At 49.8% G+C, this 72,089-nt stretch overlaps 1 protein-coding gene across 1 annotated transcript; it reads right to left on the bottom strand.

Annotated features, from left to right (window-relative positions):
* Positions 1-16,325: 16,325 nt before the first annotated feature.
* On the bottom strand, positions 16,326-31,078 carry LOC149335111 (kelch domain-containing protein 3-like). Its single transcript, XM_089553878.1, has 2 exons — positions 30,528-31,078; positions 16,326-16,371 (listed from the first exon to the last, which is right to left on the bottom strand). Exons 1-2 carry the CDS (start codon positions 31,076-31,078, stop codon positions 16,326-16,328), a joined length of 597 nt encoding a protein of 198 aa, XP_089410004.1.
* Between the last annotated feature and the right edge of the window lie 41,011 nt (positions 31,079-72,089).

Genomic DNA, 72,089 nt, shown 5'->3' with positions numbered 1-72,089 from the left:
GTCGTACGGCTAATTTTTGAAGCAGCGATATGGTGATCTGTATTCGCTGCGTCAGCGGACATAGTGCGTCGACGGGTGACTATTTCCGTTAGATTTTAGAATACTTTTGTAATTTTATGACACTCACACGAATGAATGTTCGAAAAAAACATGTACTGTTGCTGTCACCAAGATTAAAAGCGCAAAAAGCCGTTATAAAGTGCGCGTAAGTGGTCAAGAGGCTGGTCTGCCATTACGGGTTTATTTCAGAGCGAATAACCTTCTTGACGCCGCGAGACACGTGGTTAACGCTTTCCAATCGAGAATTTCGTTTAGGTGATCGGTCATGTCTGTCGCATTGATAGGGACTGAATTTCTGGTGGCCCTAAAAGAAACGTGAAATATATATTGCTTAAATCCTGCGGAATTCTTTTCCTTTGTTTCGCACGTTTTTTTTTGCCGCCTTATCGTCTAGCAGGTGTATAGTATCGGTGTCATGCATTCCCTTCGTGAGCAACAACCCTTCTGTTGAACCCGCGTCTTTCGGATCAGCAGCCCGGAAGGCGCGGGTTCGATCCCGGCCCACGGTGGCCGTATTTCGATGGAGGTGAAATTCTAGAGGCCGGTGTACTGTGAGATGTCAGCGCATGATAAAGACCCCAGGTGGTCGAGATTTCTGGAGCCCTTCACTACGGCGTCCCTCATAGTCTGAGTTGCTTAGGACGTTAAACCCCAATAAACCAACAAACCACCAACCTGGCCGCGATGATGAAAATGTGGCGTGAATGGTCGGGATTTCACCTTTGCATTTAATCTTCTAGCAGGAATTGCCTAAAGTGGGTCAATTCCTACAGCTGTTGCTGATGAACTGGAAACATGTTGTTTTAGTCGCTGTGCCTTTCATATATACCACTAAATAAGTTGCTTTGGACGAAGGGAAATTTTGCACTATTGTCTCACTTCTAGGTGGACACCCCAACTGCGCCGTGAGGGAAGGGAGGAAGGTGGGAGTGAAAGATTTGGATTGTGGGGGTTAAACGCTCCAAAGCGCCTCAGGCTATGAGGGACGCCGCAGAGAAGGGCTGTGGAATTTCGACCACCTGGGGTTCTTTAACGTGCGCTGACATCGCACAGTACACGGACCACTATATTACCATCGTATAACTGCTTAGGCTTCTGTGTGTTTTCTAACGTTTCTTCGGATCTCCACATTATCTCTGTGACCAGTAATGCTAACCGTTCTCTAGTTTACTTGGAACAAAATTTCTTGTCTTCATATCCCGTTCCCTACAACGTTACAAATCACTTGTAAGTTCTAAACCTGAGAATGCGGCCTCTGCACGGCACCCTGGTCTTGATTTTCTAGTAAGCTACGAACATAATAACAATCGGTCTGCTCGTTACATTCTCAAGTGCTGTCATCGTACCACCAGCACCCCTAATATGAAAACTGATTTGTAAATTCCTCTATTGTAGTTACGTAATCAAATTCTGCGGCTACGTTTGCTCCTTAAAATATACTGCCAGAAAAAACTTTACGATATTTTGATTCAGCCGCACAACTCTCCAGAACCAACGAGCCCTGGTGACAAGAGCCCGGAACGCCGCGGATGCCGCAGGGGTCCCGGACTAGGGATCCCTCCTAGTGATTTTGAGGGCCCGGCCCTTCAGGCACGGTCCAAGCAATACCTCTCTCGTATATAGTATAAATAAATGTTTTACACCACCACCACCGATTAACACATCGCGCCACTTGCACCGCTGTGAAAAAGTTGCACTTTTTTAATGATACACGAATGCTTTTTATCCCTTAATCCTGCCTCGTTCAATTCAGGACTGGAACCACTGTCATGACGCGCTAGTTTCAATAGCATATATTAATTCGTTTACAAGTGTTCTAATAGGTGATTATAGTGTTACCAATATTCAATATTTCCACACTATATATTATTTCTGATTGAAACCATTGTATTTACGTCCGCGTTTTCTCTTTTTCCTCTGATTTACTGCCATGAGATAAAGCCTCACGTCCGCGAAGCATGCGCGTAAAATGCTATCAGGACTTCGCACATGACTAGTATCAGCGGTGGATAAGACGCTCTCTAGATTTCTGACATCAGCCCTTTCTCTACGGCTGTGGCTAGGGGCGGCTCAGTGGCGAACTTGCCGTACCCGAGAGCAGGGCGATTACTGCGGCACGTGTGCAAGGCACGTGTGCCATTATTACCTCACCGTCCCTACCCAGAGTGAAGCAAGCTCATTTCATTCCGGGTAGGGAGGGTGAGGTAATGGCACACGTGCCTTGAATGGATGATTGCTGTTTCTTTGTTTTCTCTAGTTTTACGGTTGTGAATGGCAACAGCTTATCTCGGTTTGACAAGAGGCCTTTGCGCATGTTTGTGTAAATGTATAAATTGGCTGCCTACGTGTGAATAAAATTAAGTTGTAAGTTCAGCGCCGTCAGTCTGTTTCACCTTGTCCTCGGTCCGTGTTCTTAGGCGCTGTTTTTTTACGATGGATCACCACCAACTCGCCCAATCCTCAGTTCTTCTGCAAACAGGAGAAGGGACAACGGGCAAGCTTGCTTCAGAGAGCAGCGTATGCGCACTGTTTGTGCAAGAGGCCGATTCTCATTAAAACTCGAGGAACAGTTTTTGTGGCAAAGCCGCATCCCAGTCGGAAGACTTTAACCAAGGTTGACGCGGTTTACCAGAGAATAAAGGAACGGATATCACACGCGATCAAATGCCTTTGCCAGGTCGATTTGCGCCTGAGTAATTGTTCGTGAGCCCCACTGCAATATTTCAGCACGGTACGCACTGCATGTAAATCAAGCCACATGTTTGGAGAGGTTCATTCACAGTAGGCATTGAAAGCTGTAGCCAAATTGAGAGAGCTCAAGCAAAAATCTTATAAACAAGGTGAGAAAATTAAGAGGCACTTTGGCTCCCCAAAGTACTTCAAAAAGATAGCTTTCCCTGGCGCACTGTTTGGCGTTGACCGCAAGACTCTTTGCGGTACTAGTGCTTTATTTGACTACAAACTTTGACTACACATTACAACTACAGACTTTGCCTGCTTCTCTAGCACGACTCTCTCTCTGCTTCGATGAGTTCGGTTGTATCCATGGATCTGTTCGCAGTAATGAGGTATGTAATGTGGTCAGCCACGGACGCCTTACGCCCACTGTCGGAGCGGACGACAACTATTTTATTAGTTGTCGCGCGCTTCAAAAGGTGGCGTCAGGCATCCGTTGGTGACCTCATTACTTCGAATCCGCGCACTCTGAAGTCATAACCATTTCGACCAACCGAAAAGCATGACACCTCTGCTGGCACCTTCTGTTGCCAACACGGTGTAAGCATTAAAGGCTTGCTCTTTGAAACGTGAGAGCTTCGTAGCCATCTGCCTATCGCAGTTCTTCCTTTTCGCCAGTGTCCGGTGTTAAGAAAATATGTCTTCTATCAAGTGAATGTAGCAAAAATCGAACATCAATGCTCGTCTAAAGAAATTCACATTTTATTCACAAATATCACATTTTACACTCTCACCTTCGCGTTTACTGTTGACTGTGATGAATTTTTACGGCGCGAGGTTATCTGCGGCTGTAGAGCGCTATGGCAAAAAATTGCTTTGTCTATTCAAGTTTGTGTCACGGACACTTTTCCCGAACATTTCATCCCAGCCGTCGTTGGATCGCTCGTCGAGAGTGTATGTGACGTGCTCGGTGCGCCGGAGCGCTCTCGCATCCGCATAAATAAGCTGTCGAAAAACTTCAAATATTGGCCAGCATGTAGTCGATTGCCTTCAATACGATCTCCACCTGATACGATCAGTTACCGAAGTTTTGACGAATTCTATCGGCTCATGTTCAAGACATAGATACCGGTCGGGTGCTTCCAGATTGAAATTAAAATGTATATCAGGAAAAGTAAACCATAACTAGCAGGCTTAAAAATCAGTGAACATTTAAAGCAGCGTCAAAGTGAAGGCAGACATGCGCAAATAAATGATAACTGTCCGGCTTTCTAAAGTAATCACAAAAGACGCAAGTTGTTTCCGGAGAAGATTCAAAATCGACGCCTACCACCACATTCAGCATCTCAATCTGCCTACTGCTTTGAAAAGGATGACCACCAGGGGCTACGCGGCAACGTAGACTTCATCGCGAGCTTCAGGCCGAAATATCTTTGATGCGATTCCCTCGAAGAAGCCACCAGGGTGGAACGGAATGAATTTCAGCGAATAGTTCTTTCAGAAAATTTGTTCTTGGTAATCTTTGAAAAAAAGTTCCGCCTGAGAGTGGCATGAAATAAACAAAACACTAGCGACTTTCTTGCTTGCGCGAAAATCGGGCACTGACGGAAGACATTAATTGCGTATAAAAGAAGAGTTTATTGCTGTATGAATTAGCGGCGCCGAAGTTGCATTATCGCCGCACTCCCAAGCTGGTTACGGCGAAGGCACTCAGTTTGGTTGACATGCAGCATCAATCTCGACTACGATGGGGGAGAAGTGATAGCGTAGACCATTTCTCTAATTAAGGGTGGTAAGGGGCTTACATCCAGCCGTGCATCAATTACTGCAAGTAAGCACAGGTTCTGCAGTGTCGGTGCCAAGTGCAACACGTGGAGATCCGTCAGCGCCCTTCGCTGCTCTGCAACCTGCCTCTCATCCTGGTTGGGTGCCGGCCCAAAGCCGCCGTAGATAAACACTCTTTCACCCATCAATGAGCAGCCATGCCAGTACCTGGGAGATGGTCGTGAGCCACATGCCTTCACTTCGGTCCAACACGACGTCACGGTGTCGTACTTGTGCACATCTGCTAAGTAGGTCTTCAGCACATCGTCGTACCCTCCGAAAATGTACAGCTCTTCGTTGAACACGAAGGCTGAATGTCCTCGCCGATACACAGTGGGAACGCTTTGTACCTGTGGGCGCCCCCAGGAAGTGGTGGTCGTTTCAAAATAGTATAGGATGAGGGAACGGTATGCTGGGCTGCTGCTGAACACATACATGCGGGTCCCGATGGCAGACGCAGGTTGAACCGGAGCCTCTCTGCTGGTGGGGACACGGTGCCACTCCAGGGTATCCAAGTCAAGGACCCTCATCTATGGCGAAGGATCCCAGTCACTTAAGACATATTTGCGGTGACCCACAACACAAGCTGTGCTGCCGTGAATATATGACGGCACCTCACCGGACATCGCCAGACGGCTGCATGCCATGGTGCTTGTGTCGAAGCGGTGAAGGAGACTCGGGGCTGGCCATCTGGGCGGGCCGCCCCACATATACGCGCAGTGGCCGTACGCTACAACTGTTTGGAAGGAAGTGGTAATCGGCCCGGCGTCGGGAAGTAGCGTCTGCACCACATCCCACCGGTGCGATGCGGGGTCGAAGATGAACACGTGGACCAAGTTCAATGTCATGTGCCGACTGTCGAATGAGTAGACCTTGCCGTTGATGTGTCAGCCGTGCGGGTGACATGCTCTGGAACACCGTTTAGCCGGACCGTCCACATCCTGCAGAGGCACCTGCTTCTGTAAGAAACAAGTCCCGGTCATTCCAGCGATGGTGGCGGTGTCGTGCGGCTTTTTTCTGAAGCAGCGATATGGCGACCGGTATTCGCGGCGTGAGCGGACGTAGTGCGTCGACGGGTGACTATTTCTGTTATATTTTGGAACGTTTTTGTCATTTTATGACACTCACACGAATGAATGTTCGAAAAAGAATATGTACTGTTGTCCTCACCAAGATTAAAAGCGCTTTTCTTGCATAGCGTGCAATTTCATGCATAGCGGAATAGCGGTTCCATAGTGCGCATGCGCAGAACGCTAACGGGGAAGTAGCGTGAGCGTACGCACGCAATTTTCAGAAGCTAGCGTTGCGGCAGTTGCGGCTTTTGCGCCCTTAGCGCAAAAACATGGCGGCGTCCTTCCAAGCGAGAGCCGCCCGCTTTAGCCGGTTAGCAGTTCTTGCGATTCCGGTCGGCATGTTTGCCTTCAACTACTGGCGTTTTTGCTTTTCGCTATGACTTATGTTAGTTTGACGATAAAGTTTAAGCTGCCATTCAGCCTAGTTTTTTAGATACGCTCACGATTCTGGAGTACAGTAGCCATATGGGACCTTAAGCTACACTGCTACCGTCTGCAACTGCCCGAAACGTAACACAGACGTCCCGAACGAAACAAAAATAGATTCTGAGCTTTGTCGCGGTGTTTTATGTACATAAATTACGTAGCACAACAATTTATATCAAATTTACAAACGTGTTTTGAACATTAGACGCCATGTGATGAAAAATATTCTTGCTCGAACGGTTTGTAGTTAACATTGCCTTCACTGGATGGCGCTACTTTTGTGTGTTTTTTATTTCACTTTATTACAATTTGACGGTTATTTTCCTGGCGAAAATAAGCGCTGCTGTAATAATTGTCTTAAAAGACTGACATATTATAATTTGGCACGTTAGCGGTAGTGGCTACCATTTAGAAGGTCCTGTCGCCTCCATGTAAAGGAGATCGCGTTTAACGTTTTCAGGACTCTATACTAAAACTGTATTTGGGGATAAGTTGCTTGCGGTGCGCTAACGTAATTTCCCTTAGGTCCGAGTGAAAATCTCTCGTATGCCGATGTGGCTGGTTCGTTCTTGTTGCGGAGACTGGTGCAATTGCCCAGAAGGTGGGTCCCGTGTCATAGACGGTTTTGAGAGGATTTAGACAGCGAAACTTGATCCAAAGAGAAGAGGTTAACTCAAGTTTATATACATAGCATATTTACAACAAGGTTGCATGAAATAAACATGGAACTGGCTAGCTCGCCATACCTAGCCGAGATTTAGTATCAGCTCAAGCCCTAGCCAAGAACGACCTTTCGGGCTACAGTGCCCGGGTTTTAAACACTGCGAGGCCTGGCCCGCAATCAGCACTGACCAATCCCGGCAAAACAGCGCTAACCAATCGCGGCTAATTCTTTATACGATTGGCTCCCGTACTTGTATTGTAGCTCGCTCTCTAGCTTTGCGAATGTCCGTAATCCTCTCTCTAAAACACATACTGAAAAAGGAGCATCAAGGGTTACTAAAATCAAACCAGATTCCCGGAAGAGAGCACAACTCGATTGGTAGACGGGATTTCATGCCCCGCCCTCAGCTTCTGCAGTGTTGACCAAACTATCTCCCCTCCTGAAATTAAGCGAAAAACAAATGCCAGTGCGCCGAGCCGTTCCCACGGCATCGCCTGTTTCTGCAAGCAGGTTCGGTCATCGTTTCCAAGTATTGGCAACCCGCGGGTTATCAGCTGCCGCTAAGCTGCTGGCGTTCCGTCCCGCGGTTGTCCGTGACATCCTGAAATTTACGACTTGTTTACGTCTTCGAGACCCCTCGGCCGCGCGAAGTCTCGCGGTGTCCCTTCTCCCGTTGCGGGAGCATCCACCAGGACCCCATTAAGCCCTTTTGTTCCCGGCCCCCGCGACCATGCCGCACGACGGTTCACAGACATCACTCCGACAGGCGGGCGCCTCGTCCGGCCGTTCATCAGTGGTTCCTACCAGGCGGCACGGCGGCCCCTTTGGGACAGCTTCCATATGGCGCGTCCCTGAAGCCGAATCGCGGGACAGCCCCCTTCCCGTCTCCCTTCGTGGAAGCCACCCGCTGCCTTAGCCGCGCCCTTGACCGCCAGATGTCTCAGTCGTTCGGCGCCGCATTCCTTCCTTTGCTCCCTTTCCGTTGAACTCCGCTGGTAATCGCGGCGAGGTGTTGACACACTAATGCGCTGTCTCCTACAACCCTCCTGTGCCTACAACCCTCCAGTGCGTAGCCTCGAGCTTTACAGTCCGCATCACGCTAATGCTATAAGAAAACTCTCTATTGTTTAACTTCTAGACGGACACTCCAACCGCACAGCGAGGGGAGGCAGGAAGGTGGGAGGGAAAGAAGAAAGAAGGAGGTGGCGTAGTGAAAGGCTCCGGAATATTTTCGACCACCTGTGGATGTATAACGTGAACTGACATCGCACAGCACAAGGGCGCCTTTTGTGTTTCGCCTCCACCAAAACGTGGTCGCCGCGATCTGGTTCGAGCTCGGGTACTCCGGCTGAGTAGGCGAGCATGCTAACCACTCAGCCACTGCGGCGGGTATCTACCGCTAGTGGGAAACGTGTTACGGGCGCTACGCCGCAGGTGGAAGTTCATGAAGCGACAATTTGCAACGCACAGCGGGACAGTGTGTTGCAGCTTGACACGAGGCGTGATCGGTTGCGGCGATGCCATCGCGCCCTCGTGCAGTGGCCAGTGAAGCTGACCTGCTTGCTCCGCCGTGGGTTCGAAACACAGTCGCGGCATGATTAATCCAATGATCTCCTGCACAATAACGATATCTACTAGTTTGATAAACAGCCCCTACTGTGTGAATGGATAAATGGAGTAGACACCTCGTTTGCAAACACCGCTCGCATCTCTCTCTCTCTTTGAACCACCAGACACAATTTCTTTAGATATTGAGAAGCAGAAAGGAGAACGTTAACACTGTATCTGGCGGCCCTGTATCGACTAGACTGCGCTGTTTTAACGCGAGAGCGTTAGAGGCTCCGTTCCCCGCGAAATCCAGTGTCCGCGTTGTCCGCATTGACGTTTCATTTCATTTATTTCATTTCATTTATTTTACCCTCAGGGCTTTCGCATTACTGAGGGGGTGGGATAGTGTTAAAAATAATATATAGATCAAAAAGAGCGCTATATATATGAACAATATTGAAAGATGCTAGAGACAGAGGACGAAAACATTGAGAACAAAAATACAGTAGTAAAAAAATAAAATGATTACAAAAAGAAAACTTATACAGTCTATATATGGGTAAACAACATATCACAATTGGTCTGATTCTAACAGTGTGTGTAATTTGCTTTTAAAACGCGCAGTGTCGCTAACACCGGTGGCTGTGGGTGAAAGATTATTCCAGTCACATGTTTTAGGGAGGAAGGAATTAGAGCAGACCACTGTGAGGCAGTGTGGAACAGTTACTTTTTGATTGTGGTGAATGCGAGGCGAGATGAAAGATGGTGCCTTTACACAGATGGCTTTCAGGCAACGATTATGGTAATAAATTTTATGGAAGAGGCAAATGCGTGGAAGCTTACGGCGAGTGGAGACTAAGGGGAGTTTAAGATTAGATTTCATTTCTGTTACACTGGCAGTGCGATGGTAGTTTCCAACGATGAAGCGGACGCTTCGATTCTGCACGGCCTCTAGTTCTTTTGTTAATGTGATGGTGCCAGGATCCCAAATCGAACATACGTACTCTAGTTGCGGACGAATGAGTGTAGTATATATTAGCATTTTCAATGAAGGTGGTGAGGATGAAAAATTTCTACGGACGTACCCTAGCATGCGGTTAGCCTTTGAAGTAATAAACCTGATATGAGCATTCCAAGAAAGCTTATAACAAACATTAATGCCAAGATACTTTTAAGACGAGACTGAATTCAGCTGAGTGTCGTTAATAAAATAATCTGGGCTTGTTTGCTGGTTACGGGTTGCGCTAATGCATTTGCATTTAGATATGTTTAATTCCATTTTCCACGATTGACACCATTCATAAGTTTTTTTTAAGTCTGTCTGTAGCTGAAGAATATCATCAGTGTTATTAATTACTCCGTAAATTACGCAGTCGTCAGCAAATAAGCACATGTTAGATGAAATATTTAAACGTAAGTCATTTATGTATATTAGAAATAATAACCGGCCAAGGACCGACCCATAGGGCACACCTGAATGTACTGGCGCCGGTGAAGAGTCGTGGTTATTGGCGAAGACGAACTGAGTACTGTTACTAAGAAAGGTTACTAAGAATCCAATTGAGTACATTAGGGTCAATGTTAAGTTGGCACAGCTTTAAAAGTAAGAGAGAATGACTGATTTTATCGAATGCTTTTGAAAAACCTCAGAATAAGCAATCAGTAATGAGTCCAGAGTATAAAGAAACATGCAAGTCGTTACTGAACATCATTAACTGCGTTTCACACGAGAAGAATTTACGAAAACCATGCTGCTTCGGAGTAAAGAACTGGTTTTATTCTAGGAAATTAACAAGATGTCTAAACATGATGTGCTCTGGAACTTTACATGGGACGGAAGTAGGTGAGATGGGACGGTAATTACGTGGATCTTGCATTTCCCCTGATTTGTGCACTGGGATTACTTTACCATTGAGCCAGTCATTAGGAAAGGTGTGATAGTTTAAAGACTGCGAAAAGATACACTGTAGCATAATGGAATAATATTCTACGGTATTTTTGAAGAATTTAGTACTGAGGCCAACGATACCACAAGAGGATGACATTTTAAGGTGTTTAATAATGCCACGAATTCCTTCTGAGGAGATGACGATGGGATCCATTGGTAAAAAGTGATATTCTGAAGCGAAGATAGGGCGGAAGTGTCGGTGGGGCTAGAGAAGGCTTTGATAAAAGTGCTATTGAGAAGCGATGCGCACAGTTGGTCAGGAACTATATCCCATTCCAGGGTAAATAGCTGTATGGCAATATTTCGTTTGCCTTTCACTGTGTTCCAGAACTGTTTCGGGTCTTTGCTTAGCATAGCTGGAAGAGTCTGATTAAAGAAAGTAAATTTGATTGATTTTAATGCATTTGAATAAGCGACTGCAGCGGCTTTATACGCGGACCATCTGACAGCAGCGTTTCGGTAGAGACATTCCGTCGTTGTCGTTCAGCATCTTGCCGGCGTCTCTTCGCGAGACGTTCCTCTCGTTCTTCGGGCGTCTCGGCCGCCAGCTTAGCCTTTCGCGCCTCGTTTTCACGCCGGCCTTGTACCATGCGACGACTTCTGTATCGTAAGACCCAATTTCACGCAGCCTGTACTGCTGCCGTGACGAGCACAGCCGCTCTCCTTCCTGCATGGTGCGCGTATCAGGAGCCAGCGCATCGCTTCCGGCTTGTATCCCAGCTGCACAGCGTGACTCCGCGCATGCGCAGTGAGCTGGCTGCCATGGTAACGGCGCACGCGCAGTAGTGACCTTCGGTAGGCACCTAGAAATGCGCTTCTGCTGGCTTAGTGCAGCTTTCGGTACAAAAGTGATTCGTGCCTGAAAGCAGCTTCGAATCACACGTATCTTTTTTTTACCGAATGCGTGCATATAATTGAAGATTTGATGAGACGGAAAGTTTAGGAACAAATCAGAGTTCATTTGCAGCTCGCACTAAAGCAAATGGCGACGACCTAAGTTGTGGCAAGAAAGATACACTGCGCTGCAGCCACAGGAAAATGAAGATGGCAATGCTGGCCAGGCAGCTCCGGCTTCTTAATTTTTGTGGGCAGCAACGGTGACTGAGGCAGGTAGTTACCTCTAGCACGAATACTTTCAGTAGCGGCCGGCTTCACGTAGTACCACGACACGTTTAATAAAGCTACTTACCTGTGTTCAAATGGGAAAGCGTTCCCCGCAAGAAAAATTATCCAGTCCATTTATGTTACGTTATTGACTACATGCTCCGCATGGTGTGTTCTGCATTTCTGCAGCGCATTCTGCCTACTGAGGTCTTATTCCATCAAAAACTCCATACGAACAGTGCAGATATGGCACAAATTAAATTCCACATATAGCCCAATCCCGAACTCTTGTTAGCTTACGATGGTTTTCTATGCCTGCCAAGAAAGGCCTAGTAAGTACGGATTGGGATGTTGGGTAGTTGACCTTCCGAAAAATATCATCCTTATTATGAGGCCATTCATGAATTTCTAGGTTTTACGCCAGTAATACTCGCCAAGGCTGTATAAAGCGTTAGCGTTGAGATTCCCTTTCTGCAGAAAATTCGGCCTCGGAGTTGAGCGATGAAGCAGGCATCCCACATGTAACCTAGGTCACGTGACTTAATAATAATGTTTATTCTGCCACCATGCAGTGCATGATGGAAGGGAGCCCGTCGTAAAAGCTCTCTTCTGACAGCTTGACTACGCCACGGGCACCCGGCCTTAACACTTGGCGGCATACAGTGGTGGCTAACAACATGAGATAATACACTCTAAAACATATAAAACAAAACAAACGCCAAAGAAAAAAAGCGAAAGCAATACTGGTAGTTACACAGTTCTGAGTGAAGATAAAACAAAAAACAAAGCTAGAGCCAACGCCATGCGACATCATGCACACCTGCCGTGGCAGGTGGCAGTAAAATTATTGATTGGTTGCGAGAAGTCGCTCGGGGAGAGCAATCAGGGCAGGGGTAGGCGACTTCCATATACACAATTGTTCAGCAAATACAGACGCCAGCGCCACTTCCATTCATAGCGCCTGCAAGAACGCCAACTGTAGCATCGTGCCGTCGTCATGAATGCGGTTTCAATCAGAAAAAGCCTCATCCCCGAGCGGGATTCAAACCACTACCAGCGAAGAAGAGCAGCTTCGTATCACGATTCCTCAGACAATGCCGCTACAGTCGCAGTCTTATAACGCCGTACGCGTGTGCTCAGAAATCACTCAATGTTAAACATCAGTTCGCCTTCAGTCGCCAGGTGCGCTGTAGTAGATGAAACCGAAACTAGCCCGAGCTTATCACCTCTGGCCAGGGTCTGACAAGCCGCATCGGTTGCTGTGTTTGAAAGATGCGCCTGTCGCAGCAGTGGCGAATCCCCGCGATCTGTGAACGTAAAGTAGAGAATTACCATGTTCGCTGCGTGTTACGCAGGGGACCCCAAAAGGCTGAAGGCACCCAATAACGTTATCGCGTGATACTATTAAGGCGGTGCTCTTAGATTTGGTTTGGTTTATGGGGTTTAACGTCCCAAAGCGACTAAGGCTATGAGAGACGCCGTAGTGCAGGGCTCCGGAAATTTCGACCACCTGGGGATCTTTAACGTGCACTGACATCGCACAATACACGGGCCTCTAGAATTTCTCCTCCAAAGAAATTCCAGCCGCCGAGGCCGGGATCGAACCCGCGTCTTTTGGGTCAGCAGCCGTGCACCATAGCCACTGAGCCACCGCGGCGGCGGCGGTGCTCTTAAGTGTGCCCTCATGTTTTACCTACCGTCTTATCTTGACAACTTTCACAACGGTGCGGCTTCAACCTTCTCAGCCCTCTCTTTGAATGCTGCAGTGCCACTTGACTCTTGTTTTACCTTTAATAAATAAATATCACATTGATCGAGCAGGTGTTGAACAGGCTATTCTACTTTGACGACCATGTCCATGAAAGATAGAATAACTATCTCGTTAATTTCGGCTATCCCGATAAGCTTGCTCCTACTTCTGTCAGAACACTTTTAAGCTCGGCTTCTTTTTCTTGTGCAAACTCGGAAAATTTTTTCGCCCCTCGTAGCAACAAAACATGAGATGTTTGGCGCTTCCAATTTTTGAAGCGAAAAGCTTCACTATGCCGTTTTGCGTTTGGTTTTGCGTTTGGTTTTTGGTTTTGCGTATGCCGTATGCCGCGACCGAGTGGAATTACGCGCAGCGTTCGACGCAGCCGCGCACTACTGCGCATGAGCGCCGGCTTCTCACCGCCGCTACTACTGCGGGCGCTCCTCTCCTCCCTGCCGTTTGACGTTTCGTTGCAGCCGCGTGTTGCCCGCGTCGCAGAAGGCAACCCTCCTCTCCACATACCTGCGGGCAGTTTTAACCACGCCGATTTCCGTCTTCTCCCCCGCCTCCGTACAGGCAGTGTGTGGACGGCAGTCAAACAAAGCACAACTAAAGGTTTTCGCTTGTGTATCCAGGCTTAACCAGAGCTAAGCCACTGACTAATTTTTTTCTCTTCCCATCTAAAGCGTTAAAAAGTGACTGAGTCATGGCAATTCCGGGACTAAGATAAGATCAATAATCGCATTCCCAGCTTCTGAAAAACAGTATTCTTTAGAAGCACCTCGTTACAAAGTAAAAACACATCGGAACATTACATAGAAGAAATGTGTTCACAAACACAGCAACTTAGGAAGAAGAGCGGTTAGAAATATGCAGCAGCATCAAGCACAAGAACGATGATGTGCACAGAGTTTTAAATAAAAAAAGCTTACTCGGAAATCGTGCCAAGCTGCATGACTTGGACGCCGGGATTAAACGCGTTGCCGCTCGAATCGCCACCACCGTTGAGCTAATGCCACATATGTACACGTTCTTACATACTGCACACTCAAAAAGCGGAGTGTCATGTGTTGCCACTTTTAACACTGCGCGCTAACAGCGGGGCTGATTTCCTTTCATAGGACAGCACATGCAGAGCGCCCTGACACGGCGCGGCTACCGGGCGAGGAGAAAACAACTTCAAGCCAGTCTTCTCGATGCATGAAAAGGCCCACTGTAGTTGCGCCCCTGCTGGGCGCACTGCTACACGCCGAAAGAAACGCCGTAGGGTAGTACGGGATAAGCTGTAACCGCCTGTATGCCTGCAGCAGCTCGCGACGCTTACAGACACTGAAGTTGGCCAACGCACCGCCACATGCGGCTCTGTCCAAGGCGCTCCATCACGATGACGTGCAACACGAACCCAGCGATTAAGATTGTCCTGATTTTATGGTGTTGATCTCGTTTCTAATCACTTCTGGTAATTCACCGATATCCAGACCTGCATCGATGACAGCAAGCATACACAAATTCTGCAGCGTCGGTGCTAAGTGCAACACGTGCAGATCCGTCAGCTCCTCTTCCGCCTCAGAGATGTCCTCGAGATCGTCTTCCTCCTCAAGGCTGGGTGGAGGCCCGAAGCCACCGAAGACCAACACCCTCTCTCCAAGCACACAGCAGCCGGGCGAGCGCCTCGCAGACGGGCCTGATCCAACTGGCGACACTTTAGCCCAGCACGACTTTTCAATGTCATACTTGTGCATATCTCCAAAGTAGGTATTCAGCACTTCGTTGTAGCCACCGAAGATATACAGCTCTCTCTCGTACACGAACGCAGAGTGACACTCGCGCCCCTCCGGGGCCACGCCTTGCACTTGCGGGCGCACCCATGTCGCAGTGGTCGTTTCCAGATAGTATAAGCAATTGTCATATGGGTCGTCGGGTCGTGAGCCTCCTAAGTTGCCACCCCAAACGTACATGCGGGTTCCGATAGCGGTCGCCGTGTGGCAGTAGCGCCCGAGGGGGGCCTCTCCGCTGGTCTGGACCCGATGCCACTCTAGGGTCTCGAGGTCCAGAAAATGTACAAAGTTCGATGAATCCCAGTCCATGCCACCAAATATGTACATCCGGTGACCCAGCACACACGCCGACTTGTTGATGTCCGCTTCCGGGATTTCGCCGCTGACGCCCGAAAGGCTCCATGTCATGGCTTGGGTATCGAAGCGGCATAGACCATTAATTACCGGGCTGATGTGCCATCCGCCCCACAGGTAGGCGCAGTGGCCTTAGGCTACAAAGCTACGGCCCATGATGTTAATCGGCTCATCTTCGGGAAGTGACCGAGTCTGTATCCTATCCCACCGGTACGAGACGGGGTCGAAGCTGTACACGTCGATGAGGTAGCCTGAGATTTCATCACTGTCCGGATAGTAGATGTCGAAACAGTCGAACGAGTAAACCTTCCCTTCGATGGTGACCGACGTATCATTGAGGAATTCTGGAATACGGTTGAGCCTCGCCGTCCACATCGTTCGATGGCAACCAGTTCTTGTTGTTGTCGAAAAGGATATCGGGCCGCTTTGTTCCTTTCAACGGCCACGCGCTGAGATGATGATGATGATGATGATGATGATGATGTCCTCGGGCTGAATGGCACATACCCACGGCGGGGGATTGGCCAGGGTGCATAGCGCGCTGAAATCAAACCTGGTGGTGGGCGTTACTTGCTCTTCTTCGTCCTTTGTTTCACAGAGCGAGCTGCTCGTACGCCGCCTGCCGGAATCACTGCGTGGTCGGTTATGTACATAGCTACACGCAAAGAAGAGAGGAGGAAGACGCGCTGCACAGTGGGCGGCGCATGCGCATGCGAGCGCAAGACTTTTCTTCTTCCCGTTTAACTTTCTGAATAAAGGTAAACAAGCGCAAAACACTGGACGAAGGAACAAAATGACACACAACGCTCTGACTAGCAACTCAAGTTTAATCCTCCAGGAGCGAAATATATTTTTTTAGAATGTATAGTACCAACTTGCCCGAGCGTCTGCCTTTACCTTTGTTGAAGGCACCGTTTGGTGTAATGACGTCACACACCAGAACTAATTGGCCGATTCACTAATAAGCACCTCGTCTGATTGCATCGCATGTCACATATATTGCAGGCCATGTACGCGCTGAAGGCCTGTAGGAGGACGGAAATTTTCGTCGGAGGTAGATAGTTCCCGAAGACCTAGCTCGACGTGCGTAACAGGCCAGAATAAAATACGAACATCGAAGCTAAGCTACCATTACTGTGGGCGACACGTAGTTAGTGCTCCGGCATCTGCGCAGGAGAGGCAAGTAAGAGTCAGCAAACATGCAGCTATTGCAAGAGAGGATCAGTGCGCTCGGAAAACTGGTCGCAAGCGCGCTGCGCGACAAAGTGTGCATGTATCGGCTTTCTTCCTTCTTTGATGTCTTTTTTTGGGCTTCGCCTTTTGACGAAAGACAAAAATCCTGAGATCCCCAGATCCAAACGTACTTCCCCCAGTTACCGAGGGAAAACAACGTAGCCGCGAGCTACAAGCCATGCGTGCCGCAGAATCTGTCGCCGCAGTCCTCGTTAGGTGGTAGGCGTTCACTCAGTTTGAAAGCGGAAGAGGTGCAAGTGTGGCGTGTTGGTGAGTATTCATACTCAAGGAGCGCGAAGAAGACGGTGGAACAATGGAGCCAGGTATAATGTAAATGTTTGTTGGTGCCCCTGATAAATTAAAAAAGAATTATGCCAAGTGGCTGAAGGGCGGCACTTGCTAACTACCTCTCAATGCAATCAGATCTGCGGTGATGGCTCAGTGGTTATGGCACTCGACTGCTGACCCGAAAGACGCGGGTTCGATCTTGGCCGCGGTGGACGAATTTCGATGTAGGCGATATGCTGGAGGCCTGTGTACTGTGCGATGTCTGTGCACGTTAAATAACCCTAGGTGGTCGACATTTCCGGAGACCTTCACTACAGCGTCCCTCATAGCCTGAGTTGCTTTGGGACATTAAGCCATTCAACCCCAATAACCGAAACCATCAATGCAATTAGAATTTCCACTGATTATGTACCGTGTAAAAATCATTGCAGTTTATCAGATAGAGTTTGTATGGCAGGATCTATATATCAGCCAGAAAGGTCGCTCTAAAAAAATCAGGCATGAAAGTGCATAAAAATGTACTAACTAACGACTCCTGTACCCTCCTATCTTCCCATTTGTGAGAATGTGAGAAGAAAACAAAGATATAATACGGGGCGCAGGTGAAAAAACAACAACAACAACAGGGCTGTTTCTTGCAAGCAAGATCAGCGCGGGTGTGGGTTGAAAGAGGCATGTCGCATCATCAAAGCATTGAGGATATGTGCAATCATGAACACAAACGCTATGCCTGATAAAAAGGCGTTTTCATGCATCGCACTTGTCATCTTGGTTTTGTTGTCCTTGAGTTCTAAGTTATGTCGTTCTCTACCTGGTTAGCGCATTCAGTTATTAATCCGGGCGCGTATCGCCGGCTAATTTTCCTCGACGTTTTCCTGTTGTACGCCCTGCTTTTTTTAGGTATTGCTGCACGGGATCGTTCTTGGCGTCCGCATCGAAATTTGAGTGCATATCCTGGTGATTTCATATTTACTATTTGATTGATCGCTGAGCTGAGCCTATCGCATCTGTCCTCAAGATTTCAGGTGAGGGCACAGCTCGAGCCTCGAAGTCTACTGGTCGTCTGCTTGCGGCGTTTGCAGAAACACAAGGATCAGACGTGTCAATGCAAATGACACGCCGTCTACAGAAACTCCGCCTTTGGAAAAAGGCATCAAGGAATGCCGTCCACGAGAAAAGGAAACAGCCGAGGAAACTGTTTCAGTTTTCGGTCAAGAACAACTAGAAGCACTAAGCAACCAGGCAGCGGAGAAGCGCGTGAGAAATCGGTGTCGGTACCAATTGGCGCGGAGTGCAAGCTGGAATGCTGTAGTCGCGTTTGTGGCCAAAAATTGTTGTTTTGTTCGTGTATACTACACATGGGAAAATTACTTCTGAAAAGTAATTAAATCAAATACTAATTACTATCCCAAGATCGCGCGAATGCAAGTAAATTATGATAGCAATTGCTGGTTCCAAAAATAATGGAAATACATTAATTATTTTTGAAAATGATTAATTCCTTTAAGTTTACTTGTGAAGCTTAATGTAACATAGAATAGCGGAAAGTTGCGCTAGTAGGATCGAACTATACGTCATAGCGCTAAGGAACGAAGACAAGGGAGAAGAGGATAAGGCCGGCGCTATCTTTCAACTCAAGGTTTATTCACGCGAAAAAGGAAATATAGGTAAACAGGAACAAAGGAAAAGAATCAAAGGCAAGCTCACACAAGACTGTGTAATATTGGAAATTCGCTCTCTTGTACTGCGACGGAGGGAGTTCTTACGGACGTGCCGCCTGTCTTGTCCTCTTCTCCCTTGTCGTCGTTGTTTAGCGCTGTGATGTAACGCTTAATGTTAAGCTTATCACATAAAGAAAAAAACTACAGAGAATGTTTAGTACATTCGAATCTGAGCGAAAGCACGGATTTGTGCTACGTAGAAGACGACTGTGAGCAGGCAGTGCCGCGGGAGGGAGACGATGGAAGTTGATGAAGACGACGCTGTCCAATGCACAGCGCGAGAGTGTGGTCCAGTTTAACGCGAGGCGTGTTGGCTGTGGCGATAGCCTAGTGGTCTCGCTGGGCGGCCCTTAAAGGAGATCTGTTCGCACAGCCGCGGGCTCGACTGCCAGTGATGGATATTGATTCAATTTCTTTTCCGTGGTTTGACCTCTAACTCAGCTGAAGGGCAAATTTGCACAATCCACTATTGAGGCCCAATGCACCGTAGTGAAGGTTTCGCTTCAAAAAGCAGAAGACTGGACTAGCGATCCGTATCTTTCCCTTTACACAGCCAGGTATAAGTTCCTGTGCTCGCGTCGTTGTTAACTTGTCTCGGATGAACTGTCTATATTTTGTTTGCTTGCGCAAGCGTGGCGGCCAATGGTATATACTATATGCATGGTTTCAGGAAGAAGAAAACAGTTAATGTAGCGACTGTCATTGTGTTTGCCTCTTCTTGGTGGATTGTCGAGTGCTTGTGCTCATCGTTCACCGTACGAATATTTCACAATCATACGTTTTTCACCAAAGCACAGTTTCTGTATTCTTGTCCTTGAAATTTTTCGCATTGCTGTTTGCGCATATAATTTTACTCTTCTCAGTATCTCACTCATTGGCCTGAGTTGGATTCCCTCTTGATCTCGTAGAGGGAAATTTAGTTAATGATGATGATTGAAGGATTCTTGACGTCTTGCAGATTCGTTTTGCTCAATCACATTGCAAGAGGACACTTCTGGAGAGGTTAAACTTTTATAACAATTAAAAGCACAAAGGAGGATACAAGCAAGGAGAAAACATATTTACACTTGACTGGCTCGCAGTTCTAGGTGACGAAACCAGCCCTCGGTCCTGCCGAAGCAGCTGGTTTTAAAACCAATGTCCCCGCCCTCGGTGGGAGAATAACCAATCAAGTACTATACAAACATCCACCCAATAACTTATTGGGGAAAGGAAAATACCACAAATCAGCAGTTGGGGAAAGAATAACACAACCAATGAATGATTGGGGAAAGAAGGTAACTCATCGCGACACTGTACACATATGCACACTTTCCACCATCACGATTTCGGATAATTATGCTTTCCCGCTGCGAGCTTCGCGAACACTCGCTTTCCCAAGGTCCGGTTGCCGCCAAGTTCGAGGAACGCCATTTCAGCTCATCTGTTTCTCGTCGTCGCTCCTCATGCCTGCAGCTAGCGTGACAATATGTCAAAGCATGCCGCTGCAGACATGGTACAAAGAGCCACGCACTGTGGCGCGGGTCAGCCTCGCCGTACACACGTGCACACAGGATGCCGCCTAACGACTGAGTCCATGAGGGGAGTTTGACGTCTCCTGTAATCCCCCGCCATTCGGCGCCTCCGTTCTCCCGCTGGGTTCACTGACCCCTTTCTGTGCGGAGGGCCCAAGAAAAGGGACTTAATGGGCATTCCCATAAAGCGACCGGATGCAGCAAACAAAACACGGCACCGCGAACTTCACTCCTCCCAACCAAGAATGTCACACAGACACTTGTTGTCAGTGGGACATTAAAGTTCAGCCACGGTGTCCAACAACAAAAGTACATACGCACGCACACACACGTACGTCGGCTGTCCGGCCAGTCCACCAACACGCACACATGCGCCGGCTGTCCGGTCAGTACACCAGCACGCACACATGCGCGCACACAGCGGATATTTCAACCCGCACACACAAGGCTGGAGACCAATCTGCACATTCCAGAATTCACCATGTCAGATCGTTGCCCTAAACTGGCAGAAATTACTTCTAGCCGCCTACATCTCGAAACAAAACTTGTTTCTTTTGGGCTTTGTCCAGAAGACTGGTCCAAAATTCCGAATTATCCGGGACAACGCCGGTTCCAAAGGCTGCCGCCGCTATCAGATTAGTAGAGCGGACTGGCTCCCCGCGGGCTACGAAGATTGCTGCTGGCCTCGCGTCTGCATTCTCCACTTCTTTCAATTTTACATTTCGTTCAGGCCTCTCATCGGCTACTTCGCATGCAGTTTTGCAACGAGATTCAAGTAGCCCTAGCTCTTCGTACAACTGCCCAGAGACGTTCGCTTCAAAGAAAATCGTGCCGTCACGCCTTTTCTGACAACTGCCTTCACCAGCTTGCTGCCGCACTTCTGGCAATGAAACATACTGTGTCTCCTCCACGCTGATACCCACAGGGACAGATGCATTATCCCAATCCTGCAGTTTCTTATCAGCTTCGAAAACCATTGCAGCGAACAAACGCGCATTCCTTCCTTTCTCGGCATCAAATGCAGCCTCATCGCTCGTTGATAGCTCACAATCTGCTGCAGAAACTTTTGCAGCTACCGAATTGGCCTCAAGCTCTACCGGCGTCTTATATTTGTCTCGAATTTTGAAAGGCTTTTCCAAATCAGCTCTCTCAATTTCTTGATGTAGCCGCTCTCTTTCTGTCTGCTCTAACAGCGAGTGCGTCTCAGGTGTTACCAACTTCGCTACACCATCATCTACATCTGCTGCCACTGCGCAGAGTGTCAGCTCCGGCTGGCTAACCGATTCATCTTTGGCAGCCAGCTTACCTTCGCCTGCAAAGAGTGTTGCCACTATTCGTGCCTGCTCTACCTCTTCGTCGAGCATTACAGCTGCCCCAGAGTTTGCGTCAACCTGTTCTGGCCCAATGCTGAACTCCTGTTCACAAACAATGCACTCATGTGCCTCCTGGGTCTCCTCTATCTCGGCTTGCTCTGACAAGCAGCGCTTCAAAGGCGTGACTAACGCCCCTATGCCCTCGGCCATCTCTCCTGGCACGGCACACACGGTTGGGCCCTGCTGCCTAAACGCTGCAGCTTTCACACCTATAGCCATTGGCCCACAGGTCATTCTTAATACGGGAACATGCTGTTCTCGCTTCGATTTCGGACAGTCAATCATTAGATGCCCAAATTCCATGCAGTCAAAAGATTGAACTGCTGCCAATAACATCCCTCTATCAGATTTCGTTCCCTGGTTGAATTTAGATTGCATCTGTGCAAGTTTTATCTTTTCTCGTTCAATTTCGAGTTTCAACTTGCCAATTTCAAGCAGCTGTTCTGCCTTCTGCTCAGTCTCCAAACATCGCATCATGCCCTCCCGATCGTACCGCACGGCAGCCATCTCCCTTTTCCGTGCTATCATCTATAGCACGAAAACACTACACCGACATGGTGAATTCGGAGGAAGCAGAAAGGTCTCCTACCTCGCAGGTTGCTTTCCTCTGCCACGGTAGTCACGTCGCCCTGAGTGACGACAGCGGGCTCCTTGATGCGGATGAGTTGAGTTGAGCCCCGGCTCTCACAGCAGCTCGCTGACTTGTCCTGCCTCGTTTGACTTGCTGGTCTCCTGGTTCTTCTCTTGAACCTCAACGGGGACGCCTGGTTCCTTCCGCAGCTCACGGACTAGGCACCTCCACGACACGTCGGTCGCCTGGCTCCTTCAGCTCCTCGCCGACATGAGCCTCCTACGTCCCGTTGACAAATACCAGCAGTCTCTGAAGCTTTCAACGTCGCTCTATGACGCTGACGTTCCTCCTTTAGGACGTACCGCTCTGCAGCTGGTCCACCGACTTGATCCTCCGCCCCTCCGTCAGATACCTCGAGCAGGAAGACGTAGCAAATCCTGTCGACTGCGCCAGTTGGATTCCCTCTTGATCTCGTAGAGGGAAATTTAGTTAATGATGATGATTGAAGGATTCTTGACGTCTTGCAGATTCGTTTTGCTCAATCACATTGCAAGAGGACACTTCTGGAGAGGTTAAACTTTTATAACAATTAAAAGCACAACGGAGGATACAAGCAAGGAGAAAACATATTTACAATTGACTGGCTCGCAGTTCTAGGTGACGAAACCAGCCCTCGGTCCTGCCGAAGCAGCTGGTTTTAAAACCAATGTCCCCGCCCTCGGTGGGAGAATAACCAATCAAGTACTATACAAACATCCACCCAATAACTTATTGGGGAAAGGAAAATACCACAAATCAGCAGTTGGGGAAAGAATAACACAACCAATGAATGATTGGGGAAAGAAGGTAACTCATCGCGACACTGTACACATATGCACACTTTCCACCATCACGATTTCGGATAATTATGCTTTCCCGCTGCGAGCTTCGCGAACACTCGCTTTCCCAAGGTCCGGTTGCCGCCAAGTTCGAGGAACGCCATTTCAACTCATCTGTTTCTCGTCGTCGCTCCTCATGCCTGCAGCTAGCGTGACAATATGTCAAAGCATGCCGCTGCAGACATGGTACAAAGAGCCACGCACTGTGGCGCGGGTCAGCCTCGCCGTACACACGTGCGCACAGGATGCCGCCTAACGACTGAGTCCATGAGGGGAGTTTGACGTCTCCTGTAATCCCCCGCCATTCGGCGCCTCCGTTCTCCCGCTGGGTTCACTGACCCCTTTCTGTGCGGAGGGCCCAAGAAAAGGGACTTAATGGGCATTCCCATAAAGCGACCGGATGCAGCAAACAAAACACGGCACCGCGAACTTCACTGCCTGTATCTAGTTCAATGAACTAAATAGCTTCAAATTAAGCCAACACCACACACACGCATCACTACCTCATGAACTTGTCATTTAACACATGCGCCGACCTTTAATTCATATTAGAAGTCCTCTTTGCAATCATTATCATTCCAGTCACTCACGCACGTGACGTCACGCGTCACGTGGACTTTTAAACACAACGCCGCTGGGAGGACGCCTCGTTTTCTGCTGAACGGTAGCCTCAATTTTGTCTCGTTAAAGTAATCGCTAACGTAGATGGAAATTTCGTAAGCGTGTCTGATACCATGCTATTTTCATAGATACTCTGCAGGCTAAGCGCCATGAATATCTTTTATAGAACATAATCATGATTTCCTACAGAAAGAAAAGGAGTATACTTTAGCAGGTGGCAGGTAGTTATGTAGTGTACGCTGAAAAGGTGCCAATGAAGAACTGCATCGGCACAGTAAAAAAAAAAGAAAGAATGCTTGACAGTCTCCGGCTTCCCACCACTACCCAATCGCCGCAGCTTAACATCCCGTTTATTAAACTGTCAACCGTTGTTGTTGTTGTTGTCTTCTCTGAAACAATGGCACATACCCACGGTTGGGGATTGGCCAGAGTGCTGCAGATCCAAACAGGAGAAAAATTCATCCAGACTTATCTCAAGCGGTTCATTAATAAAAGCTGTCACCATTTCCGGCACTGTTTTGAATGTCGTCATCTTCATCAATTTCCATCTGCGCTCAAGTGAGTCCATAAGGAAGAAAACGTGGGCTTTGCGTGTGCGGGTCCAAGGTCGAAAGAAAGGGAGACCAAATTTTATTGGTGCCTTCGGAGAGAAAAGCATACAACAGCTTTATGTTACCGGTACTCACCTATGAGGCAGAAACATGGAGGCTAACGAAGAGGGTTCAGCTTAAGTTAAAGACAACGCAGCGAGCTATGGAAAGAAAAATGGTAGGTGTAACGTTAAGAGACCGGAAACGGGCAGAATGGGTGAGGGAACAAGCGCTGGTTAATGAATCCTGGTCGAAATCAAGAGGAAGAAGAAATGTGCTTGAGCAGAGCACATAACGCGAAGGCAAGAGAGCCGGTGGCCGTTAAGGGTAACAGAGATTTCAAGACAAGGCAAGCGTAGTAGGGTGCGACAGAAAGTTAGTTGGGCGGAAGAGAGTAAGAAGTTTGCGGGGGTACGGTGGCCGCAGCTGGCAAAGGACAGGGTTAATTGGAGAGACATGGGAAAGTCCTTTGCCGTGCAGTGAGCGTAGTCAGGCTGATGACGATGATGATGTGATTACACGTGTGGTTCGCACAGGTCAGGGGGTCCGGGGAACCATTTTTGTAAACCGTGGTTCAGGCATGGTCGCTCAAGTGTCGCTGAAGGGGAAGCTCTGTGTGAGCCAGCCTCATCTCGCACAGAGTTCAGGTTCGTACGCTTGGCCGGATTGGTGGAAAAACAAAAGACGCGAGGAAGCGCCCTTTCACGAGCATGCATCACATCAGACAGGACAGCGAAAGATTTGAACCACGAACTTCAATTATTGTTATTTTGAATGGACTCAGCAAAAATAACTAATGCTACCACATTGTCAACAGGTGATGGTAATTAAGCGAATTTCAAATTTTAAGCGAGTGAACCGTATGGCAATTGGCCTCGTGCCCAAAATCCTGCGCAGAAAACGTCAGCGACGTGCACAGGATGACTGTGACGTAAACATTTCAAGGCAAATCTCGCCGAGATAAGGTGCCAAAACGGAATGCTTTGGATGTCCGGCGTGTACGTTTTTACGGAAGTTCATGGCCCCTCTTAGCGGTCGGTGTCCTCGAAAAGACGCTAGGCCGACAAAGGAAGGTAAAGTGCACCAGCCCTCTCGTTGACTTCCTTGTCTCGAAGAATTTGAGTGTAGTCTGCGCTGATAGGGAAGGGTGTTTCGTGGTGATGCCGGATATCACTTTTGGAGAAAAGGCTGCAGCTGCCATCAATAAGAACTTCAAAAGAATTGACTTCAATAGCAAGGAGGTTAAAGAACACGCAGTTTCGTTATTGTTAGATCACAATTTGGAGAAGCTGGCGAGTTCCGTGAAGAAGTCAAAGGGGGGGCAGTTAGCGGTATTTTTCACTGCAAAGACGCACAAAACCGGCATGCCCTTTCGTTCCATTGTGTCAGAGCGTCATACCTGGCAGCGCTTGGTCGCCCTATACCTGCAAGAACATCTCACGTCGTTGGTTGTCCAGGATCCCTTCGTGATACCTAATTCGGACGCTGTGGTCAACCTTCTGAGAACCATGAACCTTGGACAGTTTGGTGTTTTTAGCATAGACGTTGAAGATTTGTATTATTCGATGCCTCATGAAGGATTAATGGAAAGTGTTAAAGTCTGTATCACGGATGACAATGATGAAGTCGCCTTTATGGGCAGATGCGGTGTTTCAGTAGAGTCCTTCATGGAAATTCTTTCTTTCTATCTTTTCTCAACCGTCGTCCGATGGGAAGGAGGCTTGTTCATTCAACGTACAGAGGTTTGCATCGGTTCGTGCGTAGCCCCCATACTTAGTAACATTTTCCTTGCACAGGTGGACCGAAACATTGAACTTAATTCACCAGGTTTGGTTAAAAAAATTTGCAGATATGTTGATGACTACCTTGTGTTTTCATATCAGTGTGATATAACTCATAGCATACCTGTCATTTTGAACGTTTTTAAAGAATGCAGCTCAGGTTTGAATTTCACCGTTGAGTCACCCAAAGAAGGGGTGCTACAGTTCTTAGACTTGTCGTTGTCCATGTGCAAGGATCACATTTGCTGGACTTACAGCCCCCGTTCAGCCAAGGCCCTTCTTAATTTTGCTTCGGGACACTCAAAAATCGTGAATAATGGTATCGCGACGTCCTGCATTAAGGCAGCCATCACCAAATCGTGCATTCACTCCTTCCAAAAGAGCGTCTCTGCACAGGTGAACAGGCTCAAGGAATCAGGGTTTCCCATGCATGTCATCTAGATGACGTGCGGCAAACTAGTGCGCTGGATTAAAAGGGCACAAAAATCCCAAGACGTTGGAAGGGAGCGGCATAAAGTCGGCGTGGTGCCCTACGTGCATAGAATGGCACATGGGTTAAAGAAGGTAGGGAGCCGCTACGGCGTCCAGGTGGTTTTTTCCGGGCCAAGCAAGCTGAGCAGTTTATGCTCTCAGATACGGAACAGGCAGGAAGGTGTTGGAGATAAGCGAAAAAAGCGCGGATGCACCGTTAGGCACCGCGCCCCGTTTGTTCCCTGCAGCTTGGGTGTAGTGTACAAACTACCGTTGTCCTGCGGAGCTGTCTATGTAGGACAAACGGGGCGATGCCTCAACGTTAGGCTTGGTGAACACCGTAACTCCCTAAAAGATCATTATGGCAATCTTCCTGAGCATTGCCGGGAATGTAGCAAAAAAGAAGAGCAGAAGGGGAAAATTTGCAAACCGATTTTTTCTAGTACCGTCATACTTTTCAGACATCGAGATCAGCGTGTACGCGAGATAATGGAGGCATACCATATTAGGAAATGTCGGAATCCGTGTATCAGTGAGCCCTCTGTTAACTTGGCAGACTGTGAAATCGATTTTTTAGCCTCAGCGTTGCATTGAATTCCTTTTTTGATAACGGTTTTTTTAACTGATCTTCCACAGCGATGAGTGGCGCCTGATGCTTCAATTTCAATTTTTTTTTCCCTCTGACTTGGTCTTTCGAGGAGGGACTGTTTGTCGTTGTTTTAGTTTTTTGTTTTTAAAGTGACTACCTTATATTGCGCGCGTCAGCAATAAACCTCAGTTGCGAGTTAGCGCTTGTCTGCGTCGTTTACTTTCCGTCCCGTGTGTTCCCTGTGCGCTATTTTTTACATCATGAACCCTCTTAGCGCAATTCTTTCCATCGTTTGGGCCAGGCAAAAATGTCGTACATTGATTACACAACAAACCTTATTCTGAGCAAGACGGTTGAGGACAATCCAGGTCTAATCGCTGGCGCGGTTTGTATGTCGCCTTTCACATGGCTGCTTTACGCATATACTATGTATAGGGCATTTCACCTAAGCTTTAGATAATTTTTAAAAATAGGCTTTTTTAGTTAGACGACAGCTTTTTCGACATAGCACTGTCAGCAGTGTAGTATATCAGAACATAGCTAAGACATGCTAACTAGCAGGCTGATTTCCCAACATTAAATAGTTAACTTCTAACTATTACTCTTAGGCTCCTTAATCACTGAGGGGCGCGCAGCCGACCGTAATGAATACCAATATCAGTTTTTACAATTTCGAAAACGCGGTTACCCTCGGCCATATGTCGACACACTCACTCATTAGTGCACTCATATCGCCTGACTCACACTCGCGGATGTGAGCGTGAGTGAGTGGTCGTGTGTGGGAGTGGACATGAGTGTGAGTTCTAGTTAGCGGATGTGAGTGTGAGTGGTCATGAGTGTGAGTGAGTGGATGTGAGTGTAAGGAGAGATGAGTGTGACTAGAGATTAGTGTAAGGGGACACGAGTGATGAGCCGATGTGATGGTTTATGATTTATGGGGGCTTAACGTACCAAAGAGTGGCTGTGAGTGGCTGTGAGTGGTAGTGAATGGGCGTTAGAGTGAGCAGATGTGACTGGTGAGTGAACGCGACAAAGTTTGCCACTTTTGTTTCTCGAGGATGGTGTCCGCTCAGCTATTTTCGTTGTTGACAGCTGACCAAGCAACTATTGACTCCCGAGCGCACTCCAGACAGCATATGACACAATTCCGGTGTCTTTGGACGACTAAAGCAAAGGATTCCGTTGGCGTGGCAATAGCAATCTTCCGTAGATGTGTGCCTTACTAGCTCACCGTTGCCTTGGGCCCAAGATCCTCGCTGGTGCAATGAGACTCTACGGGATGTCTCAGATCCTTTGATGGAATTTCGCTTTGCCACGACTAGGAAGGTAGCTAGGGGTAGCTGGAGAAAGAAGAATGACTGTGTAAGAACCAGCAAAGAAAAAAAAATGAGGCCAACGTGACCCGAGGCGCCCCGCATAAGGTAATGTGCTCCCATACTTCAGCAGCGGAGGGATACGCGGTTTCAATCGGCGCACTATAGATGTACAGTACATGCCGTCTGCTTCACGCCCGTAGACTGGTCCAAAATCGGGCCCGCTACGGGAGGTGGGTGGATGTATCCTTGTCTGCCTGCTGCGCGCGGCCGTTCTCCGCGCTTTACTTGCGTTTTCGCAGTCTTTTTTTTTTTTTGCTGTTTGCTGCATGTTGAAATTTGTTGCGCTGCTGGTCAACAACGGTAATAGCAGGGCTGGGCGAATGTACGGAGAACGGAGAAGACATTTTTCCTGATTTTATTGACACACGTATCATTCCAGTTTCTTTCACTCTAAAAGAGATATTTCTCAAACTAATCTGCATGTCTATGTTACAGCATTCCTCATAATACAACTAATATGCGTCGACGCACCACGGGCGTTAAGTTTATCTCAAACGGCGCAGCTGACATTTCTGCACATCGTTTCATGCATCATTCACGCAATACATGTGCGGCCATTCCCACGGAATATTCACGCAATAAAGAAGGTTCAGTCTGTGCACAGTAAGTGCTCGCAATTTAATGCGTACACGATGTACCTTGCAATCGTCATCATCCTAATCACCAGCCTGTCTACGGCCACTGCAGGGCAAAGGCCAAGTTCGACTACCTTGGGTGCTTCAACGTACACTGACATCGCACAGTACACTAGCCTCTAGCGTTTCGCCTCCACCGAAAAGCGACCGCCGTGGCCGGGATCGAACCCTCGTCTTCCGGGTCAGCAGCCGAGTACCATAAAGGCTTAGCCACCGCAGCGGTTGGTGGGCTGGTTGTGACGACGCCACGCCACTGGGTCACGTGACCTGGGTGGACCACCTAGGTTGTTTCTCCGGCGGGCGGCCACATTGGCCACCATACGCCACCGGATTTTTCGCTCACAACGCCGACTTTCTGGGTAACGGTGCCTGTAAAGCTATCGCGGTAAGAAAATCTCTGTGAATGCAACTGAATATACTATAGCAGAAGCCGCGTCAATCATGAAAACGTGCACAATCAATGCTACGCAATACACGCAAAAAAAAAAAGCGGCAGGTCGTACGTGTCCATGTAAAAGTGTTAATACTTAGTTCAAGCAAGCACGGGATGTTCCGCTTGTCTCAACTCCGTAACGAAACTGCCCTTCTCTGGGCTACACACAACCAATGCGCTCTCGGAAACCGTCACTCACAGTGCTAAGGCGGCGCGTCAGGGAGGGCGCGCCGACGACGAAAACACTTTTTGTGCAATGTGATAAGGTGGCGAACGAGGACCTAGAGGGATTAGTACGCGCACTTCCTGCAGTACAAGTGGAGGTCCCTTGGAGCTAGGTGATGTGCAGCAGAAGCGAATTCGCAGCCCCATTCGTTGCTGGCGACACTGCAGTGACCGGGCACCCATTTCGAGCGAACAAAACACGAGCGTTGCGCGAGGCGCTCGATGCGCTCGCAGATCGCGCACAAAAGCTGCAAACCACGTGCACTGCTCTCCAGGCTTCTGAGGTCGGCCCAAGCGGCGCAATGTAGGTTCACGTCTGCGCGGTTCCAACGTGCGTCTTGTTCCCCAGGGGGAAAAAAAGAACTTACTGCCGTCCTAAATAGAGACAATGAAATCTTCATATTAGACACCGCACCGCAAATCGAGTCTCCCTCCGACGCGCTCAGTTATCTCGGCGTGCAACACCAACACGGCGATTAAGAGTGTCCTGATTTGATGGTGTTGATCTTATTTATCATCAGTTCTGGTAATTCGCCCACATCCAGACCTGCATCGATGACAGCAAGCATACACAAGTTCTGCAGCGTTGGTGCTAAGTGCAACACGTGCAGGTCCGTCAGCTTCTCTACTTCCTCAGAAATGCCCTCGAGATGCTCTTCGTCCTCACGGCTGGGTGGAGGCCCGAATCCACCGAAGACCAACACCCTTTCTCCAAGCACACAGCAGCCGGGCGAGTGCCTAGCAGACGGGCCTGATCCACTTGGTGTCACTTCAGTCCAGCACGACTTTTCAACGTCATACTTGTGCATGTCTGAAAAGTATGTGTGCCGCATTTCGTTGTAGCCGCCGAAGATATACAGCTCTCTCTCGTACACGAACGCAGAGTGGCACTCGCGTCCCTCCGGGGCCACGCCTTGCACTTGTGGGCGCACCCACGTCGCAGTGGTCGTTTCCAGATAGTATAAGGAATTGTCATAAGGGTCGTCTGGTCGGTAGCCTTCTAGGTTGCCACCCCAAACGTACATGCGGGTTCCGATGGCGGTGGCCGTGTGGCAGTAGCGCCCGAGGGGGGCCTCTCCGCTGGTCGGGACTCGATGCCACTCCAGGGTCTCGAGGTCCAAAAAATGTACAAAGTTCGATGAATCTCTGTCCATGCCACCAAATATGTACATCCGGTGACCAAGCACACAAGCCGAGTGGTCGATGTCCGCTGCCGGGATTTCGCCGCTGACATCCGGACGGCTCCATGTCATGGCTTGGGTATCGAAGCGGCATAGACCGTTAACCGCTGGACTGATGCGCAATTCGTCCCACAGGTAGGCGCACTGGCCGTAGGCTACAACGCTATGGCAGTCAAAGCTAATCGGCCCATCACCGGGTAGCGACTGAGCCGGCACGAAATCGCACGCTGTCGATGCCGGGTCAAAGGTGTACACGTCGATGAGGCACCCTGAGTTTTCATCACCGCCTGAGAACCAGGCGGTGTAAGAGTCGAAAGAGTAGATTTTCCGTTCGATGGTGACAGCATTGTGATTAAGGCGTCCTTGAATGCCATTTAACCTCAGCGTCCACATTTTGCAATGGCAACCAGTTCTTACGAAAGTTGAATCGGGCCTCTTTTCTTTACAGCTATCGGGCGCATGCTGAAATGAAAACTAGTAGGCGTTGTTCGTTTTTCTTCAGGTCTTAGTTTCACCGAGTGAGCTGCTCGTGCGCCGTCTGCCGGAATCACGGTGTGGTCGGCTGTGTTCATATCTGCACGGGAAAAAGAGAGGAGGAAGACGTGATGGAAGGCTGTCTTCGGGAGAGTGCCAGGCGAGGGGAAACGCTCTGCACTGCGGGCAGTGCATGCGCATGCGCGTGCGAAGGCGACGCTTATCGTATTCCTCTTCACCTCCATTGAGCGCATCGTTCTGTGTGATGACGTGACGCGTGAGAAATATTTATCCACTTGACTAATGAACATCTTGTCTGATTGATTTGCATGTAACCGCTATTCGGGCCCTGTGCACGTGCACTACTTCAGGCGGGCAGGATATTTCGAACGGAAGAGAACAGAGTCCGCGACGACCAGTAGCTGGATGTGCGACTAAGGGCAGCAGAAAATACAAACACCAGAGCTAGGCTTCCATTTGTGCAACCGTGAAGTAGCGTGCAAAACGCATTTGAAAATCTGGCTGCAAACGAAAAGCGCACCAAGGTCGCTCAAATCACGTGATTCGTGGGCACGTATAACCGCTATCTTAGAAAAAACACGAGCCTTAAACCATACGTGCCGCGAATTTTGTCGCTGCAGTTCCTGTTACAGGTGGTAACCGTGCTGTCCGTTTGGATGCAGAATGTAAAGATTTATACTAGACTAAAAGGAGCACCAACAATACTTTGGAACAAGAAGGGCCGATTTATTGTTAATGTTCATTTTTATCCCAAATAAACATGAAAAAAATGGTTTCTGGTTTATTGGGGTTTAACGCCCCAAAGCGACTCGAGCTATGAGGGACGTCGTAGAGAAGGGCTCGGAAAATCATCCGGAGGCTTTCTGTAAAGGGCTTCACCCATGCAGTTGAAAGCAACGGAACATCTGATTTATTCAAAGCATTGGGATTTAAGGGGAGGTGGGCGGATATATCCTTGTCTGCCTGCTGCGCACGGCAAATCTCCACGCTAAAGTTTACGTGGCTTTCCGCACAGTCTTTTCTTTTTTTTTGTTTTGCTGTTGCGGCATGTTGAAATTTGCTGCGCTGCTGGTCAACAACAGTAACCGCAGCGCTGAGCGAATGTACGGAGAACGGAGAACACATTTTTCATGGTTTTATTGAAACACATATCCTTCCCGTTACTTTCACTCTAAACAAGATATAACTCAGACTAATCTGTATGTCTATGTCACAGCATTCCGTACAATACAGCTGATATGCGTCGACGCTCCACGGGCGTTAAGTTTATCTCAAATGGCGCAGCTGACATTTCTGTACATCATTTCATGCATCATTCACACAATGCATGTGCGGTCATTCCCACATAATATTCACGCAATAAATAATGTTCAGTCTGTGCACAGTAAGTTCTCGCAACTTAATGCTTCCTCGATGTACCTTACAATCGTCATCATCCTAATCACCAGCCTGATTACGCCCACTGCAGGGCAAAGGACATGTTCCACCACCTTGGGTGCTTCAACGTACACTGACATCGCGCAGTACACGAGCCTCAAGCATTTCGCCTCCACCAAAATGCGACCGGAGTGGCTGGGTTCGAACCCGCGTCTTACGGGCCAGCAGCCGAGTACCATAAACGCTGAGCCATCGCAGCAGTTGGTGGGCTGGTTGTGACGACACCACGCCACTGGGTCACGTGACCTCGGTGGCTCGCCTATGTTGCTTCTATGGCGGGCGGCCACCTGGGCCACCCTACGCCACCCGATTTTTCGCTCACAACGCCGACTTTCTGGGTAACGGTGGCTTTAACGCTACCGCGGTAAGATAATCTCTGTGAATGCAACTGAATAGCCTAGGCCGAAGCCGCGTCAATCATGAACACATGCACAATCAGTGCTACGCAATACACGCAAGAAATAAAAGCGGCAGATCGTACGTGTCCATCTAAAAGGGCTAATACTTAGTTCAAGCAAGCACGGGATGTTCTGCTTGTCTCAAGTCCGTAACGGAACTGCCCTTCTCCGGGCTACACACAACCAATGCGCACTCGGAATCAGGCACTCACCGCTCTATGGCGGCGCGTCAGGGAGGGGAGGCCAACGACGAAAACTAGCTATTTTTTTTTGTGATTCTTATGTTCAGGAGCCGACCGAGGATCTAGAGGAACTAGTACACGCACTTCCTGCAGTGCAAGTGGAGGTCTCTTTGAGGCAGGCGATCTGCAGCAGAGATGAATTCGCCGCCCCTTCGTTGTCCGCGAAACCGCAGTGACCGGGCACCCATTTGCAACCGGGGTTAACCCGGGCAATTTGCGTAAGCAGCGTGGAGCCTGGTGGCGGGCGGCTGAAACGGTTGCTATGGCAACGGCGTTCCAGCTGTTTGACCTCTCTACGGCTAAAGGTCACTCGTGGCCACCGCCGGGTCGCACTACCGACCGTGGCCACTGCGGGTGCCATTAAAGCTCGCTCCATCCTGCGCTGTTTACCGTCTCACAATATGTTATTTTGTTCCTTTTCTTATTTTGTTTCTTATTTTTTATTTCCTTATTATCATTTTTTTATTTTATATATGCTATTTATGAGAACCACGCATTCACTAGATGCGCCTTTATTCATGCTCCAACACTGAGCCTTCGTGGCGGACCATGAAAGAAAAAAACGTCTTCGTTTGTCCCCCATGGCCTCTCAATTTTTAGCAGGGCGACCGCCTGTAATCTGTTTCTCGCCACTAAAATATATTATGTACTGCAAATTATTCATTGCGTAAGACTTCCTATCCAGCGTTTTCACAGGGTTTTCGCTACTTTTGTGTGGGATTCGTCTTTTGAATCCATGAGGCGTGATAACCTTTTTCGGCCTGTAAGCGCTGGCGGCCTTGGTCTAGTTCACCTGTATGTGCGACAGATAGTGTCACGTTTCATGTTTTTCCGTGACACTACACACCCAATACTACGTTCATTTCTGCAAACAAATTTAGTTCATGTTTTACCCAACCTCATTGTGTCTTCCAATGTTTGTGACCGTCCGTGTTTGTGGGGCGTAATGCAAGAGGTGTATTTGGCTGTCCGTTTCCTACTTGTTCGTTTTTCTCCTGAGTTCCTTTTTTTAGTGTCGAGGAAAAAGTTGTATAAGGATTTGATTAGTATGCTCTTCCCTCCGCCCATGTACCGCTCTCTGTATTTTGGTTTACCTGGGCATGACGTACTCGAAAGAGCACGTAAGATGCCAGCCTCGCCGTGTACAAAGACCTTTTTCTCTAAGTTACACACCGGTATACGTTGCCCGTTAGAACATGGTTAGAGAAAAAGGGCATTTTTTGTGTCTACCGTTAATTCCCGCCTTTGTGATGAACCAGAAACAATTATTTTTATTTATTTTACAGGTACTGCCAACCTTATGCAAGGTCTTGGGCAGGAGTGGGTGGCCGTGACCGTACAGAATATATGCACATGACAAGAAAGCGCACTTCAAGATAACAGATGGTCAACAGCGACAAAATTCGCACGGTTCTTTGTACAGAGTTTGATTGTGACCGGAGAAAAAAAAATAAAAAAACAACAAAGAAAATGTGTCGAGAGCGTAAGAGGTGAACACGGGGCACAAGAACAGGTTCACAGCAGGTTACCATACATTTCGTTGTTTACTCAGGAGTGCGTCTGTGAACGCGTCAAGAGTGGGGCATTCCACAGTTTGGGCATCCAGCACATTCCAGATACGTATCGTCCTTGGGAAAAAAGAGTTCTTGAACACGTTGGTTTTGCACGTGAAATCCTTAACCTTTCTGTTGTGGAATGATCGGGTCGCACGCGCATTTGCGGGTTGAATATATCGGTTTTTGTCTATTCGTGTTTTTTCGTTGTACAGTAAATAATAAAACTTTAATCTTTCACGATACCGGCGTGATTCCAGTGCTTCTAAGTTAGCAGTCCGTAAGAGACAGGTGGGGGACATGCGCCGACTATAGCAGTTGTAAATGCACCTCGCTGATTTACGCTGAACGTTTTCTAGTTTCGTTATGTTTGTTGTTGTGAAAGGGTCCCATACGATGGCTGCGTATTCCAAAATCGGTCTAATGTATGTCTTGTAGGCTAGTAGTTTTATTTCAGCTGGGGATTTTCGGAGGGTTCTTCTTAGATATCCCAGTCGCTGCATTGCTTTATTTTTAATGTAGTCTATATGCTGGTTCCAACTAAGGTCAGGCGTGATTATGATTCCCAGGTACTTAAAACTTGACACTCTTGTTAGATAATGACCTCCGATTTGGTATTTAAAAGTTAGCGGTTCTTTCTTTCGCGTTACAGTCATTGCAACTGTTTTTTTGGTGTTGATAGCCATTTGCCACGTGGAACACCAGGTTTGTAATTTAGCGAGAGATGAGTTTAAGGTTACCTGGTCATGTGAAGTAGATATTGCGTGGTAGATTATAGTCATCTGCAAAAAAGCTTTATTTTTACTGGTATATCAGCAGTGATATCATTAATGAAAACCAAGAACAGGAGCGGTCCCAAAACTGAGCCCTGCGGGACGCCCGACTCAATTGGTGAAAAATGGGATAGCACATCGTCGATGCTGACGGCTTGGTATCTATAAGAAAGGTATGCTTCAATCCAGGCGAGTAACTTGTCATGCTTAAGAATTGGCTTTAATTTAAGGAGAAGTTTTTTGTGGGAGACGCGATCAAAGGCTTTTTCAAAGTCAAGGAAAATGATGTCAATTTGACCTTGCTTGTCAAGGACAGATGCAAGGTCATGAACTTTTTCTAGCAGTTGTGTTACAGTTGATAGTCCTTTGCGGAAACCATGTTGAGCGTCAGTAATAATCTGATTTTCTTCGACGAAAACTGAAACATGTTTGATATATGATGTGCTCAAGCATTTTAGCGCATGTACAAAGTAGTGAAATCGGCCTGTATGACGCGAGAAGTGAGCTACTACCTGTCTTTTGGTACGGGAATGATTTTACTGTATTTCCAGTCCTGTGGCAGTTGTGCGTACTGCAGGGACTTGTTAAAAATTGGGGCAAGGTATTTTGCACACCATTCGGCATAGCGTACGAGAAAAGCGCTTGGTATCATGTCGATTCCTGGCGATTTCTTAATGTCTAAGCTTAGTAGCAAAGATAGGACGCCTTCCTCGCTGACGGTCAAGTCTGGGATAGCCGGGATTTCTTCGAAACAAGTAACGTTGGGCGCTGAGCTATTGTCTTGGATGAATACAGAACAGAAAAAGTTATTCAGCGCTTCAGCGATTTCCGCTTTGTCCGTTACAGCGACCTCATTTACGCAGATGCTAGGAGCAGTTTTCTTTACTGGTGCAATGTGACGCCAGAATTTAGCTGGGGACGATAGAAGTAAGTTTTTTAGTGAGACGCTTTGGTAATAATTTTTGGCTGTCTTAATTTTTCCGTTCAGTATTGCCCTCATGTTACAAAGTTTCACTGCGGTAGATGGGGAGGGGCGCTGCTTGTGTTGTTTCCTAGTTTTCTTTAGTTTCCTCTTCAAACATATGACTTCTTTTGCCATCCACGGATTGCTGTTTCCCTGTTTTTTGAGTTTACAAGGAACGTACTTCTTAATGCATGTCAGAACCAGGTCCTTAAAGAAGCACCATACACCGTCAATGGCGTGTTCATTTGAAGCGCAAAGGGAAGCAAAGACAGAATATGAGCTCTCAAGTGTGTCTAAAATGTCAACATCGCTGGCACGCGTGAACACTGGAACTAGCCGCTCTTTTACAGGGGGTTTGTGAACGGACTTGATGTACAGTGATAAAAAGACAATTTTATGGTCTGAAATTCCTTCAACTACTTCAATGCGCGGGTTACGGCGAACGATTCCATTATTAGCGAGAAAAAGGTCAAGGATGGAACCCTGACCTGTTTGAATGCGGGTGGGCTCTTTTACCAGCTGGCTCATGCCGTGGAGTAGAATAAGATCAACGAAGGGTTCAGAGGAGCTAGAAAGAGCAACTGGAAAATCGCCGCTCCAGTCTATAGATGGAACGTTAAAATCACCAGCCAAAAGCAAACTGCACGAGTGGTTCTTGTATGCGCACAAGAACTCGTTTACTTTATCACAAAATGCACTGTCACAGTTCGGGGGACGGTAGAAGCCCCAAATCACTATGTTCAAATCTTCAAGAAACAGCTTGGCTATTACACACTCAACTCCAGCAATATCAGGTAATCGCGACACACGTAAGAATTCTTGAAACATTATTGCCACTCCGCCACCACGTGAATCTCGATCTTTGCGCAGAATTTTATATCCAGGGGGCGTTATTTCTGAGTCGGTGATGTTGGGATGTAGCCAGGTTTCAGTTATCAGTAAATGAGGGTTGTGCGCTATCACAATACTTTCCATGTCAGATGTTTTGTTTACGATGCTGCGAGCGTTTATGTTCAGGCATCGAAGTTGCTTTCCGGTTTTGTCAGTTCATTCAGTGCGTTCAGAATCGTGCCTCACGCGCGTGACGTGCACTCTTTGTTTGCTAGTACTTTCCCATTCGAATAGGTTGTTGTCAATTCTAATCTTGTCATACACAAGCCTTACTTTGCTGCCTGCCCTTCTAGCATCACTCGTGCTTTCCCAAAGGTGTTTTCTTATCTGTCTTGTGGGTACGGAAAAATCTTCGGATACGGAAATGTTTCCCCCCTTCAACTTATGGCAGTTCTTTAGCACACTAATTTTTTCACGATGGTCAAATAGTTTGAGTATGACAGGACGAGGTTTGTCTGTCTGCTTGCGACCCATCCTGTGTATTCTTTCGACGGAAGTCACTGTGACACCCAACGTTTTTTGAAAAACGCTCTCAGTAACCTCTCTGGCAAGTGACTCCGGTGTTTCTTCTTCGTTTTCTCGGATACCGAAGACGATAAGATTGTTCCGCCGACTTCTGTCCTCAAGGTCGACAAGCTTTATTTCGAGTTGGTGGACAGTTCTTTCTAAGCTAGTAACCTTAGATCCAAGCTCTCTACATATCAGTGCAGTTTCTTCTACTTTTTTAAGTATTGTTTCGATTGCATCTAGTCTTTTCTGTATTGAGCATTGTTTCATCAGTTGCAAAGATGCAGTACTCTTCTGGGATATCCTGCAACGCACAGTTAAAAAAAGAATTCATCTGACTCCATATTCTGTTCGCTATCTCACTGCGCTGCCATTTGTTGCAGAACCCCTGGACATGTTCTTTCTGATTGGACTGCACAACCTCTGGAAAACCCGCATGATGGACAGACACTGCGAACCTGTTGTGTCTACAAAGGATCACTTCAGTCGAATGGTTGTTCATCTAAGAGACGTGTATGCCCAGACTGAGTACGAACCGGAGTGGCACTCACTATTAGTGATGTGCTCTGCATTGCCCCTTTTCTAGTGCATGGTCTTTTCAATAGGTATTGTTTAACACTGTTTTCATAATGGCTTGTATATAGTTCATGTACATAGAACATTACACCACTGTAATAAATACCATGTTGAAGAAACAAAAAACGTCTTCGTGGCGGAGTGGTAGCGTCTCCACCTCAAATGCCAAAGGACCTGGTTCGATTCCCGGCCTTGACAATTTTTTTTTTTAAGTGGTAGCGGTCCTGCCGCCCGGTGAAGCGTGGCTGAAACGGTTTCTATAGCAACGGCGCTCCATCTGTGTGGCCTTGTTGCGGCTAAAGCGCTAACCGCATGCAACATGCCGGCGCGATGAGCTGAGTGAGGGCCGCCGAACCACTGTCGCTCATCGCGTCGCCCACTTTCTGGGTTTGCAGAAGATTTCGCCCATCGCCCGGAAATGGCGTGCGAGACTAGCCAATTACGGTAGGTCTTGCTGGTGCGCAACTTCCGATCCGTTTTGCGCGCGAAAGTCGTTGTTTTTTTTTTTGTTTTTTTTCAGCGGAGCAGCAGCCGACGTACTCCTCACCATAGCAGGTTCTGAACATTTCGAGTTTCCGTCATCGTTCCATGGCGGACAACGACGCTGGGGAAGCCGGCAGCAGACGGAAAAAGCGCGCGCTCATGGAGGAAGGAAAAAAATGCGTGCGTTTTTCTGTGTCACGTGACTTTGCTTATTAGACAAATATGCAGTTATTGCCCACGTATATATTTGTCAATGTTTTTATTGTTTTTGTCTTGCTCTACGCGATAATGAACGAAAAATTTCTGAACGCTGAAGTGGCAGCAATCGAGCAACAGTGAAAACGCGCCGCTCCGACGCTGAGTCCCGTCGCTTCGTGCGGTTTGCGCCAGCGACAGCGGTGGGCGACGGCGTCGTCATCGCGCGACGCATCACGACGGAATATCACCTCAGGGCCGTTTAACATGCATGCGATTCTCGCCTGCGACGCTGCGAATTCTGTCGGTCTGCGACTGTGGAGGGCCGTCGGTCTAGCCGCAGACGGCCTGCAACCGAGTTCCGTCCGGTTGGAATTCAGTCGCAGCGTCGGTGTGTTCGCTCTGCCACTGACCAATGGGCAGCGCCGAGACGGCACGTGACGAGCTGTTGCCGCGGCGTAAGCAAAACTGTTTATTCTAATCAAAACACACGAAATATTGCCTTGCATCTAAAAACACACTGGTCATAACATCATCAACACATTCCGTGCAGCGTTTCTGTCGCGTTTAAAGGGCAACCCCGGTGATTTTTCGATGTTCATCGATCGAAATGAAATTTTAAGACTAATCTTTATGGTAGCCTGATATCTCATGTAAAATTTCGCACCTGAAAGCGGCGTAGTTTTCTCGCAAGCGAATTTTGAAGACAAGCGCTCCTCGATTCGAGCGGCACCCATTTATCGAGCAACTTCTACAGGCCACCCTGTACTGTGACGTCACTGGCGGGGCGGCGTGTCAAGTTAGTCGGGCGCGCGCTGGCGTTGGAAGTGCAGGGGAAAACTGAGAATTGATTTTCAGGAAAGTAAATGACGCAGTAGCGGACACCTGAACGGGGACTTAAGGGAGGAGTGAAAGAAGAAATGAAGAAAGAAGTGCTGTAGTGGAGGTCTCCGGAATTATTTCGACCACCTGTGCAATTTTGCACCATCTCAACGTGTCTCATGTGATGTGTACGCCAGAGTGATGGGTCACGGCAACTTGTGATGTGCTGTGGGCTGCACAATTTCTTCATCTGTGACAATGGGCGTGACCTACCATAGGTTTCCTAGCGATAAGAACCTTCGCGACAATTGGGTGGGAGCTGTCCGGCGTGTCAACTGGTCTCCGAGGAAGCATTCCCGCTTGTGCTCGGAACATTTCGCGCCAGATTGCTATGAAGACAGCGTGTACCTCAGAGGGAGCTTTCGAGTCTCTAAGGCTTCGTTCCACCGGGGCTTGAAGGCAGATTCTGTGCCAACGTTATTAGAGTACAACCGCCCACCGCAGCGGCCAGCTGAACGAAGCCCGGCCGTCAAGAGGAAGCGGACCACGGAGAGCGTGCTCAAAGTATGTTGGATTGTAGAACTGTAGCTGGCGTGAATTCACTTCCAAAAGCTCGCCGTCGAGACAAAGCTTCGCAAAGAGAGGACTTTTGGTTATGCATTCCCCTGTAAGGACGTTGTGCGCCGCGGCAACGTGTCGGCAGCAGATTCTTTCATCAGGCCGGGTCGACCGGCACTCGCCACACGAACAGCTATCAGCGGAAGCATCACATTAACTTTTGTTCTGACGACTGTGTCACAAATCTATGCACGAGAAATGACTCAAATACTTACTTCGTGTTCAGACCGTCTCCATGCCGCAGGTGACGCGGCCTGTGGTGTGACTCGGGTAGCTCGCACGGCGGTGGATCCTACCTGAAAGGCGACTCCTCCAGTCCGAAATCGTCGAATGAGTCGTGTTCTAAAGACTCGCTTCGCTGGTCTAGGAAAAGCTGGTCTCCGCGCTTCAGCCATGTCGACAGCGCGGCTCCGAACTTCGCAGCGCGGCGAACCCGCTAGTGACGTCACAGTCAATACCGCACGAAGGCACCTCTGCGGTTTCGGTTTTGCGGTTTCGGTTGCGAGTTTCGCGTTTCTTGCTGTTTAAAAATTATTTCGAAGTTGCTTTTGAAAACCTTGTATCGTACACATTACAGGAGGTTCTTAGGAACACAAAACAGCCATTAACTTAAAATGGCTGAAAAATCGCCGGAGTTGCCCTTTAATCGTGGGTTGCCTATGCGAACATCGAGCAACCTTGCGTGTCCCTCCGACCGAATTCGCTGGGTACGCGTTGCATGTGAAAGCACTGTCATGAGGTTACCGCTTAAAGGTCGACTGTGGCCGCCGCCGGGAGCTACGCGACGGCTCGAAAGCTGGCGCAGTATTAAGGCGAAAGACTGCAATAATGCCTCATATTGTCGTTAGCAGCCGTGTCGCCAGATTTGTCCCCGTTTCGGCGTCACTGCTTTAAAAGAAACTGCGCCGAGGCTGGGAACCGAACCAGGATCTTTGGCATTTGAAGCGGAGAAGCTACCACTACGCCACGAAGACTCAGGGGTTGCCCATGAATAAAGGCGCATGTAGTGAATGCACGGGTTTCATAAATAAAATAAAATAAATAAAAAATAAAATAAGAAAAGAAAAAACAAAACAAGAATAAAGAAATAAGTAAAAATAAAATTAGAATAAAATATGAATAAAAATAAATAAAAAACAAACAGTGCGCCAGCATGAGGATCCATAGCACAAAATTGAAGGGACAAACACACCCGCTAAACTTTCGAAAGTAGGCGAACTTTCGCCTTATAGTACTTTAGAGAGCCAAAGTGCGCCTTGAATTTTTTTGCTTGCGCTATAAGAACGGACGACACCCACTCGCGTCGTCGCCGCCAATGTATACGCGCGCGATGAGCTGTTCGTTCTGCAGTCCACGGCCGCCCCAAACAGCATCACGTCGTGTCTTTCGCTCTCAAGGAGCCCGTTTCTACCGTGATCTTGCGTATCAACGAGACTCAGGGGCATGCGAAGGAGCGGAGCTAATTTGCGTACCGTGATTCGGGTGACGAGGAGGCCTTACAGACGGGATAACGGGAGGGCTCTTTCCGTTGGCAGCCAGCCCACGTGACTATGATGCGACTTGCTGTGAGAAGCGAGCTTTCTGGCATCTATCGGGCAGCACAAGTGTTTTACATCGACAAGGCCCAATGCAGGCGGCACAGTCTGCCAGGCCTGCAAGTTCTTGTTGTTGTTGTTGCCTGCAAGTGCGCATTGTGTGTCATCTGTGTGTCTTCATTCTCGTCCGTTTGTCCGCCAGCGCTGTGTTAAAAAAAATGAGATCGCCCCTTTCGCCAAAAAGGACTAGCTGGAGAAAGAAGAACGAATGTGTAAGAACCCGCAAAGAGAAAAAAAAAATGAGGCCAACGCGTTCCAAGGTGCCCCGCAACAGAAAATAAACTAATGTGCTCCCACACTTGGGCAGCGGAGGCATACGCGGTTTCGATCGGCGCTCTATAGATAAGGCAGCGACAACGAAACAAGCGATGCCGCTTTTGCAGTCATGCGCTGTCTTTTCTTCGTGAATGAAAGTTCCCAAGTTTCCTGGAAACGGGTTTCGCATTGGACCTGTGGGCAGGTTTGTAATCTACGGAAAACTTGCATGAGAAACTGACAGTTTGTCGCTCACTTTAAATCGAGGGCTGCGCAGAAAAGAAGGGATAGATTAACTGTTTGGGAATAAACAACTCGAGGTTACACACACGCACCGCCTTAAGGGGAATGGATAAAAGCCTATATATGCGGAATGGGTCATTGTCTACTCTACGTTAACATATCACTGGGAGCCCTGGCGCAGTGGTGCAGCTTTTAAGCGACGAACAAGTACCAGGGGGGGTGAAACTTCCTGCACCTCCCAGCGGCCACGAATTACAGACGGTACCGCCAATTCTTCCTTCTGTTACGTTCATAGCGAATGCTGTACGAGTTATCTCCATGACAACGGACGACCGAAACGAATGGGGGAGGGGGGGGGGGGGGTGTTCGCGTGTACGCATGCCATCTGCTTCACGCCCCTAGACTGGTCCAAAATCGGGCCCGCTAGGAGAGGTGGCGGATGTATCCTTGTCTGCCTGCTGCGCGCGGCCACTCTCCACGCTTTGCTTCGGTTTTCGCAGTTTTTTTTTTTTTTTTTTTTTTGCTGTTTGCGGCACGTTTCAATTTGCTGCGCCGCTGGTCAACAACGGTAATCGCAGTGCTGGGCGAATGTACGGAGAACGAAGAACATATTTTTTATGGTTTTATTGACACACATATCCTTCCCGTTACTTTCACTCTAAAATAAAAAAGATATTTCTCATACTAATCTGCATGTCTATGTTACAGCATTCCGTAAAATACAAATAGTACGCGTCGGCGCACCACGGGCGTTAAGTTTATCTCTAACACCGCCGCTGACATTTCTGTACATCATTTCATGCATCATTCACGCAATACATGTGCGGTCATTCCCACATAATATTCACCCAATAAAGAAGGTTCAGTCTGTGCACCGTAAGTGTTCGCAGCTTAATGCGTGCACGATGTACCTTGGAATCGTCATCATCCTAATCACCAGCCTGTCTACGCCCACTGCAGGGCAACGGCCATGTTCGACCACCTTGGGTTCTTCAACGTACACTGACATCGTACAGTACACGAGCCTCTAGCATTTCGCCTCCACCGAAAAGCGACCGTCGTCGCCGGGATCGAGCCCGCGTCTTCCGCGTCAGCAGCCGAGTACCATAAACGCTGAGCCACCGCAACTCTTGCTGGGCTGGTTGTGACGACGCCACGCCACTGGGTCACGTGACCTCGGTGACCCCCCCTAGGTTGTTTCTCCGGCGGGCGGCCACCTGGGCCACCCTACGCCACAGAATTTTTCGCTCACAACGCCGACTTTCTGGACAGCGGTGCCTGAACCGCTATCGCGTCAACGTAATCCCTGTGACTGCAACTGATTATCCTAGGCCGAAGCCGCGTCAATCATGAACATATGCACAATCAGTGCTACGCAATACACGCAACAAAAAAAAAAGCGGCAGATCGTACGCGTCAATCTAAAAGGCCTAATACATAGTTCAAGCAAGCACGGGATGTTCCGTTTGTCTTAAGACAATAACGGAACTGCCCTTCTCTCGGCTACACACAACCAATGCGCTCTTGGAAACCGGCACTCACCGCGCTATGGCGGCGCGTCAGGGAGGCCGAGCAGACGACGAAAACACTGTGTGCGATGCCCATGTTCAGAAGCCGACCGAGGATTTAGAGGGATTAGTGCACGCACTTCCTGCAATGCAAGTGGAGGTCCCTTGGGGGCAGGTAATCTGCAGCAGAGGTGAATTCGCAGGCCCGTTCGTTGTCCGCGACACAGCAGTGACCGGGCACCCCCTTCGAGCGAACAAAACATCAGTGTTGCGCGAGGCGGTCAATGCGCTCGCAGATCGCGCACAATAGCTGGAAACCACGTTCACTGCTCTCTAGGCTGCTGAGGTCGGCCCGAGCGGCGCAATGGAGGTTCACATCTGGGCGGTTGCAACGTGCGCCTTGTTCCCCAGGTGGAAAAAAAAAGTACTTACTGCCGGCGTAAATAGAGACATTAAAGTCTTCATATTAGCCACCGCACCGAGAATCGAGGCTCCGTCCAAGGTGCTCAGTTATGTCGGCGTGCAACACCAACCCGGCGATTAAGATTGTCCTGATTTGATGGTGTTGATCTCTTTTATAATCAGTTCTGGTAATTCGCCCATATTCAGACCTGCATCGATGACTGCAAGCATACACAAGTTCTGCAGCGTTGGTGCTAAGTGCAACACGTGCAGGTCCGTCAGCTCCTCTTCTTCCTCAGAAATGTCCTCGAGATGGTCTTCGTCCTCACGGCTGGGTGGAGGCCCGAATCCACCGAAGACCAACACCCTCTCCCCAAGCACACAGCAGCCGGGCGAGTACCTCGCAGACGGGCCTGATCCATCTGGCGTCACTTTAGTCCAGCACGACTGTTCAGCGTCATACTTGTGCATATCTGCAAAGCATGTGTTCAGCATTCCGTTGTAGCCACCGAAGATATACAGCTCTCTATCGTACACGAACGCAGAGTGGCACTCGCGTCCCTCCGGGGCCACGCCTTGCACGTGTGGGCGTACCCACGTCGCAGTGGTCGTTTCCAGATAGTATAAGCAATTGTCATAACGGTCGCCGGGTCGCGAGCCTACTAGGCTGCCACCCCAAACGTACATGCGGGATCCAATGGCGGTGGCCGTATGCCAGTAGCGCCCGAGGGGGGCCTCTCCGCTGGTCGGGACACGATGCCACTGTAGGGTCTCGAGGTCCAGAAAATGTACAAAGTTCGATGAATCCCTGTCCATGCCACCAAATATGTACATCCGGTGACCCAGCAGACACGCCGAGTGGTTGGTGTCCGAATCCGGGATTTCGCCGCTGACGTCCGAACGGCTCCATGTCATGGCTTGGGTATCGAAGTGCCATAGACCCTTAATTACTGGGTTCATGTGCCATCCGCCCCACAGGTAGGCGCAGTGGCCGTAGGCTACAACGCTGCGGCCCATGATGTAAATCGGCTCAACTTCGGGAAGTGGCCAAGTGTGTATTCTATCCCACCGGTACGAGACGGGGTCGAAGGTGTTCACGTCGACGATGTAGCCCGATATTTCATCACTGTCCGGCCAGCAGATGTCGAAACTGCCGAACGAGTAAACCATCCCTTCGATGGTGACCGATGTTTCGTTGAGGAGTTTTGGAATGCGGTTCAGCCTCGCCGTCCACATCGTTCGATGGCAACCAGTTCTTACGAAAGATGAACCGGGACTCCTTTCTTTACAGGTATCGGGCGCACGCTGAAAGCAAACCTGGTAGGCGTTGTTCGTTTTTCTTCAGGTCTTAGTTTCACAGAGTGAGCTGCTTGGGCGCCGTCTGCCGGAATCACGGTGTGGTCGGCTGTGTTCATATCTGCACGGGAAAAAGAGAGGAGGAAGACGTGATGGAAGGCTGTCTCCGGGAGAGTGCCAGGCGAGGGGAAACGCTCTGCACTGCGGGCGGTGCATGCGCATGCGCGTGCGCGTGCGAGCGCGACGCTTATCTTATTCCTCTTCACCTCTATTGAGCGCATCGTTCGGTGTGATGACGTGATGCGTGAGAAATATTTAGCCATTTGACTAATGAACGTCTTGTCTGATTGATTTGCATGTAACAGCTATCGGGCCCTGTGCACGTGCAATATTTCAGGCGGGCAGGATATTTCGAACGGAAGAGAGCAGAGTCCGCTATGACCAATAGCTCGACCTGCAACTTAGGGCAGAAGCCCGTGTGCTGTGCGATGTCAGTACATGTTAAAGAACCCCAGGTGGTCGAAATGACCGGAGGCCTTCACACTACGGCGTCCCTCATAGCATGAGTTGCTTTGGGACGTTAAACCACAATAAACCAAACTTAGGCCAGAACAAAATGCCAAAATCAAAGCTAGGCTTCCATAGGTGCAACCGTGAAGTATCTTGTAAAATGCATTCGAAAATATGGTACCAACGCACAGCGCACCAAGGTCGCTCATATCACGTGATTCAAGGGCGCGTATCGCCGCTATCTTAGAAAAAACACGAGCCTTAAGCAATACTTGCCGCGAATTTTGTCGCGGCAGTTCCCGTTACAGGTGGTAACCGTGCTGTCCGTTTGAATGCAGAATGTAAAGATTTATACTAGACTAAAAGGAGCGCAAACAAGACGTTGGATAAAGAAGGGCGGATTTAATGTTAATGTTCATTTTTATCTCAAATAAACATTAAAAAATTGTGTCGGGGTTTATGGGGCTTTAACGTTCCAAAGCGACTCCATTAATGAGGGACGTCGTAGTGAAGGGCTCGGGAAATCATCCGGAGGCTTTTCTGTAAAGGGCTTCACCCTGCAAAGCATTTGGATTTAAGGACAGTGAAGGAAAAATGGATTTCAAGCGAGTAGAAATAACAAAGAGAAAGCTACCTGACTGGTGGCTAAAACCAAGACAAGAGCGAAATTTCGCCAGTCATGGCTAGGTGGAGTTAGTCGCCGCCCCATTGGTTCAGCCTTATCCATCCATTCATCCTGAAGGGAAAGAAATAATCGCAGGGCTGTGTGAGCGCTTCAGTCTTCGCCAGCACCCTGCAGAGAGCACACCGCGTCTGCCATCGAATTAGATTCTCTTTGCGGCGATATCGACCGCGTTTGCCTCTGCCAAGGTGACGCCGGAGGCCTTTGTCCTCTGGATCGGGAAGCCTTCGACTATGAAGAGTGCACGAAGATTCCTTTCCCCGAGAAGAAAATCGGCAGTCTTCAAGTAAGTGCGCAGTGCCTAATTGGCAGTTTACTTATAATTTAACTGTTCATTTACCAAAGCTGTCGTGACAGCAGAGAAGCGTTGGCGTGCGTGCGGACGCCTACATTCTTTTACTGTTATATGCAGGGAGCTTGTAACCATAACGCAATATGCATAAGAAGCACTATCTTATTAATTTCAGAGCGTTAGCTCTTGTGGTCGTGTTTCGAGCCTCCGAGTTATGCTGAATCCACGGATAGAATTCGTGATGGCGGCCTGCAAAACAGCGACATTGTATTAGAGGGTTAAGCTCTACTTCTCTGGTTCCGGGTATCAGCGTTATGCGTTGTAAGTTATCACGCAAGTCATAATCCAGTGGTTTCCATGGTTGCCGAGGTGCTTACATCAAGGAATAAAATAACAGGCGGCAGCTTAAGGCTCGAGCACGGCAATTTGAAAGTTCATTGTTTGGTTCGGTTTATGGGGTTTAACGTCCCAAAGCGACTTAGGCTATGATAGACGCCGTAGTGGAGGGCTCCGGAAATTTCGACCACCTGGGGTTCTTTAACGTGCACTGACATCGCACAGTACACGGGCCTCTGGAAAGTTCGTCGCGTCGATCCCGTATATATATCCGTGTCTGGCAGGCGCCAAAGTCGGGCCACTTAGTCCCGACATTCGTGTAAAATTTGTGGGCCAACAGTTTGTCGCAGAATGTTTCGAATGGTGTCACACAATTCAGCTTTTCGTCCAGCGTAAATTTACTAGGTAATTTAGAGCATAGCTCGCGGCAAGATTCGAACCGGTGACTTATGTACCCCCAATTCCACGTCTTTACGAATCTTCATATGAACATTGCAGCTCAACCGTTTGCCGCAGAATGTTCAGGGTCGTGGCATACGATTTCGTGTTTCGTGCAGCATAAACTTACAAGTTAGACTAGCTCGTGGCAGGGATTCGAACCGGCTGCCTATGTTACGTGTTTTTACACTCGATATTCTATCGCCGTCTCAGCATCGGCTTTTTTTTTTCTTTTCATTGCAACTCGGTTGCCTGCAAGCTTTGGGTTGTAGCAGTGTTCCTACAAGTGGGTGGCTTTGCACCCACGTTATTCGAGCCGCCATCTAGCGAATAGGACTACAGTGAAAGGCAGCGCGCTTACCTGGTTCGTTTATCGCTGCAGGCTTCAGTGTTTGAAGCTCAGCGTGCTTCAGCATCATTGCAAACGTGACGTCTAGTGCAGTCCATATGTGCATCGGTTCATTAATTTACTGCAATTTTCGGTCCACAGTTCGCACGCGGTGTACAGACAGTAGGCATCAATTCTGACTGAAGAACAAAAACTGTTTACTTGATTGCCTGCATCCGGTAGATAAAACAGTTGCACGTTTTGTGCTAGAACTTTTTGTGCTATCCTGAGTAATAACTAAAACATATAATGCTGCGTAGTGCGCAATTTATATCCCCCCCCCCCCTCCTTTAAAAGGCAAATTTGCATTTCTAGGTGTACATCCAACGTACTGCATACCGAACTCGACTGTAATCTGTTTCTAGCCACATGCGGCACTACTGATTGGTGCTTATAACGGTAAGCTCTACGTTCAAATTGGAAGGTTGTATCTTGCTTCATAACTAGCGTTAACTTCAGTTCATCATGGTCGTTTATTCAACCCTAAAAGGGCCATGACATGGTTGTTCTTCAGACTAATGTTTTTATACTTTTCAGTAAATAATACAAGAGCCTGTGACGCAATTGACTGTAAGCGGTTTCTAGCCCTATGTAGCACTACCGATTAGTGCGCTACAGTAAGCTCTACGTACAAGCTGAGAAAGGTTTTCAATTTGCAAAATTTGAGTGTCCTGGACACGCTGCATATATCCCCCCCCCCCCCCCCGAAAAAAAAGCGACCGAAATTGATACCGGGAAACTCCTCTCACCGGCAGTGACCGCCATACTGAATACTCGCGTGCCGTCACAAGGGCGTACACAGAGCAGTGTCGTCTGCTGTCGTTTTTGCAATGCGCGCAACGAGGTCCTACTTCCGTGTGCGATCGAAATAGCAGTCGTTGCTGTGCGATGTCAGGGCACGTTAAAGAACCCCAGGTGGTCGAAATTTCCGGAGCCGTTTACTACGGCGTCCCTCAAAACTTGAGTCGCTTTGGGACGTTAAACCCCAATAAACCAAACCAAACCAAACCCTCATATGAGTGACTCGTGTCGCAATATCGACAACAGTAACGTAGATTTCCGTCGGGATAGCCAGGGTCCGGTTCCGCCTGGCAGATGCGACGCCGATCTAACCTCGGTGGGCTGTTCGGTACGCAGATAGATGCTGACGCTGACGCACCGGTCTATCACACTGGTACGACGACGACGTCAGCATGACCAACTACCCCGTAACGCTGTAAAAGGTGTGCGTAACGCGACCCAAGAGCGTGCGATGAGGGACTAGTTGGCATGACATTCTGTACAGTTAAATATTTTAAAACTTAATCGGAAACCCCGACCACATGCTAGCCAAGGTTACACACGAGACGTACGAGCACCAGCGAAGATGTGCTTTCATCGGGTGCCGGCGCATGGAAACAAACGGCGAGGCAAGCGACACGGGCAAAACACAGCGCGAAGGTGCTGCTCGTCGCTTGTCGCCGTCGCTAGGCCCGCGGCCGAGCGAAGGCATCACTCCCGGTGAGGCAACGGCCTAAGAAACTGCGCTGGTGCCTACCTTATGCCTGTAGAAAAAAAAAATGGCAGTGGCTTAGCTGTGCTATGCCACGATATACGTAATGTGAGCGGCTAACTGCCAAGCGACAACCTCGGGGTCTTAGGAACTGAGGTTTTCCAGTCTTCTCCGCCGACTGGCAGCGGCTCGACACTCTTCAACTTCCATGAAGAGCCCATTGCATCAACCATATGCCCCGCGCGTTATAAACTCAATGTGCGCCCTTACCGCGCATGCGCAGTAGCGGGCACAGCGGCAGTCGTAAACACAGTGGCGGGCGCACGCAGCTCCAGCGCGTCTGCTGATACGATGACGTCACGCTTCTGGAAAGCGTCGACCGGCGGAGCGTCGGAGAGGAGCGCGCGCACCGGCGGCGGCGGCGGCGGCGAGGGGGACGTTGCGCCTCTCGTGACGTCACGCGGCTGCCGCGTCTGCGCGGTATGGTCGGCGCAGAGGGCACGCGATGTGGTGGTGGTGAAAAACTTTAATCAAGAGAGCTTGAGGGTTAAAAAAAAAATAAATAACCCTGCTGCATGGTCGGTATCCTTAGTCCGGGACACCACATGACGAGGCCCCGTCTCGCGCCCGCTTGACCAGAGCCCTTTGGGACTCCAGTGTGGAGCAGTTGAGGAGGGCAGTCTCCCATGCCTCTCGGGTGGGGGTGGGGGAGGGGGGAAGGTGAGAATTCTGAGTACATGCCCACACCATGTGAAAGATATCGCAGATCTCTCCACAGTGCGGGCAGCGCCCATCTGTGTTCGGATCGAAGTGTTTTGCTATTGCAGGACAGAGAAGGGTTCCTGTCTGCAGGCGCCGCAGAGTTCGCTCCTCCGCCTTACTCAGCCCCTTGGCAGGTGCCGGGTAGAGACGGTGGCTGTCGCAATAATAAATTAGGATTTCGCGGAACCGCAGAAGCGGTTTATGAGCTTCTGAGCCATGAGAGCTAGGATGAGGAGCCCGGTGTGTGAGCGCTCGGGCGGCCGCATCAGCGGCCTCATTGCCTCGTAGACCCTGGTGGCCAGGAGCCCAGATCACCTTTGTGCGAGTTGGATCGGCGAGAGCGCGTCTTAGAATTTGCGAGGCCAGAGGTGATATTTCGCCTGCAAGATAATGTTCACAGGCCCGGCGAGAGTCTGTAATAACCGTTTTCGATTTTGGATCGGCGGCAGCGAGAGCTATTGCTATATGCGACTTCCTCCGCTCGTGTTGAATTTGGGGCCCGAAAAGATAGCCCATCGACATTCGTTCCCCGGTGGACTACGGCAGCCGTGAAGAATCCTGCGGGCGACGGCCCTGTGATGTCCACGTAATAGACGCCCTCTTTATACCCATATTGCCTCTCAAGCGTGCGAACCCGCGCTTGTCGTCTGCATTCATGTGAAGCCATGTCCATGTTACGCGGGAGCGGAGCGACCAAGAGCATGTGGCGCCACAGCACCGGGATGTTCTCCGTCCCCTCTGGTATGCATGTGTGTTGGATGTGTAAGCGGTTTAGCAGGCGGCGCCCAGGCACCGTCTGCGATAGCCGCGTATATTGGTTCACGAGGTGGGCCTCCCGCAACTCCTGATAGGAGTTTACCACTCCCAACGCCTTCAGTTTGGCGTTGGAGGTAGCCACCGGAAGGTCCAGTGCTCGCTTTGTTGCCTTCCGGATGATGGCGTCAATGCGCTCGTCTTGTTGTTTGGTGGTGCGTAGGTACGGCACGGCGTAGAGGATCCGGCTGGTCACGAAGGCATAGGCGAGCCGTAGCGCGTCCCTGCCCCGCAGACCACCCCGCTTGTTGGAAACACGGCGGATCATGCGCCCTACCTGTTCACCTATGCTCTTGAGTTTCGCTATAGTAGAGTCCGGCCTAAGTTTGTTATTGATGAACAGACCCAGGATCCGGAGCTCCGCCACTTCTCTGATGGGACCGCCTGACAGAGATATGTGTAGAGACGTGTTGTCCTTGTGGTTTGTCCTGACGTGTAGAAGCTCTGATTTGGCGGGAGCACATTGGAGACCACAGTCGGCAGCATATGCTTCGACTATGGTGGCGGCCTGCTGAAGGCGGTCCTCTATCTCCCCAAGGCTCCCCTCGGTGGTCCAGATTGTAATGTCGTCTGCGTAGAGTGCGTGTTTTATGCCATCTACCTGAGCCAGTCGGCCGGGCAGGTGCATCATGGCGATGTTGAAAAGGAGCGGTGATAACACCGCCCCCTGTGGTGTACCTCGTGTACCCATAGAGTACGGGCCGTACTCCTCGTCCTCGATCCGGAGGAGTGCCTGACGCGCAGAGAGGAAGTCTCTGACATAGGCGAAGACCTTCGCCCCGCAGTTAGTGGTGTTCAAGTTAGAGAGTATGGTGGCATGTTTAACATTGTCAAACGCCCCCTTAAGATCGAGGGCGACAATGGCCTTGTCGTTTTGTTGCATGGCTGTGGGTCGTATTATGTCCCTGTGTAGTTGGAGTAGGACATCCTGTGCAGACATGTGCGGGCGGAACCCGAACATAGTGTCTGCAAAGAGGCCCTTACCCTCCATGTATGGAGAGAGGCGATCCCGAACCATCGTCTCCATGAGCTTTCCCACACACGAGGTTAATGAGATGGGTCTCAAGTTGTCCGTAGTCACGGCTTTACCTGCTTTGGGGATGAACGTTACAAGGGATGTTTTCCATTCGAGTGGGAGCGGACACCCATCCCAGATCTGATTTATGTATTGTAGCAAATGGAGATATGCACAGTCGGAGAGGTTCGCCAACAGTTTCACTGTTATGCGATCCCGACCCGGTGCCCCACCTCGGCGCATTTTAGCCAGGGCCGCCTTAAGGTCATGCAACTCAAAAGGGGCGTCTAAATCCTGATTTGGCTTGCCGGAGTACGTGTACTCGGGCCCAACCGGGTCGTTTGTGCGGCAGAGATACCTGTCGCACAAAGTGTCCGCAAGTTGCGCCGTCGTACCTTGGTACCCGTGCAGAGCCCGCCGGAGCTGTTTTTGCGTCTCCCCTTTCGTTTGAGAAGGGTCGATGAGGCTGCGCAAGAGACGCCAAGTCCCCTTCGAGCTCATCTGACGCGCTGCCGAGTTGCAGCGTTCTATCTAATTGGTGTCTGTGAGCTGGGCGGCATATGCCGCAGCCTGCTCCGTAAGTTGTGCAATACGAGCTCTAAGCTTGCGATTCGTCTTGTGTTTCTTCCATCGTTTTGTTAAGCTCCGGCGCGCCTCCCACAGATGCAGGAGGTGATTGTCCACTGCGGGGATCTCGTCGGTGGTGTGAAGTGTTTGCGTGTGTTGTTTCTGTATGTTGGTGACCTGTGTTGCCCACTCCGCATAGCCGTCAGAGAATAGTACCGGAGGGACGTCCTGAATTCGAAATTGGTGCCAATTGGTTATTTTCGCCTGGCCCCATTTTTTACGGGCTGCCTTCGCCAAAAGCGTGATGCGGAGAAGGCAGTGGTCGCTGCCCAGGGTATCCCCCAGGTTCTCCCATGTAGCGTTTGTAGTGTTCCTAACCAGAGATAAGTCAGGACACGTGTCACGGGTGACCGAGTTGCCCACACGTGTGGGGCAAGACCGATCCGTGAGCAACGTAAGACGAAGGGTGGAGATGAGCTCCGCCAGCTTGCGTCCCCTGGATTTCTCGAAGTGATAGCCCCAATGTAGACTGGGTGCGTTGAAATCCCCAATGATCACCAGGGGTTCATTGTCAGCCGACTTGAGAGCACGATAGAAAATTTCGCTGAAAGTAACACGCGGCTTATGCGGGGGGCAATACACATTAAGCACATGTATTGACGGGTCGCGGCGCCTGAGAGGCAGAACCCTCACCATGGTGTATTCTTGCTCAGTCTCCAGATCAAGATCGACCTGAATCGCGGTGTATGCTTTATGCACCAGGATGCAGGTCGAGGGGCCCCCCTGAAACGAGCTATACCCAGAGAATTTAGCATCATTGCCGGGCTCTTGCAAAGCAAGAAGCGCCGGCATGTCACCAAGGGACTGCAGGTAGAGCTGGAGATGTGACCGTTTTTTGCAGGCTCTGAAACCCCTGCAGTTCCATTGAATGATTTCGAATTGGTCTAATTGTTTAGCTTTCTGAGAAGGTTTGCCAGCCATATTGATGTTTTTATTTTACAGTGCTGGGTAGCCACTCGGTTCGGAGGCCGGCGCAGCCCCAGGTAGGGGTTGCATCAACGCCGCGGCTATCGGCCCGGAACCGCTTTCTTCCGCTGCCTGTCGAGGAGCTATTTTACGTTTTAGCTGCGGGGAGTCGCAGGAGAGAATTTTTTATTTGGGAGCTGACCCAGGGCTGCACCGCCTTAAGGACAGAGTCAGTCACCTGGGCCGCAATGTCGGGAAGCATTGTAGCAAATGCGGAACTGAACATGTCCTGAAAGGACTCGCGGACCGCAATCATAATTTGGTTCGGGAGCGCTGCCACCCGCTCCTCCAACTGCTCGGCTTTACGCTCCAGGGCCTCGAAGCGGCCGGCGTCCGCGGGGGCCGAATCGACCACCGTGTCCGCGGTTTGCCGCGAGACGCTAGTTAGGCAAGATGATACTGAGGATCCGTCATCACTATCCTCGGGCTCAGCGTTCTGCATGGGCTCGGACTGCCCGGCCTGCTTAGCTTCTAATTCTTGAATTTTACGGGCGAGAATTTGATTTTGGCGCCTGAGCTCCTCTACCTGCCGCTGTAGGGCGGATTCGGTGGGGGAGGGAGGGGGGGTGGGCCCAGAGACTAACCCACTCCAACTGCTCACCTGATTTTGGCGCGGTACCAGAGGTGGGAAATCCTCGGCTTTCAGGACCGGTGGCCTCGTCGGGTTCCCGGACTTCACAAATTTTGGCGGCCCGGACTGGGCCTTCTTGGGTTCGGGCTTGGGCCCCGGGGCCTGCTTGGGTCCGGCCGTGGGCGTCTGGGCCTTTCTGGGTCCCGGCGTCTGCTTCTGCTTTGGGGTGTGTGGGCGTCCCGGCTTGACGACCTTGCGGTACTTGCCCGCGCAGCCAGGCGCTCCGGTGGGATGGCTGCCTCCGCAGATGAGGCAGCACGGGGAGCATTGATGTTCAGCTGGGCCACCGTCAGGAGCAGCAGCAACCTGAGCCCCGCAGCGTTCACAGCGTCCAGGCTGCGGCCGCGGGCAGGCGTCGGCCCGATGCCCCACCGTGCCACAGCGAGGGCAGGCAGGGATCGTTTTCTTATAGAAGCGGACGGGGAGACGCTCGCAACTATAAAGCACGGTCCGCGGCACCCTTGTCCCCACAAAGGTGACCACAGCAACCTGCGTTTTGCCCAGTTTGCGCACGGATAGTACGTTGGGGTCCTCACTGAGTTTTTTCTTGACAGTCTCAGATGTCTCGTCCGGGGAGACGGTGATGACGCCCTTGCAGAATTCGCCGGAGAGCTTAGGGTGGCCCCGGAATAGCAGCGTGCGGCCTCCGACCGGCAGCATGACGTCCCGGAGCAGCTTCTCCGCAGCTTCTACTGATTTCAGTGTGCACACGAGCACATTTTGCTCCCACACGGGCCACACTGCAAGCCCCACACTTGCGGCGTCCCCGAGGATGCTGCGAACGGCAGCGCCGGCTTGTCCGGGACCTAAGGTGGCCTTCAGGTCGATGGTTTCTCGTGGCTTAAGCACCACAATGATTTCGTCTTTCCCGATGCGGGGCGTGTGTTGCGGCCGCCACCGGGGCTGTTTTGCTTGTTGCACAGCTGCATGTTGAGCGTTCTCGCCCTGCACATGTGCAGAGCGTCCCGCCACCCGTTGCTGGCCGGCGTCCGTGTTGGCGTCCCTGGAGGCCTTAGTCTTCCTGCGCCCGCGCCATACGCGGACCATGTCTTGGAGGTATTCCTCCTCGCTGGGAAGAGGCTCTTCATGTTGAACGGTTTCCATGTTAACGATCCCTATGGAGGTGGGATCGTATCCGGTGACTTGGCCTTGGACCGCCATTGCCGAGGAATCCCAGAGGAAACCCCGAACGCTGCCGGCGCAGGCCTTGCCACCGTCAGGCTTAGCGCCGCAGAGATGGGGCGAGGTCTTCAAAGCACTGAAAATGGAACAAAATTCAGCGCACCTTGGCAAATGTGGTGTCCACGGATGCCGCTTAGGTTGCCGGAGACGATGGTGCCAAGCTTTCTACGGGAAAGAGTTGAGGACCGCAAATAACAGCGATCATTGGTAGAGCCGACGTGGCGTGCGACCGCTCGCGCTGCCTGCCACCGGCGTTCTTCCAGGGCACGCGAAGCTCCTTCCATCCCGCGTAGTGTAGCTTACGCTACAAAAAGCGAAACGAGCCGCTGCGTTTCATATCTTCACACTTTAACAGTAATCGGCGATTAACTTTTGCCAGATTCTTAAATATCAGTCGGCGGCGTACTGCCGGCGTACTGTGAAGGGCCCGATAGCGAGTACATAGAATATGTGCGTGCGATTTCAGCGATTGCGAAGAACGATTTCACAAGCCTTGGCGTATGCAAATGGCCGTCGAGCGTAGTTCTGGCTAAAGTAACCTCGAACCGACGATTGCTTACATCGCAGGATGCGCGTACAATACTGGAGAAGTGCCGATGTAGCCCTGTCTTCAGAGCTTACGCGGAAGCTAGGCAGCCGGCAGCAGTCGTCGCCGTGCGCTGTCCTCAAAAATAATTGAGCTGTTTTCATTAATTCAAATGGTCGCCGAAAGATTTTCTAAATAAAGTGAAAAAAATTCAATTTGTGACATCGGAGGAAGCAGATGCAATTAGGCGGAAGCGGCACGGTGTAATGCGAAGTGTTTGCTAAAAATGATCGCATCAGTGGCGGTTATCGTAGCGTGCGCAGGAGTGAAACTACAAATAATTGAGAGTAGATATTTAAGACAGGGAGAGCCCATCTCACTTTTTATGGCAGGGAAACGGAGAGTACTGTTTGTCTGAAAATACTGCGGCGCAACGCGCCGACAACACAAGAAAGAAAAAGGCAACTCAAGTGTACACTACCAGCTGTGTACTCGATGAAAATGGACATATTTATAACCCTCACTCACCATGTCACAATGCTGTCTCAGCACAGCCAGTAACAAGTAATCTGCAAGTGCCAAGGCTAAATAGTTTGGTTTATGGGGTTTAACGTCCCAAAGCGACTAAGGCTATGAGAGACGCCGTAGTGGAGGGCTCCGGAAATTTCGACCACCTGGGGTTCTTTAACGCGCACTGACATCGCACAGTACACGGGTCTCTAGAATTTCTCCTCCAAAGAAATTCAACCGCCGCCGCCGGGATCGAACCCGCGTCTTTTCGGTCAGCAGCCGAGCACCATAACCACTGAGCCACCACGGCGGCGACAAGGCTAAATAAAAATCGCAGAACGCTTCTTCCCTGCACTTAAAGCACTAGCTTATAACAAGCGTTACAAAAAAATAAAGATAATTAGTAAATAAATTTATTTTTTAAAGGCTGAGTAATTGTGACGTCCAATTCAAGATTGAACTTGTGTTTTCGCACGCCAACTCGGTATAACTACGTCCAACCACCACCCAATTTTTTCTTACGTTTTTGGTGGTCTGGTCTAGTAACCGCATTTTTTTTTGTAGTAGTAGTTTTGAGGCGTGCTTTTGTTTCACCCTGCCTTTGTTTCACCTCCAGGTTTATTGCTGGAACGACGTCCATGGCTGCCAGTACGTGGGTTCCCTGCCAAGTGTGCTCCGACACTACGAGGACGAATGCGCCTTCCATGCAGACGAGTGCCCGCGCTGTGGCAACAGTGTTGCGCATGTGGCCTTAGCGACGCACTACGTGAACGGATGCAGCGACGCCGCCCGCGCTGTTTCCACAACCGACAGTCCGGACTCAAGAGGCGACCGCGTCTTTCGAACAAATGATGTCATCGCCACCCTGGAGGAATTCAAGGCGCTCCTTAGGGAACCGTTCCAGAACCAGCTGCCCGCAATGGAGAGCCAGGTTAACCGACTCTCAGAGGACATGGCAAACCACGCTGTCCTCATGCGGGAAATCGTGGAAATACTCAGAAGTACGAATGGTAGTTTGAACTACGGGCGCACACAACCTGCCGAAGGACCTTCAGTGGCAGTGAGTGAACAGGTACAGTCGCAGCCCGAAGACCTCACCCCTTAACTGAGTGTCGGATCTAACGAAGAAGAGCGCGCAGAGGGCGAAGCACCTTTGGAGTGGAGCTTGGAGAAGAGGCACATCCTGCGAAGACTGGAAGTGTTGACCGGCCAATCACTCGCTTACCTCGAAGACGGGTACCCGACAGCTGTCCAGCATGTGAGGCGGCCTGTTGCTTGGTGGCAAGACGTTCCTCATTCTTGCAGTACCGATATCGACGAAGTCTTACATGTCTACTCTTTTGAGAGAAGTCGTGGAGAGAATAGGCGCGTCCTTTACTCCTTGAAAGTTAAAAATGCTCGCGGCCTTTACACCCAGACTCCTGAGTTTAAAACGGTCCTGACAGTGAACAAGTGGCACTGGAAAGACGTTTACCTCAGAGTCGCTGTGGGGGCGTGTGTTGAATTCTTGGACCTCCGTTTTAGCTTTGAAGGTACCCTCGATACTTCTCGTTTGGCGTCACATGTGGAGGGCGTGAAAATCTGGAATAAGGAAAGAAGTAAGAGTGTTTGTTTCTTGGAAGAGATAGACGTTTCAGAGCTGCTTGCTGAGGGATGGCAGCAAGAATTCTTCCGCAGTTTGTCACACCTCGAATCGAATGGCTTCACCAGTGAGAGCGAGATCAGCTTCGATGTCTTCGTGGTGGACACTTAACACCTATGACCTCGTTAGCACTATATCCACTATCGATGCCTTGAACAACTTGGAACCGTATATGTTTACAAATATTTGTGTTACGTCGGGATTATAGAGTTATTTACGCGTGATTGTGCATGTTTCCGTAACTTAAGAGTTTGTCACGTGCGAGGGTCAGCTGGTGACGAATGTATCAAGGGTCCTGCCCCTAAATATCTTCAGCCATCGCTGCATGCTGGAAGAAAAGCAAATAAAGGCAAAGTATTCTGCAAGAACTACTAGAGACAGAGAGCGCGCAAGTCATTTCACCGGCTAGCGTCTTTTTATTGTTTAATGTACAAATAAATCGTAATTATGGTCTATCATTACGGCTTGAGGACTTATTCACGTGTTTTCATTTCACTGTGAAATATCGCTTCTGTTCTTTCTCTTCATCAGTGTGTTGGTGTGCCCAGCGGCTTTCTAGTGTTGTGTTCTCTCCGCCTTTATGATATTTCTCTTTTGTATTTCGGGTATTTCGAGGCTTTGAAGGCGTTCTCGCTTCCAAGGCTGGTTACCGGTGCATCAGCTCGCCTTGAATTACGCTATCATAGAAGGAAATAGCCTTTTGTGTATGCTTTTATAAATTGTGCCCGTTTATTTTATTATTCTGACCAATGTGACTGCATCTTTTTTCCTCTTGATGATGGTTTTTGCTCTTGTGTTTTAGTGTATGTTTAAGGTTACATTTTAGTCCTGACACTGCTTTTGCTACGAGCGTTTGACTCTGCTTTTGATATGATCTTTCTTGAGCAAATGCATACCGACTGTGGCGGTTCGGCCTCGACTTCTTGTGTCTCTGATATACTGGCATGTGCGCGTACGTATCACGTGGTTTCCTTTGACCACGTCATTTTCCATACTGTTGGTGGATGCGCGGTCGGATTTTGCGTTCCCGCGTTTCGTCAAGTGATGTTCTTACCTTGTACAGATTCCGGTCTGTTTGCTGCAATAAAGCAGACATCATTGTCAGCGCTGCTCCTATCTTCAGTTTCTTCGTCGCTCTTTTTTAGGGCTGCGTATTTTTCTGGATGAGTTACAACTAGCCAACAAGAAGATATTAATACAGCTTGAGATAATACAATTGTTTTTTCACGCTAATTGTGGCTGCGGTGAGGAGCCTTATTCGCGAGGACCAGGAAAAGAAACTCGCGGAACGCCTGAGAGCGCTCCGTTGTGGCTGAGGGGGTTCGGCGCTCTGGGTCACGGGCTCCATCGAGCACGCATCGACTGTACATCGATGGAGATGAACTAAAAAAGCGCCTGTTTTGTGAGCGATGTCTGCGCACGTAATTAATCGCAGGGGGGTCTAAATGTATCCGGGGCCACTGCTACGGCGACTCTCAAAGCCAATGAGTCTCTCCGGGACAATAAACGCCACAATTTACTACCATACAAAGAAACCACGCTTTAAAAGCACGACGATGAAGGCAAATCCTGACATGCCAAATTGCCTCCTGTGCTGTCCTCATTTTCAACTTACTTTACTGTTTTTTAGCAGAAGCCAACAGCCACTGAAACCAAGGGGTACAGGAGATTTTTTTTTATTGATTTATTTATTTTGTGGTGTTGATCAATTTAGAATATTACTGAATATACTATCGCTTAAAGCTAATTGATAAAAGCAGAAGAAAAAACAATCACATGCCGCCGGTAGGATCCGAACCCACGACCTCCGAATTACGCGTCCGGTGCTCTACCTCTGAGCTACGGCGACGGCTGTCAAACCTTCTGCTTTCGGGGGTATTTATGTTTACAAGTAACCTAACCTTGAGAGTGTTCATCAGCGCCACTTGCACAATAGTGCGGACGAAACTGAAAAATCTGTATCAACGACGTCATCATACAAACTTTCACAGTCCATATTTTCAAGTAAATATCACCCAATATATAATATTGGAAAAGTTATCAGAATTTAGCCGTCTAGTTATGAGCCGTCTTGATCGTGGTAAGAACAGAAAACTACAACAATGGTCTGTAGTGTTCATCTTACCAGCATCGACGCAGGCGTTCATATCAAGGCCTGACAAAACGTCATTGTTCTTGACTGATAAGCTAATCCACCAGGTGCATTGATAATGATGTTTTTAATAAGGAAGGATTCGAACAAAATTATTTAACCGTGACCGTCTTGCCTTTCAGATCAATAATGAAGTACATAAGAGGCGCCAAGATAGCTTTCATAGGGGACATGAATTCGCACATAAACAAGTCTGGAGGGCGATTACTACGCCTACTATGAGCTCTGTCTTAAGTTGAATAAAAACGGCTTCCCTGCTTCCAGAATTTTGGTGCGGAATCACTGAGCTCTTTATGACTTACGCTGCTTTAAATAAGAGTGGCGCAGCAACCTGAAGGGGCGCTATCTTTTGGTAATTGTACTGTAGTGTAGCCAGGTATGCAGCGGAACTCACCTTACTTTATCCAGGTCTCCATTACAGCAGTAAGATCATATTGTAGAGAGGAAGGCTAGGAACTGCCAGAAAGAAAGAGGACAGGAGGTAACGAAACGAATACGACACCATAGGCGCACCGTTGTTTCTGTTTCCCTCTTTGTCGAAAATGAATCAGCTAGCCCGCAAATGGAAACACTGTTGCCATAAATGTACACATGCACTAAGCTCGTTTAAATTTTCATTTATGGATTAGATATTGCAATGAAAACGGAAAGGTTATCGCTTTCCTGCCACTGGGCGTTGATTCCTTCTACTGAAGAAAGCCGTGATTCTGGATTAGCTAAGCGAAATCAACGTCACTGATAACACGCAGCACACGCGAGTGTTCCGTCTTTCGCATCAAGATTTCGCTGTCTGACTGCCTCGTGAAATTTTGGTGTGTTTTTTTTTTCCTTTTTGGCTGTCAGCGCTTTACACTGTCGGACCTTGCAACAGTGACAGCGACCACGTCGGCAGTTACCGATACCCAACCCTTCACTCTGCCAAGCACTGCACCATGTCGGACCCCAAAACAGGAACGCTGCTGCGGGTGAGTGCCGGAGATTTCATCGGCGTCAAATGGAGGCTAACCCGATCAACCAAGCAAACATTGCATCCTTACGCGTGCTCCTTGTGCGGTCTGATTCCCGAAAGCACCGTGCTACTACCTTGCTGCCACTCCCTTTGCGAAACCTGCAAGAAGGGCAGTGTCCAAGATGGCGTCGGCGGTGTCTGTCCTATGGACCAGGAACGCTTCGACGAAAACGTGTGCCCGAACTTTCCTTTGCCGCCGCATGAAGTCCAGAAGCTGAAGGTAAGTGTGCGGCGCCTAATCATTTCTTTCCGTATGATTAAACGTTTCATTAACGAAGCATGTATTCATACGAGCATGAGTGGGAAGGCGTGTTTGTGCGCGGCGTAAATTCTTTTACCCTAGTGTGTACGATGCCTGCAGCCGTAACGTAGAATATATACGAAGCGTTTTCTTAATTTTTCGGCTTTCACGTCGATTAATTAGGCACTGGTCGAGGTTCGAGCTTTGGTAAGCAGCGCTGTTGCGGCATATTGGTGACTTGAACCCACGTTATAGCGGCCGCAATGTTGGCGAACAGGTCCACTGTGAAAGTCTGCGCGCACGTTTTATTCGCTTAACAACTGCTACTCCGGTGCGCTTTGTGGCAATAGTCCTTGGTTCAGCATAGTGGTGCGCGTAATGTCCTGTCGGATTCATCTATTGATCGATTCATTCACGTATTTTGTTTCTTGTGCAAATTCGGGGTATCTAAAGTGTGCGCGACAGTGAGCCATAGAAAGACAATGAAAAGTACTTGGGCAGGACTTTTCTGTTTCTACTGTTTTCAAACATCGTCAGGTCTTTTTCGGTGCTTAATTTCGAGCCCGATTTTGGTTCTTTTTCGGTTAATATTATCTTTGGCGGATAAATTACTGCTATCCTTCAGCGCTATAACTGTTGTATCCCTGCGCGGTCAACAGTAATGAGGGTTTGTTTTTTTGTGTGTGTGCTAGCGGTTGCGTTCCCAGTAATTAACTCAGAAATAGTGATACTTAGTGAGGTGCAGCGGAAGGCCACATTACCGCTTCCACAAAACATTGCGCTCTAGGTTGAGCGCAACGTGAACAAGGCCTGCCTTCGTAAAGTGGTTTACCTTGTTCTTTGATGCTCACCTATCTTGGGCACAGTCACAGCTTACGTTTCTCGTAGGAATAATGTTGCGTGGTTTATCATCAAGTAACACAACCTTCAGCAACCGTTGCTGAAAAAATCGTGTCATGATCTATCAGAGGTTGAAGCTCAGAAATATGGCTGCGAATCGGCAACGTCGCCAAATTTGGTGGTACCTGCGTGTATGCCGAGGAAGTTGACAAATCCAGAGTTACGATGATTAAAAACATGAACTACAGTCACAGCATCGTAACCCTCTGCAAGAGGTAATCCGTACGTTGGCTACTGCCCGGAGTTCTGGAGGTGTACTTGAAGCAAATCAATTCACAATATCGCATTCCCTCACCTACATAAAGCCGCGCTGTTGTGACTTGCGTATGTCATTCGCTGATACATTACGGCACCTTAGGCGCTTGTAAAAAAGCCCGATAATGTCATTGCGCAATGATTACCGAATACGTCTTTAGGTCTTCATGTCGTGTTCGCAGTAAATAGAAATGACATATAAAACAATCTCTGTTATAAAGAGTACATAGAATGCAAGTAGCAGGCTTAAAGTGGGGAGGGCATGTGGTGTTTTCACATCCGTTATTTCCTTGCACATTAAGGCCTGTGGTTCACTAGTCTTTCTGCGATTATCTCCTTCTACAGGGTGCTGGTCTTCGTTTCTGGTGGCTTCAGCTAGAAATCACCTTTAGCTGCAGTGTTCAGGGATTTTATATTTGAACCTTGCCTTTTCTATTCTTTTCGAGGTTTACTGCTGGAACCAAGACCATGGCTGCCGCTTCACGGGCTCCATGCCAAGTGTCCTCTGGCACTACGAGCTTGAGTGCACCTTCCACGCAGTTGAGTGTCACCGCTGTGGCGCCACCGTCCAGCATACGGGCTTCGTGACGCACTACACGACAGCATGTCGTGGCATCCCGTCTGCCGTTTCCACAACCAGCCGTCCAGAATTATGCGACAGCGGGTCTATCGAGAAGAATTGAAGGCACTCCTGCTGGAACCGTACCAGAATCAGCTGCCAGCGACGGAGGACCAAGTTAAACGGCGTCACCCACCACGACGCCCTCTTGCAGACAATCATGGAAACGCTTAGGACACTGAATGAGAACCAGATAAGCGGGTCAACAAAAACTTCCAAGTAGCCCTCAGTGGCGGTCGAGTAGGTCTAAGTGGTGGTCGAGCAGCCCTCTGTGGCGGTCAGGAAGGAAGGACGGTCGCAGCCCGAATAACTCAACCATCAACCTGGACAGGGATCAACCAGGACAGGGGAGAGACACGTTTTTAGAAGGCAAAGTGTTGGCGAGCGAATCGCTCGCTTTCCTCGAAGACATGCGCCAGGTATTCGTCCACCTAATGAAGAGAGCCCTATCGCTCAACGGGAACACATTCCTACCATTCGCTCTCGCGACGTTGATGCCCGCATAATTTCTACGACTTTCAGAGATGGCGCGAAGAGGATAGCCGTGGCGTTATCGCTCGAGTTTAAAAGCTGAAATCGACGCCTACCGCCACATATCTCTATCTACCATCTGCTTTGAAAAGGATGACCAGCAGTGGCTATGCGGCTAATTAGAATTGATCACGAGCTTTAAGCCGAAGTGGCGTTAATGCGACTTGCTTGAATACACCACCGGGCTGGAGGTGAATCGATCTCAGTGAATTATTCTTCGTTCAGAAAATTTGTTCCCTTTATTATTTACGAAAACGTTGCGGCCCAGAGCGACAAATATAAATAAAACACTAGCGACTTTCTTGCTTGCGCGAAAATACAGCACAGAAGGAAGCCGCTCTTTGCGTATAAAAGAAGAGTTTATTACTGCGTCAAGTAGCGGCGCCGAAGTTGCATCACCGTACCAGCAAGCTGGCTTCGCCGAAAGCACTGTTTGCTTGAGATGCCGCATCTACCACCGACTACGATGGGTGAGAAGTGATAGCGTAGGCCATTTCTCTAATGAAAGGTGGTAAGGGGCGTAGATCCAGCCGTTCATCAATCACCGCAAGTAAGCACAGGTTCTGCAGTGTCGGTGCCAAGTGCAACACGTGGAGATCCATCAGCGCCCTTCGTTCCTCAGCAACCTGCCCCTCATCCTGGTTGGGTGCCGGCCCAAAGCCACCGAAGATAAACACTCTTTCACCCATCACTGAGCAGCCATGCCAGTACCTGGGACACGGGCCTGAGCCCCATGGCTTCACTACGGTCCAACACGACGTCACGGGGTCGTACGTGTGTACATCTGCTAACTAGGTCTTCAGCACATCGCTGTACCCTCCGAAAATGTACAGCTCTTCGCTGAACACGAAGGCTGAAAGTCCTCGCCGATACACAGGATGAACGCCTTGAACCTCTGGGCGCACCCAAGAAGAGGTGGTCGTTTCAAAATAGTATAAGATGAAGGAACGGTCTGTTGCGCTGCCGCCGAACACATACATGCGGGTCCCGATGGCAGACGCAGGTTGGCAGGCACGTCGAACCGGAGCCTCTCCGCTGGTGGGGACACGATGCCACTCCAGGGTATCCAAGTCAAGTACCCTCATATATGGCGAAGGATCCCAGTAACTTAAGATATACTTGCGGTTACCCGCAACACAAGCTGTGCTGCCATGAATCGATGACGGCACCTCACCGGACACCGCCAAGCGGCTGCATGTCATCGTGTTTGGGTCGAAGCGATAAAGAACACTTGGAAATGGCCAGCTGTGCGGGCCGCCCCACAGATACGCGCAGAGGCCGTACGCTACTACTGTGGGGAGGTAAATAGTAATCGGCCCGGCGTCGGGAAGTTGCGTCTGCACCACATCCCACCGGTGCGACGCGGGGTCGGTGATAAACACGTGGACAAGTTCCATGCCATCTGGCAACTGTCGAACGGGTAGACCTTGTCGTTGATGCGTACAGCCCTGTGGGTGACATGCTCTGGAACGCCGTTTAGCCGCACCGTCCACATCCTGCAGAGACACCTGCTTCGATAAGAAACAAGGGCCGGTCATTCCAGCGATGATGGCGGCATCATGCGGCTTTTTTCTGAAGCAGCGATATGGTGATCGGTATTCGCGGCGTGAGCGGACGTAGTGCGTCGAAGGGTGACTATTTCAGTTAGATATTGGAATATGTTTGTCATTTTATGACACTCACACGAATAAGTGCTCGAAAAAGGACATGTACTCTTGCTGTTACCAAGATTAAAAGCGCTTAGCCGTTACAAAGTGCGCATAAGTGTTCAGGAGGGCTCTTCTGCCACTACGGGTTTGTTTCAGAGCGAATTACTTTCTTGACGCCACGAGATATGTGGTTAAAGCTTTCCAGTCGAGAATTTTTTTTAGTTGATTGGTCATGCCAGTCCCATTGATAGGGACTGAATATCTGGCGGCCGTAAAAAGAAACGTGAAATATATATTGCTTAAATCCTGCGGTACTTTTTTCTTTCGTTTCGCGCATGTTTTGTTGCCGCCTTATCGTGTACCACGTGTTTGGTATAGGTGTCACGCAGCTCTGGTCTATTCACATCGCGAGCAACAATCACTTTGTTGACCCCCCCCCCCCCCCCCCCCCCACCCCGTGATCGTGAGAATGTGGTGTGAATCGTTAGCATTTCACGTTTTCATTTCCTGTTTTCGCAAGAAATGCCGTAGGGGGCTGAATACCTGCAGCTGTTTCTGGTGAAATAGAAACTTGTGATTTGGTCACTGTGCCTTGTACATACACCTCTAAATACGTGGTTTTGATAAAAGAAAGTGGCGCAGTATCTGTCTCGCATATCTCGCTGGAAGCCCCAACCGCTCCCTGAGGGAAGGGAGGAGGGCGGGAGTGAAAGAAGAAAGAGAGAAAGAGGGGCCGTAGTGGAGGGCTCCGGAATAATTTCGACCACCCGGGGATCTTTAACGTGCATTTACACAGCACAGCACACGGGCTGCTTTTGTGTTTTCCCTTGATCAAAGCGCTGGTCGCCGTGGATGGGTTCGAACCCGGTTACTACTGCTGAGTAGCCGATCATGCTAACCTCTGAGCCACCGCGGCGGGTATCTACCGGTTGTGGGAAACGTGTTACGAGCGGAGCGCCGCGGGTGGCAGTTGTTGAAGAGGCGATTTGCAACGGACAGCGCGAAAGTGTGTTGCAGTTTTACACGATACGTGATCGGTCGCCTCGATAGCATCGCGCCGTCGTGCAGCGGCCAGCGAAGCTGACCTGTTCGCTCCCCCGCGGGTTTGAAACGCCGTCGTGACAATATTAACCTACTGAACTCATGCGAACGGTGTCTGATATATTACGTTGGTTTCACCCTTCCGGTACTGTATGAATTGACAATGGAATAGACGCTTCATTTGCAAACACAGCCCGCCTCTCTTTTTAGAACTACCGGTCATAACTTCTTTAGTTATTGAGCAGCAGAAAGAAGAACGTGAACACTGTATCTGACAGCCTTCTATCGACTTGATGGCGCTGTTTTAACGCGACAGCGTTAAAGGCCCCGGTGTCCACGTCGGCGCTGCGAGCGAGACATCATGGGCATGGCTCTCCCAGGTGGTTCCCAGAGAGCAACCCAGGAGGCGGATGGGCCGCCTTGGTAACGTGTCCTTCCTACGTCACCACAACCTTCCCCCCGTATAGTGAGCAAACTGCCCACCGTGGCAGTTAAAAAAATATTGGCCACTCGGGCATGGGAACTTCGAGCCCACAAGGCCCATCGCTTAACCCCTGCACCAGTGCGACAGGAGGGGTATGAGGACTCCCAGGGATCTGTCAGTGTAAAATAGTGAATGGCCTGCATATACGGGAATTAACCCATCATGCTATCGCTTTGTACTCTTAAGGCGGAGTTTAAGTGTGCCCTCCAATTTTATTTTTTTTTTACGCGACAGCATGAAAGGTCTCGTTCGTCCAGCAATCCAGCGTCAGCATCGTTGACACTGCAAAATCCTGATTGGTCGAGAGGGTAGTGGGGTAGGAAAGCTATTTTGCTGATATTAAAAAGGAAATGTGCTCAGTCGGAATCAAAACCGGCACTGAGGTACGTGCGTTAAGTGGGATATGTAGAGGCCTCGTACGAGTACCTCCCATCGCACAGCCGGCAAATTACATGAAAGAATCGCATAGCTAATTAGAGTTACTAATTATCGTACCTGAATAATAAGACCGATGATGTGCAATAAAACAGTTTATGATTTCACCAAGTGTGTCGTAGTCTGCAAAGCGGTGCACCAGGAGACACCCTAGCGACCGTAGGGACTGTTTAACTATACCGTTACATACTCTTAAGGTGAACATAAGTTTCTCGAAGTTTTTTCCTGTCAAGTACGAATCCTTAATCACGCCGAAATTGCACTCCTGCACTAAAACTGGCGGAACAGTTACCACTAGTAACGGGAATCGCAGCGACAGAATGGCTTGCCCGCAGAGCTGAGGACTCGCGTCTACGTTATTCTGACCAGATTTTGGCGGCGCAAGCATTTTGGACCTCGGGATGCAAGCGATCTTGTCGTGTAGCGCGTTTGAGTTCGGCTTTCCTAGCGCGTTGATCTCCTTTTCCAACAGCCGCATGTTCGCACATATTATTCACAGCCGCATTATTCACAGGGTTCATCTCACACAAGGCTATCTAATATTAGAAATTCGCTCTCTTGTAGTCCGAGATGATATGAAATGTGCGCTGCCTCATCCAGGCGATCTGCAGTGCGGACGCAAAACTGGGTCTGCAAAAAGCTTTGCTAACTTGGAATCCTTAGAACGTATTTCAGCATTTCAGAATCAAAAGTGCGTAGCTATTTGTAAATCACATGCCGGTACCAACTTTGTTACGTACGATAGTAACATTTATTCACCGCATCTTCTGTGCTTAACAGCGTATCGGTCCCAGTCGTCGGAACGAGGCGTAAAATTGCGATGACGGCGGCCGCGACACTGCGGCTCCAAACGGTGCCGCCTTGCAAGGCACCTGGCGCGGTACCGTCCCGAAAGCCCGGCATCTATATCCGCAGGGCTGCCCACTTGGCTCCGGGGGCGGCCGGACTTTGGTGATTCTTGTAGGAGGGGAGGCCGTTCGCGTTCAGCCACTGTGCGATGAAGATCAGCCGCGACAAGACGATGTAGCACGTGGCGGCGATCACCGCCAGGACGGCGAAGATGAGGCACGCCCGCGGCATGCTTACCGCGTCCCGCTGGAGAGATGGGAATACGCCGTCCGGGGTGGAAGATTGCGGCGAACGGCGGGGCTCATCTCCACTGAGCGGCGGCTCTCGTCGCAGCTCCGTTTCGTCCGCGGACTCCTCCGGCACCCTGTGGTTCACGGCCTCGGGGATAGCTAATTAGAGTTACTAATTATCGTACCTAAATAATAAGGCCGATGATGTGCAATAAAACAGTTTATGATTTCACCAAGTGTGTCGTAGAGGAAGAAGAAAAGTATCCTGCTGATCGCACTGTTTTGAGCTCCTGCTGTTTTTCATTTCCCCAGAGCAGAGGTTCTCTGCTCGGAGGGGCCCTGTAACACCTTGGGGACCCCTGAGTGTCCTCCCTCTCGGAGGACAAAGCCTCAATTTTCATCTTCTCCGCACTTCGCACCCAGGCCGCGGCCTGGTTAGGCCTGGCGGCTACTGGCTCCGCCATGACTGACCGCGCTGCTGATGCCAGGCTGGCCCTGACACCTGGACTACGCGCGGATCCGCCATCTCCTGAGGTAACCTCTGACCTCGACACGGAACCTACAGTTGACAACCCGGACACGATCGTACCAGATGGACATCGGCTACCTGACCATGGTGCCGCTTCAGGTGGTGAACCCCGTTCTCTTTCGGGCTCAGATTTGACCCCCGTGACCGGCGTCCCGGGCCTTTCCTCGTCACCTGCCGGTGTCCCAAAGACCCCAGCCCCCGACAACCTAGAACTGGGCACGGACACCTCTCTTTTATTGGCGCACGAGGAACTGCTGTCCATCATTAATGACGGAAAGAATAAGATCGCAGCAGGCGTCCGGGCCACCCTTGTGTCCCTGGTCTCTGCCATGAATGCTAATGCGCAGCACTTCTTTGCGTGCGCCATCCGAGACAGAGAGCGCGTCCGTGCTTTGCGGGATCAAGTTATCGCCCGGGATCGTGAACTGAAGGTCCTGAGGGCCCAGCATGCCGAAGTGTCCGTCAGGGCTTCCGAGGCCGAGGCGGAACTTCGCCTTCTGCGTGTCGGACCGAATGTTCCTAGGACCTTTGCGGCTGCTCTGCGCGGCGGTGCCGGCCCTCATTCACCTGTCGGCGTTGATTCAGGCACTGCGACACAGGCTCACCCAGGGCCCGTCGATCTCGGGGACTCTCCTCCGGCCGAGGAGCCCCATCAGATGCTTTTAACGTCTGTTGGGGCTTCCGACAACGTGGGTCGCGAGGTTTCTACCCTCATCAAGTCGGCCATCGACCCAGACTCTGAGGAAATAGGAGCCGTCACACTCCGACCCACCCGTCGCGCCCTGGTGGTTACATCCCGGGACCCTGGGAACCTCGAGCGCCTGCAGGCTGCTATCACCCGTATCGAGGCCACCCGGGCTTCCATCAATGTCCGTATGCCTCAGCGACGTAATCCCCACGTCCGCCTGTCCGGGGTTGTTCCTGATATCCGTCCTGAGGATCTCGTGACTGCCCTCAACCGGCGGAATCCGGGACTCTCACTTGATCCGCAGAAATGTAAGCTCAGATTGTCCTTTACAAAGCGCTCTGGACAGCGTGTGCACGTCCTAGAGGTTGACCCTCCCGCTTTTTCCCGGCTTCGTGACGCCCGTCGCGTCACCGTGGGCTGGACCTCCGTTGAGGTCCAGGAGGACCTCCACGTCCCGCTGTGCACGTTCTGTGCCCAATACGGCCACGCTCTTAAGGCGTGCCCGCATGCTACGGACCCTTCTAAGGCCTGCTGCACAAGATGCGCGTGGTCGCACCCTCTCGCACAGTGCCCCCGCCCAATACAGGACCCTAACGCCAAGTGCGCGCCGTGCGACGCGGCTGGTCGCCCCTCTAACCATCAAGCTGGGCATGCCTCCTGCTCAATTCTGCAGGAGCGCGCTGCTCGCGTCCGTGCCAGGACCACTTATGGCCCTTAGGGCCACGATTGCCCTGCGTACCTCTCCCGCGAACTGCCAGGCTGCGAATGTAATTGTACTTACGGCCTCCTTCACTAATATTTCTTTCGTATTTTTCTTTTCTCGCTACCCTTTATCACTTGGCTCCGTAGCCGGTCCTCGGCCCTCCTGCTTCCACCACCGCCACTATCTATTAATCAATCTCTCAAGCAGCTGTCGCCCATATGTGATCTTTTTCTACTTGAGTTCCTATACTTCTTTATATCGCCATGGCTAGTTTTAGTTTTCTGCAGATTAACCTTGACCATACCCGGCGTGCGACGGCTGCCCTCTCGAGTCATTTCCTCTCTTCTCCGTTTTCTCTGGCAGCGGTGGCGGACCCTTACCTGGTCGGTGGTGGGGTTTCAGGTCTTCCCAGTGGGGTTGCAGTCTTCTCTGCGCAATCACATCCGCGCTCGCTGGTCCTTGTGCGGGACCCTCCTTTTGAGGTGTTCCCTATTTACGCCTCCACTTTCGTTGTGGCGGTGCTCTGCACCTCCCAGTCTGCTTCCTTCCTCTTTGTCTCTGTTTATTGCCCGCCGCGTGCCCTCTTTGACTCTTCGTTAGACGAGCTGGACGAAGTGGTCGCTTTGGCGGCCGGCCGACCTATCATCCTGGCCGGTGACTTCAACGCCAAGCATGAATTGTGGGGCCCCGCACCCTCCGACTCGCGTGGCTCCAAACTCGTCCACTTCGCCCTGGCTCACCAACTGACAGTTTTAAATGATCCTACTTCCGCCCCCGCATACGACAACTATTACGCGGAGTCGTGGATTGATGTCACGCTCGCTTCCCCATCCCTGCTCAGCTCCGGATACACATGGACTGTCTCTGACGCCGAATCTCTGTCCGAGCATTCTTATATCCAGGTGTCGATTGGTCCTCCATCTCCGAAGCAGCACCGCCTAACGGTTGCATCCCGGGCTCGTCTGCTTCAGTGCCTCGCAAGGGACACATGGTTTCCCCGAGTTGCTGGCGCCGATCTGCGCTC

Source organism: Amblyomma mixtum, chromosome 7, assembly GCF_055824585.1.
Source record: "Amblyomma mixtum isolate Tamu chromosome 7, ASM5582458v1, whole genome shotgun sequence".
Lineage (NCBI taxonomy): Eukaryota > Metazoa > Arthropoda > Arachnida > Ixodida > Ixodidae > Amblyomma > Amblyomma mixtum.
This window is presented reverse-complemented; position numbering and strand designations above follow the sequence as displayed.

Bases quoted from the DNA above. Each gene is read 5' to 3' on its own strand.
- LOC149335111 (XM_089553878.1), bottom strand. From the start codon at position 31,078: ATGTGGACGCTGAGGTTAAATGGCATTCAAGGACGCCTTAATCACAAT. The intron at 16,372-30,527 runs GTACGTTTGGGG...TCTCCTGCGCAG, and splicing joins ACCGCCATCGGAACCCGCAT to ATGCCGGAGCACTAACTACG.